At 42.3% G+C, this 72,089-nt stretch overlaps 1 protein-coding gene across 1 annotated transcript; it reads left to right on the top strand.

The window, feature by feature from the left end:
* Positions 1-19,253: 19,253 nt before the first annotated feature.
* Positions 19,254-27,008, top strand: atad1a (ATPase family AAA domain containing 1a). Its single transcript, XM_080468333.1, has 10 exons — positions 19,254-19,314; positions 20,160-20,360; positions 20,463-20,561; positions 20,666-20,786; positions 21,459-21,659; positions 23,158-23,264; positions 23,352-23,441; positions 23,709-23,759; positions 23,979-24,151; positions 26,049-27,008. Exons 2-10 carry the CDS (start codon positions 20,187-20,189, stop codon positions 26,176-26,178), a joined length of 1,146 nt encoding a protein of 381 aa, XP_080324459.1. The 5' UTR covers positions 19,254-19,314; positions 20,160-20,186; the 3' UTR covers positions 26,179-27,008.
* Positions 27,009-72,089: the final 45,081 nt, after the last annotated feature.

The raw sequence follows: 72,089 nt of genomic DNA, 5'->3' as shown, positions 1-72,089 counted from the left end.
GTGGTGTTTTTGCTCTTTGATTTCGAGTGTAAACGCATACGGGACAAGCTCTCCAAACCACTGGAAGCACATAGCAACACAGCGTGTGTTCGTCTGTAGCAGGCCTCCCTGGGCACCCGGTGCGGTCTATGTATGGTCAGTAAGTAGGACACATTCATAAACATAGTGCGATGCAAGTGAGACTCGGGAAACTGCTGACTGAACGCAGAGGTACTAAAAAGTCAAAGCAAAGTACTTTCTGTCTCCCTTTCTCGCCAGTAAACTTTATCACAGCCGCTCAGCCTGCTCTCTTCTCCATGACGAGATGGATTTTGACAGTCCTCTGCCGGATGTTTGATCTGTAGGCTCCTGCAGAAGAAGCTAGAGCCCCGGGGTTTGACAGCAGCGACAGAGCTGCAGAGCCCAAGGGAGCCAACATCAGCCGCAGCTCTCAGACGTGAGCCCGGCATTTTCCCCTTTCGATTCTGGCCCAACATTCCCCAGACCTCGGCACGCAGACAGACACAATGCACAGGGCAGTGTGTGTTGTCAAGGAGGAAGGAGACTATTTCACTGGGCTTCCCAAGTGGCCCCAATTCATCGTAATTATTCCAGACAAGACCAAGAACTGTGTTGTGTTGCTTCTCATGCACCTGTTTGACTGGACAGTCCGCCAGTCCCTAAAGACAATAAGGTAGTTTTCTGAGGTTAACTCGCCTGTTACATCCTGCACTTTTTACTTTTGGGACCACGTAAATGACAATATGGCCAGATGTGAATAAGAGATCAAGTATAAACAAGCATAAACCAATAGCCATTTTCAGTCATGAAAGGTAAATAGACTACACTCATACAACACATTTCACAGCTGCAGCAGTCTCAGTACACTTTATAGGACGTGTCGCTTTCAACCATTTGCTCACACACTCACACATGAATGACGGCAGCTGTCACACAAGCTGCTCAACAACCATTAGGAACCTACCAATGTCCTGCCCAAGGGCACTCTGACTCATGGATAGGGCAAGATGGAGGCTTTAAACTGCCACTTTCAGGATTGTGAGATGACCTGCTCTACCAACTGAGCATCTAAATTATAACTAGTGCTTCATTTAGAAGAATCAGGATGTAAATTATAGTTTTCACCTGATTTGGATTCTTGGATGACAAAATGTATTCAAGACTTCCAGTTCTAGTGAGGCCAGGTATAGTTAGAGGAATAAAGGAATGACTGGTTGACCACACAGTGGCGTGGCGGATGGCACTCGACTGGCAGCATGGAGTCTACATGGTTTCCCTGCACATGCATGAGGGTCTTTTCTTTCTTTCCTGGACCTTTTGTTTCATCCATTATGCATGAATTTGAGATTGACGAGCAACTCTAAAAATTGCCCAAAGGAGTAGATGTGAGTGTGTGAAAGCTGTGCTTTCCTTATTTTCAATTGCATCCATCTTCAGTTTGTTTACAAGAAAATACATTTTCTTTTGCCATGTTCTTGCTTAACCTCCTTTAGTGTCACATTTTGTAATGAACACAAAATTTCTTTTGGCAATTACTAGTCACATGCTTTTCTTTTTCCAATCTGAAAGTGATTCAAAGGGTCATTCCATCTTCAAATACCGCGCATCTTGCTCCCTGCTGTTAAGTGCTTGCAGCTATGGCAATAGGTTAGGTCTCAGGAGAGGAATCAACATGCCAGACAATCCCCAGTTAAGTAACACTCGTGTTTATTCCACACAGGGAAAAAAAAAACTAAATCCAAAAGGCAAAAAATACAGAACACAGGGGAAACAGGAAGAGAGTCAATCCACACAGAAACAGATGGACAGACAACCAGAACATACAGAAGACGCCCAATATACACCAAAGCCACCAAGTGAAGACAATCACACACTCAGGCACAAGTGAAAGACATCAGGGAAATGAGGAGGGGAAGCCAACGAGCCTGAAAGAAGAAATGGAATTGGAATCTCAAGATAACACAAGAGATGAAACTTAAACCATGACACATGGTGATGCTGATGTAATCACCGTTACCGGTATGACTCCTACGTTTAGCATTTTTACCCTGTTTAATGACCTTCTAACCTCCTTCATTTTAATCTGCATGAAGAACATTGCATCTTGATTCTCCTGGAGTTCGTCTTTCAGCCAAGCGTGTGTTGCTGTGGGATGCATCAGCGGCACTGCAGGTGTGTAGATATGATCTGGAGTCTTGTCCAGCTTGGTGATGATTTCCACTCTCAGGCCAGATGATCTTGTATTAAGCTTTAGATTGGCTGCTATCCAGTCTTCAGTAGGGATGATGATACTGTACCTGCCCTTTGACCCCTGCCCTGACTCCCTCTAATAACGACAACAATGGTGTTGCACCCTATAGGTTTAGGAGTATCCACAGATCCAACAGATTATCTTTCTCACTGGGTTGACTTGTGTTGGAGCGTCACATCAGTTCCTTGTTTTCTCTTCTTGTACATGAATGTCTTTCTCCAGTAGCCAGACACTGCTCCCCTGTGGGGGGTACTTCCTTTGAGCGCAGATCTTTTATGAAATGGCCAAGGACTTGGGGGTCCCTCAAAATATTTTGGATCTTTGATGTAGATAGAAGGATCAAACGTGATGTTCAGAGTCTGATTGAAATAGGATTTAAGTCAAAATGTCATTATAAACTAGAGACATGTCATTAAATGTACAGTATATGGTCATTCTTCAGGGAAAATTACACATTTAGTAGCTTGTAGGAAAAATAATGCCAACATTTCTGTTAAAGAAGTCAATATGGATGTTTTTAATGTCTCTCCATCCATTTATATATTGACAACCCACCTTAGGGTCACGGTTCACTGCAGTTGATCCCAGTAGATGGACAAATAAAAGATGGACCTTTGGCAGGTCACCAGTCCATCAGGGCAAACACAGAACAAAATACACCCACAATTCCACCTGCTAGTAATTTAGAGTCACTAATTGGTCTTAAATTCTTGTTCTTGTGTGTGAGGAAACCAGAGTCCCTATGAACCAAGAACCTTCACACTATGGAACAAAAACACCAACCTCTTCCACCGTGCTGTGAATATGTACATGAAATATGCAAAGACACATTCATTAATTGTGCTGCTGATGAGAGGCAGTCAATAATCTGTCAGCAAGCCGCAGCAACGGAGATGCTGAAAGCAAACAGCCTCTCGAATGGTGATGAAAGAAAGAAGAGAGGCGAGGACGAGAGAGACGTTGGGTGGTGTTGCAAAGAGAACAGTCATTAAAGAGCGTTGCACAGTTTGTCCTCTTTCTCCGACTCTGCGTCGCAGGTCAAATACAGTTGGCGTGAATGAGGCATCGTCGGTGCCAGAGAAGGGAAAGAGCCCACTCACTGTTTAATTAGCGCAGAGACGAGATGAGCTCATCAGGTTAGTCCTGTGAGGTTGAAAACACTGGATGGCTCCTTACTCAAGGAAAAAAATAAAAATAAAAAAAAATAAATCAGGCAGAAATTGCTACAGATTATTTTGACAGAAAATTAATTGGTTGCATCCCACCCCAACCCCCCCCCCCCACCCCCCCCCCCACCCCCCCCACCCCGTCATTGTGACTATGTGTTAATTCCTCAATGTTTATCAGTGTTGATTGTGCACTAACAATTATTCAGAGATGAGAAGTGTTGATTTAAGAATTGTGTTGATTGGAACCAATTAAAATAAACACGGGTGATGCAAATAAAACATGAGACGCCCACTGTGGCTGATTGGAAAAATCTGCCTTAAAATAAGAGAAGCCAGGGCTGCATGCGTTTTCAAATATACTAAAATGATTTACTTGGTTTTCTTTCTTTCTTGCACATATTTCATAGAAGACACAACAGAGACTAATGCACAACACTTTAAATAAAGTAAATTACCAGTGGTAGAAGTTTGGTTTTGGTGTAACTTTGCTGAAAAAGACTTTTCTTTTTCATTGAGACATAAAAAAAACAAAAAAACAAGTTGCACTCTTCGGGGTAAACAAAGGTTCTATTTCAGCTGCAGCAAATTTAAGCAAAAAAAATAATCTGCCAATTACAGTCTGGATAAAACACACTTTTGAAAATAAAGATTGCCACAGCATACACCCAGGCATATACACTTTAATGCTTTAACCAATACAATTAGATGGTTCATTCCAACAAATAGGTTGGTATAATTAAAAAGAAAGAAAAAAAGCATCACAAAGGCAACAGAGCTACCATAAAAATGTGTCATTAAATTCAACTTCAGAAAAGTCTTAAAGTGTTTAGAGTAGTCTGGGAAAACAGCAAAATTCAACACATGGGAGGAAAAATTTAAGAAACAGTAATTAAACATATAGCCTTTGTCAGCATCACTTCTTATAATTCTTGATAGAAATACCCAGAGCTATATGTAAATGTGGCTGTAATTTAAAACAAAAAGAAAAAAAGCCGTAGTGAGAGAGAGTGAAACTCGCATGCAGTACTTTGTGTTTTTCAGTCCTGTGAGCAGAGGAAACAGGAGTAGGACTAAGAAATAGTTGAAAATGGAGTTTCACTATCGAGTTGTTCCAGCCGATGCAGCATGCGGTGATTGTTTGTTATCTTAAATTGGCAGGGAAGCTTTTAGCTGAGCGGTTAAACATTATTAGGATAATTAGCTGCCTGTCGCTGTGACAGTGCAACTTTTTTTCTGTTATTCTGAACGTCCTCATGTGCGGTCAATGAGGCAGCGGGCTGCCTCGCGATGGACTGAATTGTGGGGATTTTATAAGTGTAAGTCCACTTCTGCCCGTCTGTGCTTGCCTCTGAAAGGAAAAAACTTGATGGATGGAGAGAACCTATAAAAGGAGAGAGAGAAAGACGCCGTTTAGAAAATAACTTGGCGAGGGGAGAAATGCCTGTGCCACTTTCAGCTTGTGTCCCATCTGAGCTCTCTGATCCATTAAACCGAGATCAGCGCCTGACGCTGGTGATAGGAGCGTGAATGCACAGCCTCGGATACACAACAGTGCTTTTCTGACGTGCATCATACCTTCAGATATTTGCAGATTGCAGCTACAGTGAAAAGTGGAGTGGTAATCTCAAGAGGAACAGGATGGGCGAGCAGCTAAAGGAAGATTTTACTCTTTTTTTTTTTTTATCGGGAGAGAGGGTAAAATCTATCCCCCATTCATCGCGATGCCACATCACCAGCAGACCAGACAAAAGACATAAAGGAATTTCATCTGAGTGAAGCTAAGCTGCAAATTCTTATGTATCAGAACCAAACCAATGTTCAAGTAGTCATTTTAGTTTATGTGAAAAGCTGGAGTTTCACATTTAGAGATAGACCTCTTGAATGCAGTCAGGATATGTTGACGGTGAATAGTATTTGTTGAGCAGCAGGAGATGGGGGATTCTAAAAATCGTGGTAAATCTTTAAATACACCCTGCACACATTGCAGCTTTTACAGAGCACGGCTTTGTATTATAGCATGCCATACAATTTGCTTTACTCTAATTATTTTATAGTTGCTTGAAGTTTCAGTTCCAAAACATAACTTTATCTCAAATATTACCTGTACAAAGATGGAAGACAGAATAACTCCCACTTCATTCTGCACATTTTACCTGCTATTAATGGACTGAAACTGCCAATTAAAATGTCCTATGCATGTACAGTAACTAATATACTGCAGTGCATCAATATAGCTAACCAACAACTGACTAACACACTAACTGACCCAGAAATGAAATCACCTTCTTATAATCATATTCAGTCTGTAATGTTTACTACAATCTGAGATAATAATATCTTGTATTTGTGATATAATCTCCATTACGAATTCCATGTTTTTTTATACTTCTTTATATTTTCATGCCATCCTGATTCCGCTGAGGGAAAAGACTAACGCACAACAACGTCTTACTATAGTTCTGCAGGCAGAGCGCTTAGCTTGTGTTTCTGTAGGTATTTATGAAGGATGAAGGCCTTTATTTAATTTTAGCCAGAGGAAGGATGGGAGCTTATCAAAAATAACCCGGGGAGAGAACCATTTAGGTCTTTACTTATGCCGTTTTAATGTCTCATAATGGAATGAATGTAATGATGCACTGATCCATTAGTGTTATTATAATTTTAAAGAACACCACAGCTTTAGTTTACCTGAGTGAACACGAAAGCCACTGCGTTGGTATATTTCATATGACGCTACAAACACCAAAGACTTAATCGAACCTTGCCACAAGAACTAAAAGACAGTGGAAAAACTTCTTAGGTTTTCCTTGTTTGGACCTGAAATCAAGTGTAACAATTAAAAAGAAAGAGAACATAAAAATACAGTGTCCCTGAAAGTTTCACTGGATGCAGTGCAGCATTCCCCTGCATTAATATAAAGCTTCCTGTCTGGTGCAACCAAGTAGTATATGTGTGTAAAACAATGTTTTGTAAATTTTGGAGAAAGAAGCATGTTTGGAAGGCATATTCAGGAACTTAGACTGGGACCACAAAGGAATTGTCGTAGACGGAGAATGCTTTAGCCATCTACGTATCTACGTCATACTTATGAGTGACACCTCAGAGGAAATGCTACACCAACGGAACCAAGAAAGCTTAAAAGTGAGGCTCAAACTGAGCAAGAAGAAAACTCAGGCCATGTTTAAATCCCAAGCAACAAACAACGCGTCTCTCCAAACAGTGGACAAATATGTCTCCCTCGGTCAAGAAGTCAGATGCCAAGACACTGACAAAACATAGTAAAGAGGCCTTGGGATGGACTTCGTTTGGCCACCTTAAAAAAAACCAAACTACCACCGAGTCTCAAAAGAAAAGCTTTTGGAGCTTGCATTGCACCCACAATAATATATGGCTGTGAAACTTGGAACAAACAGAAGCCTTACGTCAGAGACTTCTGAAACCACCAGGGGAAGGACAGCTTAGAGAAGGCCTACGTCCAGCAGTGGATTATGAATGAATGATGCATCGACAAATTATCAAAAATCTCTTTAACTCATAACCTGTTACCACTGACCGGGTTTGGTATGTAGACTTTTCATATCCACAACTTTAAGACCATTAATTATATATTAATTCCCAATCAAATAGAAAGCAAAGAAAAAATAGTGGTGGTGTTGGTGGTGGTGTTGGGTTAGTGTTGGTCATGGTGGTGTTGGTGGGGAGGTAATACATTTGTTGGACTTTATTCCCATTGAAATATTTGATTATTGAAGGACATCTTAGTGTTCCCAATTATTGATTGATTATTGATTCACCTATTACAGCTTCACCGTGAGTCACTGGACATCTGCTTTTATACTTTATATGTAACTCTTGAAACGTCCTCCTCCAGACTGAAAGAAGTAATAAGGTAGTATTAACAATGTTAGGAGGAGAAAGTACAGTTATTTAAAATAAATACGAATACACAAAAGTAAAAAGATCCTGAGACACACATAGAAGAAGCACATAGAGAAGCACAAATACCTGAAAAACCAATTTAGTTTGTGTGAGTAATCTAAAACCATTGAAGGCTTCACTGTTTGAATTCAATAATGAGAAAAAACAAACTTGGTGTTGATGTTTTTTTGGGAAGCTGCTGTACCCATAATCGTGTCAGAAATTCAAACAGCTCAACAATCTTCTCTCCTTTTTCAGAAATTTCAGATAATAATGTAAATGGTGTGTAAAATCTCAGCATTTCTGAAATATTTTGCTTAAATTAAAAGATTGTTTAATAGGTTCCCTGGGGGTCTCGGCTTGAACATGTGCCCCAGGCGAGTGAAGGTAAGTCTGGTGAAGTAGCCTTGGGCATCCTTGTAATTCAAATGCTGCTCCCAAATAGCATCTGTGTGAATTTATTCAGCTGCTCGACTGGTTGAGTTCATTAATTCAGGTTTTTTTTTTCCTTTTTTCAATGTGCTACTTCGCTACTCTGCAACTTAAAACTCGTTAGTCTTGTTTCTACAGATTTGGGGGGGTTTTTTTTAGGGGGGGGGGGGGGGGTGGACTTCCTCATGGACTGATAAGCATGTGTGGTTTATGGTGATTAACAAACTGAATCGTCTGCATTAATCTTCATTGTCGCAACAGAGCAAATAATCCTCAAACTGCATGTAAAATAACCCCAAGCAGTGTGATTCCTGGATTCCTGTGCAAATATATAAATATATATATATATATATATATTTATTTATTTATTAAATAACTTTGAGGAGTCAGGAATACATGTTTTGGCATGACAGTGGAAAAGGTCAGTGTTACCTCATAACTCAGTCACTAGGCAACAAGAAAAGAAGAGAGAGAGAGCCAGGACCTCATAAAACAGCCTCAATCCACCTCTTACTGATTTTAAACTTCGTAGATAATTATAAGTACTTTTGGCTGCGGTGACCTTTTGAGAGTGTAATCACAGTCTGTGTAAATGTGTTTCTTTAAAGCTCCAGAGTCGGCCAAGGATCACAAGCAGTGGAAGGGTTTTCTCTCCACCCGGCAAGGGAAATATGACCTCAGCCCTGACGCAGACGTCTCTTTTTAGAACCTCCTAAAAAAAAAAAAAAAAAAAAAAAAAAAAAACTACAGTTGACGCGTTGTGAAAGAACACATCTGCTGCCATATATTTCATTATTAAATCCTTTTATTGTATATCGAGCTAAATAATATGTTTTATAGGATGGAGGATTGCAAGTGAGGGCGAGCTCGCTTTATTTCTGCAGGGATACAATATGACAGAGATTTTTATCTTTTCAGGCCGAGCAGGCTGTGAACTTGCAGGCTTGGAACATTTTGCTGAGCGCTGAAATGTTGCTGGCATAAAAAAAACAAAAAAAAAACAAAAACTAGTAGAAAATAACTACCCATCTTCTACACTGCTTTATCCGGTTCAGTTCCACAATCCCATTCACACCTGCATGAAATTTAAGGCCACCAATTAACCTCACATGTTTGTTTTTTTTGACGGTGGGAGACGGAATAAACTAAAAAAAAAAACTGAAGAAAATACAAATTTTATGATATTACAGCTGTAGTTGGCTCTTCCCTGATTTTAGCAATAACATTCTTTAAGGTAAGAGGCTACAGTTGTATATCACAGCATTCATTGGCGCCTTTACGGCCCTATAAAGTGCATCAGTTACTGTTGGTTATAGGCTTCTTTAAAGGGTGATATATAAATTGCTGCTACAGTAAATCCTTGCCTGGCACGTTCTTTTTAAGGGGGCAAATTATGGCTCAAATATCATCCTGAACTTTGCACAACTGATGATTTTTATTGTACCTCAACAAAAACTGAGATAACTTTGTATTTTAAGTTGACACTCTCTGGACACTCAACGTATTACTACAGGCTATACGGTTGTCTACTTGATCAAGCGTTTTATTGTTGTATTATTGCTGAAATAAGCAAAGGAGCAAAATTGAATATGCTCAAACAGCTCATCTGATACACCAGGATGTCAGATACACAGCAGGTACACCATACTGTAATTGTTTTCACCACCAAAACAGCCCCTCTTTAAAGTTTGACAGCATTGCAGGTAGTGTAGTTTGGCTCGTACTCTCCCAGAGAGATTTAAGATTTGTTGAACAGTTCTGCAAAAACAACATCCTGCTATCCAGCTGAAGAGAAAAATCCAGACAGCCGGCAAGACCCTGCAGGTCTCTGCGGCTCACATAGGGAGACGGCGCGCTGGCGAGAGGAAGACGAGGAAGAGGAAGAGTGAGCTCAATCCGGCTGCCAGCCACTGTCCCCCAGGCTCCATGAAACACCGATGGACTTGATAGATTGGCGAGAGCGCCGGGGGGTTCAGGCGGAGCCGAGCGCTGACCGAGCTCCAGCGCTGGGAGGAAAAATAAATCTGGCTGACACCAGCTGAGTGAGATCCGCTCGACACACAGCCTCCGTCCAGAAACTCAGGTTTATCCAGGAACAATCACAACTTAGATTGTGTTTGAGGATAAATATACCGAGTTTTGAAGGAGGTTTGGGAGAGAGTGCAAATATGGCTTTCTCGGGTAATATCCTGTCAAAACAAAGATGAAGATATATGGAAAGATATTCATTATCTTTAGACTTTGACTGACACAAGGATGTTCTATTATTTCAGCTCTGCCTTGGAAGACTTGATGCAATCATTCAAAAATGGACGGTGAACCATCAGTACCTGGCTTTTCATTTATGCTGCATGAAAACCGGAGCATCGGGCTTGAAAAGGTTTTCTACAAATACGTATGCCTGCAATATTTGTTTTTTTGTTATAGATGTAAACAAAACCACATATCACCTGTCGCTGGAGCTGTCAAGCCTGGACCGAGCCCCGTTTGACAAGAGCTTTAATCAGCCAAAGTAAATGTTGTCCCTGGATTCCCAGGAGGGGTGCACTGAGGACAGATGACGGAGAGGGGGTGGGGGTGGTGGTGGTGGTGGTGGTGGTGGGGGCTGTAGACAGTGACAGTGATCTGCCTCCTCCCATTAGCTAATCCTGGTGTTGATGGAAACAATGCTCCATCTCCTGATGGAGCCTCTGCAGAGCCACAGATAGGCTGCCTCCATGCGGCCAGCTATCTCCGCACATCCGTCTTCCCAAACGAATTACGATGGAGAAAATGGCCGCTGGGTGATGGAGACTGATTCAAAAGGAACATGGCTGTTAATCCATAAGGTCCCCCTGTGCATCAAAGCAAAGTGAGAGCCCTGCGCCACCCACTGCTCACCTCGGGCTGAAGATGGGCGCCGGCCCGCTTGCCTATATGTAATTTATGATGAAGGTGTCACTCTCAGAACGATATGCCACGGATGAGGGATCCCAGCTCATAAGAAAAATAACAGCCTTTTGTCCACACACTGGAAAAAAAGAAGTTGATGTTCAGTGGTGTTGCGTTCATGTGATGATGGATTGATTTGAGATCTCCCTTAAAAAACGTAGAAGTAAGTCATGAATTTCAAGTGGCTTTGAGTGAGGAAGGACACAGATGGATGTTTTCAGGTCTCTTTGCACCCGCAGCTCTGATTTTAATAGATACTTTGACATTGTTGGAGAACCTCATTATGACTTTTATTTACAGAATTCTGGAACTTATGGGAATATATGTCATGTGTTTTGGGACAGAACAATGCAATGTCTTTGTAGAGGAGCCAAGGTGACTCAATCCTTCTCATTAGTTTTACCTCAACAAGTTGAGGCAAAACAATATAGTTGATATTAAGACATCCCTGGAACTATCTGAAAGATTGCTAACGTGAGGCTCCGTTAAGACGTTCTCAAGTGAAAACTGAAAGCTTTAGAGTGACAGTGTACAGTGGCGCTCAAAGTCACTGATAAAACAACTTTTTTGGAAATGGCTTTGCACATGCACACCAAGGCCGTACTAAATAGTTCCTGCATAATAATTCGACCCATTTCTTTAAATCTATCCTGACACCAGACGTATTCAGGTTTTAATCAGGGTTTGTAAGACCGCAATTATAAACATTAGTACATGAGAGCCGAACCAAAACAATATTGTTTTGTTTAGTGCTGCAGAATTAAACACAAATCTTGATTGATTATGTTTGACACAGACTTTAGGAAGGTATTTAACCAAAAATGACATTAGACATTACAAAATGCTAAAGTTATCTTGGATCTTATTTTGTCCTGAACACTGACTCTGCAAAGCTAAATTGGTCACTTCATATCTACCCTACTTTTGCCTTTCAGTCTGACTTTCTCTGCTTTTTTCCTTTTCCTACGCTCCATCCATTTATCATCCAAACCCACTTTGTCGAGGAGCTGCAGGAGGTTGATTCAGTCTGAGCCAACATTAGCAGAGCAGTTAATATAGAGACAAAAACAAACACATTTATAGACAAAATAGTTAGAGAGGCCACTGAAGTTACAGGCAGAACATGCAAACTGTACAGAGGAGTCTTTTTCTTGTGGCACAAGATGACCAACCATAATCCCATCGTGGTTCCCTTCTTCTCATTATAAATTAAAAGTGAAATCACAGTCCAGTCGCCATATGAAGCGTGGTTGGAGCACAGGAATTATCCCCTGTGAGTCACTCAACTTTCCTTATCCTGAATATAAAGGAGATGCAGATTCCCGTGAGACGACCCCAAAGTGTCTACAGCCCAACATTAGCGCCACGCGCTGCTTCATTATCAAAGACGTTCTTATTCCTTGTGAATTGCACATGGCAGCACAGATGCCGAGCGGTAACCACAGCAACAGAAAGCGATGATCAATAATGAATATGTGGCAGGTCATAGCTCAACAGCAGGGTAGTGAGGGGTGAAGCATACTTTGCTGTATCCACATGGGGTGCATACCAATACTTTTCACAGTCAAAGTCAGGAAAAGGATACGGATGCTTGGGTTTTCCGAGGTCAGCCGTTTTTCTTCTGCTGAAGACAGCCAAGAGCCATGACAGCAGCCGAGACGGGGCAACACTATCAGTAGAAGGGAGGTGAAAGGGTGGGACTGTGGAGATATAATTTTATTTTTACCACCGCACATCATTTGTATGTAATGTATCGTGTGGGAAAAAGAGAGAACTTCAGTCTTCGGGGACGTCATTTTGTGAACAAGGGCTGAATAGTATACATACTGACAGTCCTGTCTGACAGCATCTGCCCAGCAGGCCTCTCTTTATCTGCACACTGAATGCATTCTCCTTTATTTATTCATTCATTTCCATGTGGCCAAGTACTGTCACTATGATGAATTGGAGCTGTTGCTGGCCAATTGTTTTCACTCGATGGGACAAGTCTCACACGCTCTGAACTTAAACGTCCTCCTTGTCAGAGTGGCTCTGCCATTCCGGCGCTCTTTAGCCCGACGTCTTTCTCACGCATGCTCGCTCCAAGAACCCCCCCCCCCCATTCTGACATCCCTGCGGCTATTCTTATTAGAATCTACCTGCAGGAACTGAAGCTGCTCACTTCAATTTCGTCCCCTCGGTTCAGGATGCTCCGTGCCAGATGGAGATTACAGAGTCAGATCCAACTTTTCATGCGAGCGATGAAGACGTAACCGCGGTGGATGTGTGAAGCTGGTGGCCTGAGATCTCGGAGCTGCTGACTCGGTTGGCCATTTCTACAGAGACAGTCGGTCCACAGAATCAGAGATATCCTGGTCAACGGCGAAAAAAACCCACATCTAATTTCAAGCGCCTTTAAGTAAATCCTTATTATGTCATATCCATGAGTTCACGGTCAAGTCAATGTTAAATTCCAGGTCTCGAAATTAATTGATGATCCTCAATTGCCCATATGTTAATTTCATGGCCTGGGGTGAATGTCAGCTAGAATATGTTCCAGTCACTGTATAGCTGGAATAAAGCAGGTATAGAAGATAAATCGATGGATTTATCCTATTTGTATGGCATTTAATATCCTCAGTTGCATCCAAGGTCACACTATGTAAAAGATCACTCACACGCATTTATCACAATTGTCAGATTCTATTTGAGTGCAGAATCAGCTCTTTAATCCATCAACATACAATGATCACTACTTCAAATATGTTTAAATAACAAATTACGGATGAACTGATCTTTTAATAACTGTTGTACAGCTATGAAGTGGACTAATTAGTGCTATTATAAACATTTAAGGAATCCCTGTGTGAATACCATTGAAAGCAGATTACACCTGAAACGAGTACATGTAGAACGCAGACCTTCACCAAGCCGAGTTAGCATCACTAGCATGATAGCCGTTAGCTTGTATCACTGCTAACTCGGTAGGTCAGGGAGCTACATCACTGTGTGAAACAGTGAGCGGGGAGCATCTCCATGGCAACATCTCCCCTGATGTCCTCCATGAGGTGCCTCTCCCATCCACTTTGTATGGGAAAGTTTATTTCGCCGTTTTGGGGGGTTTATTCACAAACAGTTAGCCGTGAAGTAATATCGCATGATGACCGATCATCCCTGACAATTTCATGCAATTCGGGTGAGTAGTTTTTGCGACAAGTTGGTTACATACATACATACATACATACATACATACATACATACATACATACATACATACATACATACATACATACATACATACATACATACATACATACATACATACATACATACATACATACATACATACATACATACAAAAACAGAACCGTCTCTGCCAACTTCCGTTGGTATAAAGAGAGTGAAACCTGTTTTCTGACCAGAACCTTCTGTGTGCAGTTTATATGTTGTTCCCAAGCATGAGGGACAAAATTGTGATGTTCTTGGGCGATGTGTCCTCTGCCTTTCAGCCTGTGTTGGCCAGTATTGGCTCCAGTCCCCCACAAGCTTAATCTGAGTAAAGTGGCTATAAGACCGGATGAAAGGATGTGACATCTGGCTGGAATTCTGGACCAATAGGGATCAAGATGCCTTTTAGGATGAGTTCTAACTGCATGTCAACTTGGACAGGTAAAAAAAAAAGAAGCTCATACAACCCCCTCCTTTATCAGATTCAGTATCTTCAATCAATGTATTGAAATCCAAACAAAATATTCTCCAAAACTTTTAACACTTTAATTCAATTTTAACTTTTGCTTTTCATGATGTTTAATTAACATTTGATTTTCTAGCATTTCCAAGTTCTGGTAAAATGCCTTGATTTGCCTTGTGAATAGTGATATTCAAATAAACCTTGCCTTCCCAAAACAGCAGCTCATAGTGGCGCCCCTGTCACCGGGAAGCCAGAGCCGTCTCTTGTGGGACATTATGCTTGATTCCTTCACTTCTGTTAATATAATTATATGTTTTATTATTCAAGTCTGTCATGAATTGTGTTCTTCCACTTGTCACGGTTATTATAGTTAACAGTGTAATCTTTAGTTTCAGTGGATAATTGGGTTCCCACTGTCGACCTCACAGATGTTGACTGCTGACGCAAAATACTGCCGATCTCGCGCTGCCGTCATTATCAGCCGCCTGTCAAAACCTACAAAGCAAACAGGAGAAAAATACTTATGTGTGTAGAATATTTTCAGGGCAGATCATGTCTGATTTACGATAAATTCCCACCCAAACAAAGCGATTCCTCTTCAAGAACTGTGAACTCTAATCTACATGCAATGGCTGATTTGCCGGTGGGAATGCACCGTCTTCTCACCTGTCACAGGTGATGGAGGAGAAGGAGAAAACAAATTATCAAGCTTTGTTTTATCGCCTTTTTTTTTTTTTTTTTTTTTTTTAACCATGTTGTCTGGGCCTCAACAACAACGCTGCAACCTGCAGATTTGAGGAAAATGAAGAAAGTTGTCAATATGGAGCTACAGCTGTAATCGTCTTTCCCTGGCAGCGTTGGTGTGTTGTCGACGTGCGTGAGTTACCTTGGCAGCGTGAACAAAGGCACGCCGGATGCCTGAGGAAGTCTCGGCATCATGTGAAATCCCTTTGTTGAGCAGTATTGAGTTGAGTCTCACCCAGACATTAGTTTGTTCATGGATCTCTTGTCTGCTCATCCCTCTGTCTTTTCATCTGGGCCAGGAGACAATGATAGGCTTATTTGTCATATAACAGACATGAATCATTTATGCAACATCCCTGAACAGTTGGCAGCTCAGCAGTGCCAAAAGGAGCAAACCAAAAGCCAGTTCAACGCCAGCTGAAGGGAAACTGCAACGGTTGGATGGCTCTATTAACTGCTGAGAATAGTTTTAATGCCTTTGTGTTAAAGTTCTCGATCAAATCAATAAAGAAAAAAAGTCAAACATTTACCATAAATTCTATAAAGTCACGCCATGTTAAAATGTTTTAGTGCTGCAGGGGAGTTGTAGTCTGTTCGAGCTGTATTTTTTTTCAAGTATTCTTCATGTCATCTTCTGAATGGTGCTATGTCAAGGATGGATGGATGGATGGATGGATGGATGGATGGATGGATGGATGGATGGATGGATGGATGGATGGATGGATGGATGGATGGATGGATGGATGGATGGATGGTAGGCCGTGCGCCACACACTTACTTCACACCGACATTACAATCCATTCTGTGCATGCGCCAGCTCGAGGATAAGAGACGCCCAGCCCTTAAAAGCAATAATAAAACCATATCAAAGAAAATATGCTCCTCCATTGACCCAATAAATAAGCAGGGCAGAATCAGTGTGCAGGAGGAATAAATGCGAGCCAACGGACTGTCCCCAGAAGGCATGAAAACACAACAACTGTGTGTGTTTTTTTAAAGTGTCAAAAGAGAGAAATACTAGAGAAAAGGGTGAGTATCCTGAGGTGAGCAGCTTTAGTCTCTGCACTTGGTGTTTTCAAAGCTAAATGCCTCTGCTTCTTCTGGAAAACAGGCATATAAATAATCCACCCCCACATGATTCTTTATCCTGTCCTGCGAGAGGTAATATCTCTTCCTTGGAGACTGAGAGGGTAATTAACTGTTATTTGTGAACAGCATTTACTTAAGTGTTAAACCGTTTTAGCTTGTGCAGTTAAAAGGTAGATATACTGTTGCCATTGTCCAGTCATTACACACACAACAAACTAAATATAACCATGCAAAAACCATAGTATGAAAAAAGCATAATGACAAAACTCGAACCATTCAACATGGATTTTCATTTGTTACTGGAAAAAACAATCAGTTGCCAGCCAGCTTTCTCACAAGAGTCCAGCTTTGGCGTTTGGAAGCAAAGAGTTTTATTGCAGCTTTAGAATAGTGGAGGTTGACAGGAAGCTGGATGTGTTGTTTTTTTGTTTTTTTTGTGCTCCCACCCAGACGAGAGTGGTTGTACGGGCAAGGTGCGAGGCGCTGTGGGAATGTGGAGCCCCGGCTGCACTTTACAGATACACAAGCCTGCGCTTTCATGCCCAGACCCATCAAAATGGCCCCGTCAGGCTGCTATCTCCTGGGACTCTCTGCTGCAGTACAGGGGGATTAAAGCTTTTTATGAAGCGTTTTCACAGCCAAAAGGTGTGCGCTACAGCGGCCTGTGTGCCATTTTCCACAGCAAGGGTGGACTTAACTTCAGTGGCTGCTTCTCGCCGTAAATGTGCAGGACAAAATCCTGTATCCAGTTTGGACAACTAATTGGACAACAAAGGGGGGAGTGGGGGGTCGAGGGGAGGACTGTGTGGAGGTTTTTCATGCAACATGAGGGCTCAGAGGAAAAATAAATATAAAACTGTGAAGAAGGGACTCTTATCTTCGAGCACAACATTGAAAATCAAGTTAATTGTGCTCACAGAGAAGTGTGGTGAACTGGGCCAGATCGTATTTGGTTTTCTACGGACTGGAGGGTGAATGTTACACTCTAAACTTCTGTTGTTTACGTCGACCTCAGAGGAAAATGCAAACAGGAGTGCCCAGGTATTCATTAAATCCTAACATGATGGGGAACAGGCTTAGTCGTATCACGCTCGTGTCACTTGTCATGCGCGCTGCATTGGCGCAAACCTCAAACAAAGACGAAGGCGGATCCGACTGAAAGCAACATCTTCAGATTTAGCTCACAATCTGTGACAATTAACAATTCCTTTGGCCCTTGTGTGATGAATTGCTTGTGGGAGAAGCCATTTGTTACGGCCTTATCTCTGAGTCTGCAGTTAAGAAGACCAAATTATCCATTATCAGACGGCGCTGGAAATGAGTGGGAACCAAACACAGATTACGGCTTCAGATTTGAGCTATAGCTCAAGACTGGAACACATTTGCATGTTGTCTACCCCAGGACATGCTTACAAGTTTGATGTCTAGTCAGAGTAATTTTTTTTTTGTTGACAATTTCACATACATCTCTTCCAGAGAGTTCAGCTCCAGAAGATGTTTATTTTTTGATTTTATTCCTTTCTTTCATTTAACAGATAAGTGAGAGGAATTTACATAATTTTTTAATCGCTCTACATGTTCTTGATGCAAATGAAACCTTACAAATAAGCAGGCTGCAGCCAAAATAAAGGGATTTTTTTTTTCAATAAGCTGCTTGTATATTTGTTTAAATTTGTTAAAAAAAAATTTAATAACCTTAATTCTTGCCTTTCTTTGCAGTACGAGTTGTCATTTTTGCACATTTCTTACGACTGGATTGCCTTAAGATGCAAATATATTTCCAGACGCAGGAAGTAAGGTGAGAAAACATTGCAAAGTTGCAATGAAAAGAGCTATTTGGTGTTTGTTTTTGTCAGTTGCCAAAGTGCAAAGTAAAAAAAGAAAAATCAATATATATGGTGCTGCCACCATTCGTCGTCAAAACAACACCAACAATTCAAGGCACACTCGACGTGTGAACACTTCTTTTTGAACAAACTTGATAGAGAGGTCGTTTCGAACATCTTGGAAAAAAATTAACCACAGATCATCTGAAGATGGAGGTAGGGTCATTTCCTTCCGTCTCGTCATGCAATTCCAGACAGATTCGATGGTGAAAGAAGCTCTGCTGAGGTCGTGCAATCTGCTCTTCACACTGAAAATAGTTAGGAGAGGAACACAGTGGCATTCACTGTATGTTTGAGGTCATAGTCAAGCTGCAAAATAAATGTGAACCCAATCTGAAGCCTCACTGTGACTGTTGCATAATAAAAGGGTAGATAAGTGCTGAAAACCCGTTACACAGCATTAAGAAGGCAGATCAAGATCTGTTATTCATCAGCTGAGTCAAGCTCATCCGGGCTCAGGGACCGCATACAGCCCACTTTCATCTCAATGGAGATGGAGCAGTAAATACATGAAAACCTTGAGGTTTGGGAATAAAAACACGTAACCAATGACAACTATGCTGTTTCTTTGTTTTAGGATTTTAATGCATAGATGTCAGAAAATTTTGACAACCTGACATTTCTCGAAAAAACAATGTAAAGAAGTGTAATTTGAAGCTTTTCTGCCTGTGTGTTTCACAACAGACTCATTGTCATTGTGTGGCTTTGATCACATTTTACTAAAGGCCAGGTCCTTCCTTCAGCCAGTCTGTGTGTTTTCTACAACCCTGGTTTTATATTTTTTACTTCATTCAATTATTTCTTTAGTGAACGTAATGTCCTTTCCTTTTTACTTGACTACTTGTATGTACTTGTAAATCATACAAATATTTACTTGTTTTAAATGGTATGTTATGGTAAGTTTGCATGTTCTCCCTGTGTGTGCGTGAGTTTCCTCCAGATACTCTGGTTTCCTACAACGATGGATGGATGGATGGATGGATGGATGGATGGATGGATGGATGGATGGATGGATGATGTTTAGGCCTGACTGTGGATGTGCAGGTTCTGTCCATGGTGCTGATAAGTTTATTATCTGTGTGAAAGCTCTGCCATCTAGTGGCAGACTGCAAGCTGGAACAACTCTCTCCGGAACCTTTGTCCAGTGTTCTTTGTTTACACTCGAGTCACTTACCACGCTGCACTCCGTATGCATTTTGATGCATCGCTTCGCTTTCTGTTTCAGTAAGTGTCGCTACATTTCTCTTTTTTTCCTCTTCAAGCTGTCTCATATCCCAGTCCTCCACCGCAAGGTGACAGTTTAAACGACCTTACTTGTGTGATACTAAAAGTGTGTGACGTTGTAGTGCCAATTCGATGCTTTTCAGTCGGATTTGGGTTAGCTTGAGGCTAATCTGAAATGCTAAGCTGTGAATTTATCAGACGTATTAACTGACAATGTGAACAAATTGCAGCTATTTGTGACTCGGCAACGTCGTGTTTGTGTTGAACATAGAAGCAGAACCTGATATAATCTCGTATTAGGGAAAATAAGGTTTCAAATGAGCCTGATTAGCCTCTTGAGCAGCTGTCGTTCACATATAACGGTTATCAGAAAATATGGAGGAGATCAAATGAGATAACGTATTTTCTCTTTCACCTATTTTATGCTCCTGTTTTCCTTTTCTACAACTATATCATAAGGGAGTTATTAATGAGAGAAATTCATTAAATTACAATTTTTATTTCTGGGTCACACCCTTGATAGAGTTCTTTTAATTTGAAGTGTTCAACCTTCCTAAATTATTGTGCGTAATGACCCCAAATCTCTGATCAAGTGCTGTAATCCTATATTTTTATTCTGTCACTGGACAAAAAGTATTACAAAGTGCAAAGTAACCTCAGATTGTCCACGGCTTCATCCTTTTGGGTTATCGGGGCACAGGAGCCAATCCCAGATAATCCAGATTGTTGAATTAAGCAATCACACCGCAGAGCACCGAGTTACGATTCTACCGCTCATATTTGACCTCCTGTCTGAGTTATAACAAACTTTCTTCTTGCCTCAATTTTGTTCCCTCCTCATCCAGCCAATGGACTGACGCCAACCAGCGGAGATGTTGCTCAAAGATCTTCCCAGGGAGGCCCTGTTACGGCCGTTATCCAGGAATGAGGTGGTCGGCATGTTGGTGAGGTTGACCATATTCGGCGCAGCCACCTACTACAGCATCAAATGGGTGGTGGACGCAATGGACCCTACCTCCAAACAGAAAAGCCAAGCCAAGAAAAGGGTACGTTGAACATCAGCCTGTCAGTGGCGTTTCTCTGCTGCCAGTGATCATCAGACAGCGTTTTACACGTCATTCTCAAAAAATCTGTTGTTCACACTTCAGGCAGAGCTGCTGATGAAGAGGATCGGTGTCGAGGGCGTCAAACTAACAGAATACGAGATGAACATCGCGTCTCATTTAGTCGATCCACAAACGATGAAGGTAACGTCTGTATCTTCATTATATGACACTGAAATGATCTATATCTTTATGTGCCCTCTATCGTAGCGCAGACTTTTTTTCTTTTCTTTTATATTGCTTCATAGGTAACCTGGAGAGATATAGCAGGTCTGGACGAGGTTATTAATGAGCTTCAAGACACAGTCATCCTGCCCTTTCAGAAAAGACACCTGTTAGCTGGATCGAAACTTTTTCAGCCTCCTAAAGGTAACGCAGTCGCAGAAGATAGAGGAATGTTAAGCTGCATAATGATTAAAGCGTCAACATGAGCACTCAGAACTATGACTGTCTGCCTTTATAATCACAAGTCTTTAATTTTTTTGCATGAACCTGAACAAAAGAGAAGAATTAACCTACATTTTGACTCTGCTCTTTTCATAGCGCCGGCCCATAGTTTGATGACAAATTAATAAATATCAGAACCAAGATTCAAAGACTGAGTGACAAATTACAGCTATCAAAAGCTACAGCTCTGGCGGCATTTCCGTTTAGTCATTCTGTTCATCATTATTGTTCAAAAAACCATTGAGTCATGTTCCAAAAAGTCTATCTGACAAGATTCTTCCTCTTGGCAGTGTGACAATGGAGGAGCACTTTAAGAAACGCTCTAGTTAAAGGGAGGATTTTTTATTTTCACTTTTTGGCACGAAGCTTGACAAAAAGCTTCAAGATGGTTTATCCTCTGAATAAGCTGCTTTGGTTTTTGTGACTTAAATGTTTTATTTGTATCATGCAACCTTTAGAAAGTATACCTCTGGGATGTAGTTGGTTCAGAGTGAGTTTCTTATGAATCACAAAGTCTCCAAACAAGAAAAGTGTTATTAATGATCCGAAGTGGAATTGAAGGAATCAGTGAGTCACAGTTTTCTGTCCCTGCAGGGGTTTTGTTGTTCGGCCCTCCGGGATGTGGGAAGACCCTGATCGCCAAGGCAACAGCCAAAGCCTCGGGGTGCAAGTTCATCAACCTTCAGGCCTCCACGCTGACAGACATGTGGTACGGAGAATCGCAGAAGCTGACCGCGGCGGTCTTCTCTCTTGCAGTCAAAATCCAGCCCTGCATCATCTTCATCGATGAGATCGGTGAGGGTCTGAAAATGTTTTGTCAATATTGTGTTTCTCATCTGCTTTAGCTGGAGGATTGAGATCCCCATGAAATGAAAAGTACATTGCCCAAGTTCTGACCTTCAGTTTGTGGACTAAACTCTTATCTGCACCAAATAACAACAAAGTAAAACAAAGAAAAGAACTGGAGTTAACACAGCAGCCACATAACCACATTATGGCAAATTTGGATTTCATGCTTTTGAGTGCTTTGGCTGATTTATTTTTAAATGGAGAAACCTCCAACATTTAATGAGTGAAATGGGAGGAGGAAGTGTAAACCATACTTTGGCATTTTGTTTGCAATGTTTCCTCATTTTATTAATAAAAAAAAAAAGCAACCATGTTTGAAAATATGTTGGATATAATTTACATTGCACAGGAAAGAATTGGTCTTTATGGTGCACCGGGGCTGGAAATTTATTTATTTTATTTTAAATGTGATACTTAAAAAAACGCATTAACCGTTAAATATGGAGAATAGTCCGCGTCATGGCAGATAACCATGCCGACAGGGTGGCCCTCAATTCTGAACAACTAAAATAAGAAAAGCATACTATAAAAGAAATTCCTTTAAATATCAGAAATATGAAAACCATCAGCAGAAGAGTGAATTTCATGAGATAATAATGGATTTAAAGAAGATTTATGCGTGAAATGAAATCATGCTGCTGTTCTCACATCATCACTTCGTCAGAGTGTCTCAGCTGCTCCAACACCAGCATGAGCTCTGAGATTTCTCCTTAAATCATCTGAGTGCGTAATGCTTAGATGTCATTCACGTCTGGAACACACCTCTCTGTTTGGATATATAGAATCTTCCTTTAAGCTGGTATCGTTTCATGGGGTCATTCAATACAGATGTTCCTTTAACGCTTCAATTAGGTTTTTTCCACAACCAGATAGATTGAGATTCATTTGTCAGGTTTGTCCACAGTGTTGATAATAAACGCTTTCGTTCTTGGTTTTGCTTTACTTGATGACAGGACAGTAATAATCAGATTGAAGACTGTTAGAAGGCCGTTTAACTCTGCCAGCTGTTTGGAATAAGGCCCTGCATGTCTTTAATACCGAATGTGATGATCCTCAGACCTATTTTCAAATGTCAGGATCCTCTGTTTTTCTGCAATTTCTCTTGGGATCAATCAGTCTCCATATGCTAATCAGACTTTATGACAAGTCGCAGTTGATGTGAATTACACTCTTGGATGAGGTCTCGTCAAGCATCAGCTTTGAGGTCTCAGAGGGATGAAGCTAACAATGGACAAAGGCAGAGTACACGCTAGAAAGGTCAGCGATCCATCACCGGGTCGACACAAAGAGACAGACCGTCACACACACTCACATTCACACCTGCTGAGAATTTACAGACACCATTTAGCCTCAGATCTGTGTTTGTGGGCCGTGAGGTCTCCGTCTGTCTGGAGTGAGTTTAGTCGAAGCGTCATGTTGTCTTCATGTTGGTCTCGTGTGTCAGATTCATTTCTGAGGAATCGCTCCAGTCTGGACCACGAGGCCACAGCCATGATGAAGGCCCAGTTCATGAGTCTGTGGGACGGCCTGGACACCTCCTCCACCACCCAGGTGACAAAACCAGAGCTCCACCTCCGCCCGTGGTTCATCAATACATTTTGCCATATCGTGTTTCCATGTTGACCCTTTTGATCGCAGGTGATGGTGATGGGAGCGACCAACAGGCCGCAGGACGTGGATCCAGCCATTCTGCGCAGGATGCCCACCACTTTTCATGTTGGCCTGCCAGTAAGACTCTCCGGAAGATATCCAGACTGTATTGTATCTGAGGAATCTTCACTTATATTTCCATTTTCTAAACATACCAAAATAAATTTATTGAGGTAAAATTCAGTTGAAAATATAGTAATTCTGAACCTCCTGCCCCTGGTGCCTCTCTCTCTTTCATAATAATTGGCAGATGGAGTGTTGAGGGTTAATTGAGGCTAATTGATTGGTGGTTTTTACTTGAAGCCTTTATAATGAGATATTTGATCCTTCTTGTTTTCTTCGCAGAGCACACGGCAACGACAAGATATCTTGAGGCTGATTTTAGCCGGTGAAAACGTAAGAGTGCCTTGTCTTCTTCCTCGCCCTTTAAATGAATTATTGTCTTTATTTGTTCTCTAAATATGTCACTCCGGTGTTTTCTCTGCCAAATCGCGTTGAAATAAGTGCGATCGCCGCCGGAACAGTTGACTGGCGGCATCGAATGCTGCTTAAAGACTTGTGGCGGCATAATTCTATCAAATCGTCTCACGTCACTCGCCCGGCTTTTCCACACAGCTGAGCAACGCCATTAATCTGAAGGAGATTGCCGAGAAGACGGAGGGCTACTCCGGGAGTGACCTCCGGGAGCTCTGTCGTGACGCCGCCATGTACCGGGTCCGCGACTACGTCCGCAAGGAGCAAATGAGGCAGATCGCCCAGCAGCTCCGGGACGGCCCGGAGGAGGAGAGGTATGACTCACATGCAAACACCCACCAGGCCTGAGAGTCCTCGTGTGTGTGTGTGTGTGTGTGTGTGTGTGTGTGTGTGTGTGTGTGTGTGTGTGTGTGTGTGTGTGTGTGTGTGTGTGTGTGTGTGTGTGTGTGTGTGTGTGTGTGTGTGTGTGTGTGTGTGTGTGTGTGTGTGTGTGTGTGTGTGTGTGTGTGTGTGTGTGTGTGTGTGTGTGTGTGTGTGTGTGTGTGTGTGTGTGTGGATACGTCACGCCACATTTCACTCAGCTGTGTCATTGATGAATAGAAATGAGCACAGAAATATAAACACCAGTCGTGACACTAATCAAATCATTTTCAAGGTAATTCTCTACATTAAACTTCAAACACTATTAAAAATGTAGTATTGTTGATTTTTTTATTTTTTTTTTAGAAACAAATGTGAATAAACAGGTATGAAAGGCTCATGGAAAAGGTTTTATAAAAATATCTGATCCATGTAACCCATTCTTGGGCTGTTGCTAAGCGACTATTGAAATCCCCGTTGCAGCGAGGCTGGATCGCCCAGCGAAGATGAAAAAAGTAGTTTTCACTTTCAATTTCAGAACTCTTGAGTGAAAATAGCTCATTTCTGATCCAGCGCTGCAGTTTAGAGTTTGTGACGAGTGTTTAGGGGGGGGACGTGAACGCCGAAGGCTCTCCACAGACGCGCAGCCTGAGATTAGCTCTCGGTAATCAATGCAATGAGTTCATCCTGTGGTCTTTCCACAAATGAGGAGGAGGATGATTAAGATAAACACGAGCGTGAACGCCGTGCGTGTGTATCGGAGTCAAAAATCCATGAATATTTAAATTAATCTAAATCGATGTGAATACATAAGAAGGAGATTAATTCATACCACATGTGCTGGATATTTTCTGGCTGCGGTGGAAGAGCAGGTCGACCTATAATCCCAATCCCGAGCATGGCCACTCTTAGAGGGGATCATCGATCTGCCAGGAGTTTGATTCAAAGTGCTCAGCAAGACCCTGCCCGTGTTCCCGTCCCCATTTTATCTCAGCGGTGTGTGAGCACCGGTCATGGCGGCCGTCGTGAAGTAAAGAAGCTGCTTTTTAAAAAGAGTGCAGCGGTGACGGTACAACCTCGGGAAGATCGTGTTGCAAAGTTAATAGAAGTTGAAGGAATTTAACAGATTTTGTAAATGTAGAACCACCAAACCCGAATGAGTGCAGGAGTCACATTCACCACTGCTCTGTGGGGTTTTTTTAAAGATACTTTTGTGTGGAAGGAGCAGAAAGGGTTAAAAACAAGCTCCTTCAATTAAATGTAGTTTTCTCAATCGGTGATATTTAAGGGTTGTTATGTCCTTGGTTGGTGTTTGTTATTTGAGGAGATCTCAAATCAACCCAGCATGCACTGAGGGATTTTCAATGACATTACAAAATATTGTTTTTCATGAGCAATGACCCAAAGTTATCAAAACTTAAAAAACATTACGAAATCTTTGTGTGTAAAAAAAAGAAGAAAAGCTCAGTTCATTGTTTGAATATATTCCAGTAACATTTTGTCTTTCTATTCACTGTTTATTGTCGAATTGTGACTAAATGACATGAATTTTTCTTCAAACAAACAATGTTTAGTTACAATTTAGAGTTTGTTTGCTTCTAATGCCAAACATGAAGGTTGTCGCCATAGCCGCTAAGGAAATGGATGAACTTTGGATTGAAACTTGGTAATATAACCGTTTTAAAAGCGTCAGATTAGAGTCTAATGTTCCACCGTCTGTTCTTGTGTCTATGGTTTGTTTATGCGTCATTTCCCGCTGGTGCAGTATTTCACTATTTGTTGTGTGATACACTGAAATCCACGCAGTGAGACGTCGCTCCCCTCCTGACCTCCTGTGTCTTTTGGCTGCAGCCCGGTGGATGAAGAGCGGCTGCGGCCCGTCACCCAGCTGGACCTCCTCTTCGGCCTGGACAAGATGAAGGAGTCGAAGCGAGCCACGTCCTTCATGGCGCCCAGCGTGGCCGAGGTCCCTCTGGACTGAACTCCAGGCACCCAGCGTTTCTTTTCTTCCGTTTGTCCACCATGTCGTTCCGGCTCACCAAGCACAGACTTTGGCGTCGTGTCGTTGGAGAAGCCGCGGCCATTTTGAACTTTATTTATCCCGGTGGGAGTTGCTGTTGTTGTTTTTTTCGGCGCATGTTCCTATATTCAGCACAGCCCCGCCTCCTGTTCACAGTTCCACCATATTGAAATATGTTCTGTTCTCTGGACCCTGGAGAGGTTTTAATAAAAGGCACTGTAAGTTTGTGTAGCCGGAGGTACAGAATAATCATCATAAACGTTTAACATTTCCAATAAGCTCTTCGTATTCCAACTTCAGCCCCTGCTCATTGTTCAAAACAAAACGAACCTGCGTGGAGCCAAGAAGAGTCTTTGGTGGTTGTTTCACCTCTTCATGCTCTGGGCAGGCGCTTGTCTTCAACCTCCTCTTTGCCGTCTTTCAGGTCCTTCTGTGTGATTTGATGCTTCTTCATCGTTTCCTCTGGTCACTCCTACACGACCCTGTAGATCAGGGGTGTCAAACATGAGGCCCGTGGCCCAAAAACCGGCCTGCAAGATGCTCCAATCCAGCCCGACAAACCAACACAATGGAAAAAGATTGAAAGAAAACATTGAGTCTTTTAACGGATTTCTTAAGAGTATTTCTCTTAAGAGAGAAACAAAACAGACCCGAGTTGAGGGATCAGTCGTCTGCGGGAGTTTGTAAAAGCGAGACAACGGTTTGTTTTGGGGACGTTTCACTGGTTTCATTACGATGGATTTATGTTGAGATTATTTTCAGTCCTAATTGTTTGGTTTTGCGCCACAACGAAGAAAAAGTTAAAATTTAAAGGTTATTATGGAACTACTTTGCTGGTGGACTTAGGCTGCATGTGGCTAAAATGTGTTTGACACCCCTGCTGTAGATCGTCTTCATGCTCTCGTTGGTCCTTTGGTCTTTGTCTTTTGTCCGTTTTAGCCGTTCCGTCTCGTTTCCTCTCTGATTTGACTGACATCAGTTTAATCATGCAAAAAAGTCCTTTCCTTGGGTGATTGTTGAGCAGAGTAACAAAGTTACTTTTATTCTTATTGGGGGCCTAAAAATCAAACATTTCAATCAATCTGTCAACATCAAAATCTTGGTCGTTGCTGTTTTTTATTTTTATTTTTTGAATCTAATCCTGAAAGGATTCTTGATCTAAACTTGTGCCAATGCCCCCCCACCCCCACCCCCCCGGGGTCAAACCGGGGTATTTCTCTTGACACTCACGGTTGCACCTTCAAGTCCTTCACTGGCGGCGGTCTGGGTGTTTCATTTCATCTCCCGAAGGCCTTCCACACATCTTCTCCCTCTCGGGTCGGTGTAGTTGTGTGGAGTGACGGGAAGGAGACACTCAATCATCTGTGCCGCAGAAGAAAATAGAAAAATAGCACAGGTGCTTTTTAGTATTCCGTAAGTCACACGGCGTGTTTACAGCAAACGTTGTTTAGCAAATGATTCCATAACATCTTGTTTCCAAGTAACCAATTCTCCAGCAAAGAATCGCCGTTTCAGATTCCAGGGTTTAATTATACAATATACAAATTGGTTATTGTGTATGTATTGTTCTGTTTAAATGTCAAACTTGAATGTTACAAATCACCTCGACTTCCACCTCACACACTTTGCTTTCCTCCCTCAAACCTGCTTGGATTGAAGTGGCATTTGTTTTTCTTATGTTTGACGTATTCATTCTGTTTGAACTGTGTTTTTTGTTGTTTTTTTTACACACATAATTATTTATTTGCGTCTTTGCTTTTGTAGAAAGGCAGAGGATGAGTTTGCCTCCCGGGGAGCATTAATTCACAACGTTTCTTTTGACATAACATCAAATGTTCATGTACACAAACGTCAAATCAAAGCCACTGAATGTTCACGACAAGCAGAGCGAGTCCGCTAAAAGCCGATATCAGAAGAAATGTTATTCACATGGAAATGTCTGGAACGATTGGGATTTTTAAACAAGATTGTGTAAAAGTTTGGACACAATATTACAGAAGTTATCACAGGATAACTTTGCTTTGAGCTTTAGGGGTCAGTAATATGTCTCAATGCAAATAATAATAATTTAGTTGCCATAAGTAAAGAAGGTTTCCACTTGAGCTTAATACAAATGACGATAGATGTGTGGTGGAATGAGCCCGGAGCTGCAATAACGCATACTGTTATTGTTCTGATGATTATGATGATGCTGCTGCTGCTAAATGGCTGTTGTTGTTTTTTTAAAAAGTAGAAGAAGAAATTGCATTTCTGCTCACTCACCTCAGTGTTTGTGGTTTTGCATGTGTTCTGTGAGTGTCGAAGCAAAGTGCTGGGTGCAAAACGTTGACTACAACTTCAGTGCGCCGTCCTGATAAGCTGGGGGATTCTTCCTGAACAATATTTATCATGCTGTTATTATTATCTGGAGTCCCTTTTGTTTTAGTTTTTTTTTTTATAAGGAACTTTTTATGTCTTTTCTTTTTTTCTGTGCGTCAATCAAAAGCTGACAGGCGTTGCAACACATCAGAACTTTCCGTGTCAATCAGCCACTTTGTGTTTTGCTCTGAGGATTGCATGTCTTTGAACGCTTTCAGCACAGCCGTCAGTCGCTTGACGAGCTGTACTCCCGCCCCTGCTGTATTTTTATTTTCTAAAAAAGCCACGTCGTGTACCTGCAGCGTTCACAGAACCCACACAGTCTGAACTCCGCCGTGGCCACGTGGTGGCGCTGCAGCCTCACTGTCCTGTTGCTCGGGCACGTGTCACTGGCTGATTTCATTTAGAGCGCCTTTATAACATGATGGTGAGACAATGGAACCCCGAAACCTGCATACTGGCTCCCCCTTATTGGTTTACCCAGTGATATGTAGACGTCTGTTCCTCTTCATTAGAGCACCTCAGGTGATGGTTAAAGGTCAAAACGTTGCCATGTGAACCAATAATTGTGTCTCTGTTGCTTTGCAGGTCATTTTCTTGGCAAAAGGTACCAACAAAATGCTTTTTCCCCCCTCAGTGCATCTGTCTGGCTCCATTCCTATTATTCCCCTTCTTTCAATACAAGGTGCCCACACGTGACTTTTATTTATAATGTCCACCACGTGTACCTGCTGAATGTGAAAAATGTTACATGTACTGTAAAGTGTGTATTTATTAAATTACCCCTGAGAAAGAAAAATCAGGATTTGTCCAACCAGCTGATCGTCACCTCTTTTTCTTTTGCATGAACTCACCCAGTTTGTCTGTGTCGCTTTCCTTCACTGTGATAAATATAATAAACCTCATTAATGTGAAGGTCCACCTTGTGAAGATCTCAAAACAAAAACCATCCCAACCTGAAAGGAATCGAGTTGGAGGATTCTTTAAATCCTGTTGGGATGAACCCCACCGTCGTCCTCGCTGAGCTTCAACCCCGTTACGCCCACCCGCTCTCACACTTTGTCCCATTAACTAGATTTATTTAAAAAAGTTGATATACTTTATTCATCCTGTGCAGGAAATTATTGTAACGGCAGCATAAACAATAAATCATGCAACGAGTATAAATAAGCAAAAAAAATGCTGGACTTCTTATTGTTTTTCATCTAAGATTGTGTTTTAAATGACTAATATCCAGAAAGTCTTCATGGTCTGCAAATGTTGCTACAGTTAGACTTTAGGTTTTTATACAGTAAAGCTCAATTGTCTTCATTACACTTGTTGCAATTATTTGATAGATATAATAGTTTTACTCTCCAATTATGTGATACTTTCTGTTAAAAGTTCAAAATATTCACATGCGTGTGGAATTAGTTAAAAAGGTTTGGGGAAGACAGACGACGACATGTCGGACACCCCAAACAAAGTTCAGGATCTGCAAGGCAAAGGACGGGTGGGAGGCACCTTAGTTTTCTGGAGTTCTTACAGGTGACAACTGGAGGGTCTGAGATTATGCTGGGAAAATGATAAAGGTAAAAAAAAAAACAGTACCATTGATTGCTGTTTTCCAGGTGTAGCTCAATTGAGAGGGACTGGACCCCCTGGACAAATCAAAAGCAGCGACAGTGATTCCTCTGAAGGAAGCAGCTCCACTGGTGCCATGTGTTATAATCATCTGGAATATATCTGGAAGGATATTATGATATAATTCTAAATTGTCCCTTGGTGTGAATGTGAGCGTGTTTGGTTGTCTATCTCTGTGTTTGTCCTGTGATGGACTGGTGACTTGTCGTCTGTCAGCGAGCCCCTGATGGGAGCACATAGGAGCATAGAATGTTAAACGTAATGTCAAGAGAAGATTTCTTTCTTTAGAAAATGAGAAACGTTTGACTGTATAAAGTTCTGCTCTATTTGCACGGGATCAGTATTGCCCAGGGACTAATGGTAATTTTTTAATTCCTGCTCCACGTCTGTGTTTCTTGCAGTGCATTCGCACGGGATAAGCGACCTCTTTATTTGACTCAAATTTACTGAGGTTAGAGCCGGGGTATGATGTCACGTCCGTGTACGTCATGACCTCCACCCTCTGCCACGTGGCCCGCAGCGTTCGTCCGACTTTCTCCGCCTCAGTTGTGCGATAAAAGCAATAAAACAAGTAAAATACTCCCCAATCACCAAGATGCAGATTTGCACGGGACTAGTATTGTAACAGGATGTTGGCGTTCGGGGAAATACGGCAGGTAATTTGAGGTGGAACTTTTACTTTACCAGTTATAGACATGGTGCATTCACGCAGGATTAAGATCACCGACGTCCACCGCAATTATTTCAAATTACCATTGGTCCCTGGGTAATACTTATCCCGTGCGAATAGGGCTTTAGACCCACAATTTCAACAGAGCAATAAACTGTTGACTTAAGGTTTGTTATTTTAAACAATATCTGTTTTGATATTTATCAGTGTTCCTGTTACTTTATTGTGGCATCACTGCAAACAAATAACTGAGCATATCGGCATATCTACCTTTTTCACAGTGGTGTGTCATTATGATGTGGGTGACCATGGGGAAGTCTCCGGGGGGGGGGGGGGGGGGGACCTGGCAAACCGAACCATGACACATTACAGTGGTGGGCTGGTTTGACGTCAAGATACAGGCTAAATTATTTCATCTTAATGGATGAAGCCACTTCATTGGCTCTGAATCATCATGAAGTGTTGCTGTGCTGCAGCCTGTATGCATGCATTAATAAACCGTTGTTATTGTTGGCCATAATCAAGCTCTTTGCTTCGCCACTCGATTGCTGTTTGCTGCTTTGTCACAAAAAAGCTTTGCATCTCTAATCGGTTCATTTTTCAGCTCTTGTCCGGCAGTTTTCTGAATTGCAGTGATTTCAATGGATGCCTGGCCGGGGCCTCTCAAGGTTAGGAAATCTGAATTTGCAGCTCAATAAGTTCAAGATTCCTTTTGGTGACAACAATCATTTGAGTACGATAATGAATTCCTGTGTGGTGACATGAAATAATTCTGCTCGCTCAGCTGCATTTGTTAGTTTCATGTCAAGTTGGATGACAGCAACACATTTCGGTGTCGTGTGTGTGTCAATGAATAATTGTTCGACAGGTCAACTAGCTGATATTTTCCAGTCAAGCACACCGGCGGTGTGGCTTTGCTGATTGCACTTTGTTTACTGGGCCACACTAAAAGAACTGCTTTGGAGTCTGGATGCTTTTGCATGTCCGTTTCTACAGGCAGCCGTGGTCTCTAGACTCTAGAGGAAACTTCACCTTTAACTTTTCTTCTGTTCCGCCACCAAGAGGCTTTTGTGTTTACAGTGTGGTCTTCTTCTTGTTTTTACCTGGATACTAAATTACACAACTCTAAACATTGTGAGAGTGCTGATTGTTTGGATTATGGAATTAAAAACAATGGAGTGACCTTCCAGCAAGGGTGACTGAGCTCATCAATACTGTCCATCCATCTTCTACGACACTGATGAGGGTCGCGGGGTGCAAGCAGTGATCTCAGCTAACACTGACAGCCACATTAACAACTATGGGTTTTTTTTTTCAGCTGAGATGAAACTGCATTACCAGAGCAAATCTCCACAAGCACAGGGGGGACCCTAACCCTGACCCCGGGTGTGAACAGAGGATGTTCTTGCTGTAAGGCGAGAGCACAAACCACCACCATGCGCCCCTTTATTGATTTATTCTGCCGGATTTTTCATCTAAAAATAATTGATGTGACTCACATCTTCAGGACAGAATGATTAAAAATAAAAATAGAAAGCATATTTCACTGATCCCTTTCCGATCCTTAATCCTGATTGAGACTGTAGATGAGTTGTAGTTTTCTTTCCGTGAGTCTTTAAAACAGAGGAGGTGAAGAAAATATATACCAGCCGGAGCTTTGACAGCCATGCAAACCAGATTTACTCTGTTTAAGGTGCGAACGCATCTTTTCAAGCTTTAAAATGTGTTGGAAAGGATTCTTAGTTTGGTTTTACAGGATATGCAAACCATGATGGTTCTGTAAAAAACAAATAAATAAATAAATAAATCCCAGTAAAACAGCCTGTGTGCGTTTGTGTGTGTGCAGAGTGTTATGCAGTCAATGGGTGTTTGTGGTGGGGGAAGCAGCCTTGTGATTCCAACAAACGATCCACTTCTGCTAAAATGACGCACGACTGAAAGCTGGATTGACCTTTGCCTGCTTCGCACGTCAGCTGGGCTGGCATGCTCGCTGACTGAAGGGCTGGTGACGAGGCAGACTTAAGGACAAGGTCTTTCCAAACAGCCGGATCGTCTACATCTTCAAGCTCCACTCTGCTTCAGGAATCTTGCACACAGTCCAGTGTGTTTTATGTCAAATACGGCAACGACCGCCGGCTAACGTTCATCCTCAGTGTCCAATGCTGAGGGACTATCTGCACTTTCCGTCCTTAATGAGGCAAAGTGGAGAGTGTTTTCCCTCCGACTACGTTCTACAAGATGCATGTCTGATCCTGGACTGGCTATCATTGATTAGTTATGCATAAAGCTACCGATGAGTTATTCATGACGAGGGAGTCAAAGTGGAAGTCTCTTCCAGCTCTTTTAAACCAGAGGACGGCTCCCAGTCGATAGACATGATGGAAGAAGCTCTCCCTCGCAGCACAGCTGGCTGCAGATGTCAAAGACTTCCCACAGAGAGGAGAGCGCAGACCCCGATAGATCCACTTTTGTCACAGTCTGTCAGTGCAGCTGCTCTCAGTGCTGGTCTGATGGTCCCCCCCCCCCCCCCCCCATCAGATAGGAGTGGTGGAGAGTGTATAATGGCCTCCTCTGCTCTGTGACAGCGCTGAAAGCTTCACTGCCATCAGACATGATGGAACAAGTCCAGAGAAATCACAAGCAGCTGTTCTATCTCCCGCACTTCTTCGCAGGATATCCTGTTGCCTGCTGATGCGTGGGGCTTTATAGCCCAAGTAGATAATTCACAAAGTCGAATTGCATAAGCACACGGAGAGCAGCTCGACTGGAGCAAACAGGATTCCAGGGATTGAAGGAGGAGGTCTGAGTGAGCCGGCACTGCTCATTTCTGTTGGACCGGTTTGGTGGTTTAAGTTAGAAAAGTTTCAGAAAAACAACAAAGACTTTGTTGTTACAGTAGCGTGGAACTTACAACAATACACCAAACAGACCTATTGCTCTACATTAAACGTTCATAAACAACTTGACCTCTCTGTTGCCATTGTATTCAATGTGTGTGCAAAACTATGAACCACTGATCAGCTCAATGAAATCCACACGTGCAAAGAAAGAACATGCAGACTGTACACAGGGAGGGACCACCCCAGCTCCCCACGCAGACGGATCATATTCTTGACGCACAGCAACAAATGAAACAATTCTAAATGATATAAATCTGTGTGCACACATATATTGAGAAAACAAAAATCCATGCATAGTTACTTTTTCTAGAAATGACTGTAATTCATCTTTATTTGAGTCACTACTGGAGGAGGTTCACTACTTCTTATTAAATTAAGTAGCAAGTTAATTGTAGACAATGATTGACCAGAATTCTCCTGTTGTGTAAAATTATATTTCATAGAAGGAAAAGATGTGAAGGAAAGTTCATTCTAATGGTCATTAATGGGGATTAAACTTGGTCCCCTCGCTGGGAGTTGAGAGTGCCAACCACTCCAACACTGAGCCACAAACCTTCTCTGACTTTGCTGCATAAATGACACTATAGCTGTGTTATTTATCAAATGTGTTCTACGGATGTTGACTCATGTCACATTTTATCGAACCTGCAGTTCCTTTTTTCTAAATTAAATTTATTTTAAACAATGTTTCCATCCTTTCTCTATAGTGACTGCTTTGTCTCACTCAACATGTTCAAGACAAACAAATTACAATCCAATTATAATAGATTGTTTTAAAGAAGTATGTAATCTCTAGACCAAATTAAAACATCCTTCTTTTGTTTTTTAAATACATTTAAAAAAGTTGCCGTGGCAGAAAGTCTTGCATGTCTTTGTACATGTATACACGTGTTTGTGTATATATTATTATATTGTGTGTCCATGGAGGCTCTTCTTATGATTAAAAGTGTGTGTGTGTGTGTGTGTGTGTGTGTGTGTGTGTGTGTGTGTGTGTGTGTGTGTGTGTGTGTGTGTGTGTGTGTGTGTGTGTGTGTGTGTGTGTGTGTGTGTGTGTGGGTGTGTGTGTGTACCCACCTTCATATTTACTGTAGTTTTTTTCTCTATTATTCTTGTTATTATGAAACCCCCTGTGTTGGGAGGTATGGAAAAGTGTTTCAACAAGTTTTGTTTGCAGTGTTCCACGTATTTCTGACTAAGAAATCTTTTTCCAAATTTCCGTATTCGATTTCACCAGTGGGCCAAACCGCGGTTGCAATCCGAGAATCATTTCCCACCCACATGCGGAGATGCTGCACTTTTACAACATGCTGAGTTGCTCTGGTCCTCCTGCATGGCCTGTCATCTTCCCCTGCAGGACAAGGATGTTTTGCCCTACATTAACCTCCCACAGAAATCTCCACAGGAGTCGAAAGCTGGAAAGAACACAATGATGATGCTTGTGTTTCATTATTTGTGAGCGCTCCTGCAGTGTCCTGGTAGAAGCTGCAGAGATCATCCATTTTACCCTGAACCGGGCTTTCTGTGAACCAGTGGCTGCAAATAGCGTGATTCATACCTGGTGAAGTGTTAAATCATAGCTACCATTTCTGTAATCATTGTACATTTTATAACCCATTTCCTTTTCTTCAGGGGGGGAAAAAGCACAAAAGAAGTCTGCTGGTGGAGTAAAATCCACATCAAGGATCACAAAACACAGAAAATCTACATTGTTACTGAACTTGAGTCTGGGAAAGAGTCTAAATAAATGTTTCTACTGACTCCGTGATGACTTCTGTTATATTTAACAGTCTGCCTTATGCTTCATTTTGCTGCAGCTCAGGAGTGCACATTGATACTGACACAGTGGCTTGAAGTTGACGTCTGGTCAGGCCATAACGATGCGTGATAAAGTCAATGAGATCCACTTCCAGCCTCAACCCCCTCCCCTCAGCTCATCTCATCTTTACCTGCAGAGACGCTACGTCAAGTCTCCAGTTGTGATCTAGTTTGCACCTCAGACATAAGGGTTAACAACCTGGATTTGGTTCCTGCTGCGAGTGTTGCTGCCTGCCTCGGTACCGAACTGTTTGGCGAGGCTTTTCCCAAACCTTAGCTTTTGGTTAAAAAAAATAAAAATAAAAAAATCTGGCAAAGTGGGTTAAATCCTCGAGTGAAAAAGGTTTTCACCACTTCTGCTTTAACCAGCCTTGTTATGGTAACAGGCTCCACTTCTATTAAAACATGTATTTTCAGTGGTGTTGCTCTTCTCATCTTATATTGAAGACAAGTAGCTGATGTTGTAACACTTATTAACATCAGTGTTCAACTATCAGACCGGAGGAGGAGGACATCCTAAATTAAATCTCAGGTTACTCTGGAAGTGAGGATAAGGCCAAGTGTCTCTTATCCACAGAAGCCAGTGTGAGTCAACCTGGCCTTGCCCGTGTTTAAATCTAGAGATATAGTTTTATTGGCCGGTAAGAAGAAGAAAAAAATATCCACAAGAAAGGCATTGGATTTAAATAATGTGATTAAAGAAGAGAATGGAGGGATGTATTGTAGTGGAGGCATAATGAACATTTTGAAGCAGGCCTCCTCCACCAGTGTTTTCCCTGTGAATACAGAAACAGGAATTAAAAAATATGACTCAGATATTGATTCACAATGTCTTTAACATAACCTAAATCTGGATTTCAAACTATCTGGCAGTCAGAGTTTGTTGTGGAAAAATCTGTGTTTAACTTGTAAAGATCAATAAAAGCAAAGCTATTGTTCTAAATAAAGGTCCAGCTCAAAGGGGAATAATGTGACTAAACACTGATCCCAGTGAGCTGGTGACTGCCCTGTTGTTCCGTCTTGTATGATGCCTCTATGTTTTCACAGTGCGCTTCCTTTATGTTTATTTCGGTCCTGGTTCATAAAGTTCAGTCGTGTCATGCTTAGGGATAACGTTCTTGTTGATGACGATGATGTGTCTCGTCATGTCATTAGGGTTTTCACAGTTATGTTTCCATGTTGGCTCGTATCATGTCCATGTTTCCCTTTGCATCAGTGTTACGGTGCCTCCTCGTGTTCCCCTGAGCCATGCCATACAATCAGATTTATTTTTCACACGTCTGCCCATGTCATGCGTTGCTTCTGCGCGTCACATTTTATTTATCGTGTCTCATGTTATGGCCCACGTCTGTGTTCAGGGCGAGATGCTTCATGTTCCATGTCTGTGGTGTGTTTCGCCGTCTCTCGCCGAGTTCCTTGTGCCTCCACTTTTTATGCGTCATCTCTTGAGTGCTCACATCGATTGTTTCGACCTCCTGGTGTGACGGCCTCAGCCTGTCTGTGGTCTTTGTTAGTCGGCCTTTTTTGTGTTGCTGTCTGCAGCCTTCTCAACCGTCTAACTCTCCTTATGGCCCGAGATCAGGGCGAAACTCTCTGCACCATCCGTCTGTGTCAGCTCCTGTCTGGGTCACACCTTCTGCCTTATTTCACCGTTTGTCCCGGACTCCATGCCATTGATAAAGACCTTCCCCTGTTAATAGGCAAGGAAAGTAGGCAAACTACACTCCTCAGTTCTCACCATTCACCTTTCTCATTCGCTGCCTCGCACTTAATGGCATGGAAGACCGGGATGGGGAGGAGGCTGCTCCATTGGCAGATGTAATTGGAGTGTCTGATGGCCGCAGCGCAGGAGATGAAAGGTAATCAGAAGGTGCGAGAGCAGGTGTTAAGATGGAGGGTCAGCTCTCCGGGCGCCAAGCTCCGATTACGGAGAGTACTCTAAAAATCAGAGGAACAACTCAACTTTTCCAGGAGTGGAGGTGTTAAGAAAGTCATGTGTGTATTCTTATACAACGATCCCACTGCATGTCAGTTCAATATACAAACCTTTAGGTAGTAGGTGTTTCTAATAGGTGGAGATTTTACTCTATCAATGGAGGAGAGGGTGTGATGGTCTGGGGTCATTTTCTAGAACCAGGGTCGATGACCTGTACAGAGTGAGAGGCCTCCTGAACCAAAACAGCCGCCACAGCATTCTGCAGCACCGTGTAACCTCCGCTGCCATGACCCGGGTCAGGGGTTCGTCCTACAGTAATGACCCAAAAACAGAAGTCCCTGCACTACGTGAGATGAAAAACCCTGAAAGCTTGAATAAATGGAGTGACTGACACCACCTCCAGACTTAAACCCGATCAAGCCGTTTTGGATGAACTTGACAGAAGAGTCAACAGAGTTAGACGAACCTTTTGAAGAATATTTGATTTCCTTTGGAGAAAGAATGTGTGTCCACCTGTTATATCTGCCTACTTTTAAGTCAAAAGTTTAGAATGCATTTTGGTTTGTATGTTGATTTCTTTTAGAAATTGAAAATGATGTATTGTTCTATGCTTTCATTTCACAGTGCAATTAGACATGGAAAATTGTAAAAATGAACCTCCAAAGGGCAAAAGATGTGCTCTCTAGCGCCACCTACAATCACTAAAATAACCTATTTAGATTGAGACTCAGACACCTTTATTTATCCCACAAGGGGCAACTCATTTGTAGTTCCCAGTTGGACATTCACATGCATGCATTTGGTCGTCACTCATTCAGTCTGTCAGGAATTAGAAATGACAAAGGGAAATGTCAGAACATAAATCAATAAAACCAGAAGATAAGCATCTTTTCAAGATATTTATGGTAATTGAAATTAAAACAATTTTTTAAATGGGTGTAGTCTGTGTTTAAAAGCTTTAAGGCAGAGGGAATGAAGGACTTTGAGTACCTGTTGGTTTTTCTTTGGGGTAAATAATAACATCTGCCTGAAGGCCTGAGGGAAAACTCCTCAGACAGACGTGGTCCAGTGACCACCACCAGGAATGTCGTAGAGAGATCAAACCAAAACTCACTTGTTCGTCTCTAGACAAAAAAGAAAATCCCACAGGAAGTCTGCAATTTGCCTTTCAAAATAAGATTTTTGCCCCAAATCTAAATTGGCTCTGGCACATCGTATCGGCTTCAAAACACATTTAAATGACAGAGGAGACACTGGAGGCCCTGATTGGGCCAACCCTGATGGGCCAAAAGGTTTTTAATTAAATGAAAGCTTGCAGCTTTTTTTTTTTTGTTTGTAGTTTGAGGAAACGATCCCTAATTTTTAGGGATGGTTCGATGAGGCCTCATGAAGCGTTGCAGCACTTTACCTAAACTGTATCGGTACTGTGTTGGCACTGTCACTGTGTGGCTCAATACTGACACCTACTGGATCTTAAGCATCATTACAGGCAACCTCAGAGAGAGACTTGACTGACCAACTGATTCAATGACATTATTTGAGTGATTGTATTTAATATTGTATTATTTTAAAATGTCAATATATTTAAAATCTGCAGTCAATAATGTCAATGTGTGTTATAACATTAAAATCAAAGTGAGTGTTGTGAATGTGGTGTTGCTTAAGTACTTGTCTTTGAGGCAGGAAGATTTTTAATGTTTTTAAATTTCTTCACAAATTTGTATTCAAAAAAATAGTTTTCATAAGGTCTTTGCCTTCAGCCGGTTCCATTGTTTTGAAGCAAGTTCTCCAGCTTTTGAGAACACCTGCCTGCATGGCAGGCAAAGAATTTGCAATTGAAGTAGTTGGACCAGGCAGAAGAGATTTGGATAGGTCTTTTTCCAGCTGTCCCAATATTTCAAAGGATCCTGGGATCTTCGGATGTTGGCCTCCCCCTGGTATTTCTGGACTTGATGATGGCATCAGCTGAGGCGTTGGTGGTTTGCATGCTGACTTCTTGATCCAGCTGCTGCCACAGGTCATCTGAAAACAACAAATTGGCCTTTTAGTTTTAGCCATCAATTATAAATCAGTACAATGCAAAAAATAAAACGGATAAAATAAGTATAACATGGCTGAAGTGGGTGCCGATAGCGGCTGTGAAGACTCAGCTGATGTGCGCCGAATTACAGTTGCACATTCAGATTTCAGCCTACTGACCACTTCGTTGCTCCTCTTTGCCAGTGGCGCTTGATCCAAACTATGTGACAATTTGCCTAGATTTTTGCCTCATTCGTGAAAGTGCAGGAATTTGATCACATGATTTCTTCACTGTAAAATTTAAAGTATGTCAATAGTAAATTAAATGCCGAATTTGGAGACTTTTTATAGAAGAAGTCATGTTTGGTGCGGCGTCGGTCACAAGACACTTGATTGGTTATGGCCCAGTCATCCATCATTCTCCTATTGACCTGGGCCAAATTGTCAGCAGTGTGACTTTGTGGAAACTATATAACACCCAACACAGATGTACACAACCGCATATTCTCATTATTGTAGTGACAGGTCAGGTAAGCCCTCACGTTCACAGATGTCCACATGTCGGCTGTTATACTCGCTGCCACAGCTTGCTCTACTTCCTTTTTCATGGCCACCAGTTCTTTTGACAGTGTGAAAATTCAAATAAAAGCAAATCAATATTTGCAATGAAATGGGGATTATAATTTAAGAGGAAAACTACATTTTAAGATACCATATGCTCGAACAACACAGGAAATCATGAGGATAACAACAGCAGGGGTTAAATTATGGAACTGTCCAAAGGATGAAATAAAACAAAGCACCAACATAAACCAGTTTAAAAAGCTTTTTAAATCATATATCATTAGTAAGTACATGAAAGAAGAGCAAACATTTTACCTAGGACAGCAATAATATATAATATGTATATAATGGTATAAAATTTATGAATATGTAATAAACATAAACCTTTTTTTTGTCAATTTATATATTGCCACTCTATATTTAATTGAAACTTGTGTTGCATATATGAAACAGTATAATATCAATGTGCATCTCACATTCATGTGTATGTATACGTGTGTATGTATGTATATATGTTGAATGTATAAACTGTGTATAAGAAACTTGTGCAAAATATATATTGAATGTATATTGTAAGAAGATTAAATTATCGTTTGTATGTGAAATTATGTTATATTATGTAGAGAACCTTGTTTTTTTTGTGATGGGGTAGGTATATATAAGCTTTGCTTCAACCTATATTATTATATCCTTTCGGCTAAAGAAATTCACAATTGGGTGTTATTTGTTTTGTATTGTTTTCTTTTTGGATGGCCGAAATAAAAATTCAAATTCAATTGCAAATTCAAAAATAGATATTTCAACTACTTCTCTAAACATTTTCTGTGGAAAAGAAGGACCTCAATCAGGTCCCTGAACGCCTCATTCTCAACAACGCTGAGGGGTTGACCTCATTTCCATGCCTGGCCCTGTAATGCCTCAGCGCTGAGGAGGTGCTTTTGTTCGTGTAAGACAGTTCAGTCAAACAAATGTGACATTTAACCTGCAGAAAAAGAAAAAGATTTGAATTCTGATACATCAAGAAACTAAGAGGAACAGGATGAAGAAGGAAATAAAAAATGTACCTGTAAATGTACAGAGAGGTGACTCTTTCTTAAAGCGATAGGCGCACCGACGCAAGATTTCACTTTGTGAGCTCGACGCATCGGCGTTGCCGGACCCATCACTACCATTAGGGCCAGAGAAAAATTAGTGGAGTTCCTTTGTTTTAGTTTGTTATTTTAATTTGAGTTGGAGGTCACCGGCAGTCCCATTTTGGTCTTCAGTAGACTAAAGCCTTTCTTCGTTTAGTTTGAGGGAAGTGCAGGGTGCGATGGCCACATGGTGGTTTTGCCCTGGGCTGACCTCTCTTTTGTTCTTTTTGGCCTCAGCCTCTCTGTCTCTTTCTGGTTGATACTTTAGAGATTACCTTTCCTATGTTACGTTTTCCTCCCATGGCTGGAGTACCAAAAACAGCAAATAAATGCATTTATTTTCCTTTTCAAACCTGACTTTTTGTGTGGCGTCCTTCAAATGTTATGGTCTCACTTAACCTAAACATGAATTTTGTGAGGCCGTGACATATTTGGAGGTAGATTGGTCATACTTCTGCTCCTTTACATCACTATCTTTTTGTTGTGTGACCAGCTTTTCCTTCCTCAGATCTCCAATGGAATCATTCAAGCGGGAGAGAAGTTCCTTTTTCAGAATACAAACAAGCTTCTGCAAGATTGTCCCATCTTGTAAATCAGTGATGTTTATCTTTCGGTCAGACAGATTTATACTGTTTACCCACTCAAGAAGAGCTTTAACTCTCAAGTTAGTGGTCGTCTTGGATGCCAGCTCGACAGTCTAAATGACTCACGGAGCACGTTGTGGCTCAAGAGGTTTACAAAGCAGCAGCTTTGGAACTAAAACAGAATGGCTGAAACTGCTTCCGGACAAAACTCACATTTACATACTCTGAAAATTATTACCTTCAATTCACTGCTCATGGAAGTGCAGTTTACTCTGGATTTCTCTAGCAGATATTTACATAGTGTGTAATTCTGCCCCTTAATACTTCTGAATGCATTTTGAAGATCAGGCATCATGCAGGGCAGCCGATCGAGCCGAATCACACTGAACTGTCATGAACTGTTCATCCTGTACTCAAAAGAAGTAAAATGGGTGAAGTAATCTTCACAATCTTAGTTTGACATTGGAGCAGAAGTGAGTGTATGTTTGGAGGCTTCAGTGACTCATCGGAAGCTCTAATCACCTCGTGCAGGTGTCTCATCATTACCCGAAGCAATCAGATGTGCCGTCGCTTTGTAAAAATAAGCATCTAGAGTTTTCAATTAATGATAATTTTTTTCAAACTTTCGTTCTTTGCGCTCCTCTGTGAATCAGCTCATTTTTAACTGGCGCACAATGCACTGAAAGAGCTCCAATGACACTGGAACCCATTCGACGTTTCCTTCCTTCCCTTTGTTTTCCCCTCTTCAGCCTCCTCTCAGAACTAATATGTTAACCACCAGGACATGATGAGAATACCGGACGTCCTCTGCCAGACCTCTGCGATACAATCCACAATCCCGCCCAGTCGAGAGCAGCGCTGCTAGCTATGCTAATAGAGGCGCGCACAAAGGCACAGCTCCCACCGAGATGAGCGGAGACGGGATAATGATCGCTAATTAATCATGCACTGGGGTCACGCGGCTCATCTCTTCACCGTCGACACGAGAGCAGGGGGGAATGACTCACTTCCCGCTGAAGGATTCACATAGGAGGCGGCTGAATGCAGCGGCACACGGGCGTCTCGGCAAGACGCCTTTCAATAGTCCCAGCCGGCCATGCAAACGGGTGAACTGCTCTGGGTACAAGAATGCAAGACCACTCATTTATTAATTACTTCATATGGTAATTTCCATTTGTTCTTAGTTCAAGAAAAAAAGAACAATTTGTGCATCTCCTTGTGAGATTGAGGGAAATCTTTTCGTAACACTTCAGGCATCACCACACCATATACCTCAAATTGCATCAAAAAGCAATTTGAAGTAAAAGAACTTAATATCAGGATATCAAACTAAATAACGCTTTTAGTATCCAAGTTTAAATTTCCACATTCTGCATTTTATATCTGCCAATATATCTGAAATCCTGACGTAGTAAATGAAACCACGTCATTGTAAATAATGACAAATTGTTAAACTGTCATCCATTTCTCTAAAGAACTGGTCATTGACATCTATTCAAACCATTATTTTTCACCATAATTAGTCTGATTTAGTGGAGTTCATTGGGGGGAAAAATGTTTTGTTTAAAAATGTTGTTTGTTTACACGTGAAGGGTTTAAAAAAAGGTGAATATTGAGTTTAAGTATGCTATATACTCCTAAGCACAAATCATACACACTTCTAAAATATCCATCCACCTTCTGTAACTACTTTCTCTTCATTGCTTTTGATTCTGAGCATGTGGAGCCGACACCGAGCAAAAGGCGTTGTGCAGTCTGAACACATTCCCACTCCATCACAGGGTTAATGCAGAAAGATAATCACACGCTCACACACTTACACCTACGGCCAATTTAAAGTCACCAGTTGACCTAACAAGAATATCTTTGAAGGCGCCTCTTGTTAGATCCTGGACTCATCAGGAAGAGCGCTAACCTTTATACCAGAGACTCTCACCTGTGGACCTGGATCCCCTTGGATGGGCACCAAGGATGATAGATGGGGCTCTTCCCGCCGTCCAAAGACATGCGCGTGAGATTAAATAATTACCCTAAATTCCCTGTCGGTGTGGATGTGAGTGTGTATGGCTGTTTCTCTGTCCGGAATCTACTAAGCCTTCATCCATAGTGAGCTGTGATGGACCCCAACTCCTGTGACCTCGAACAGGATAAAGTTGTACAAAAGATGGATGGATGTTTTTGCTTTCTCTGTCTTATATTCAGTGTTGGTTGGGGGAGGGGGGGTTAAGGAATAAAGGTTGAGAACCATAAACCAATATTTTGTGTTCCTTCTACACTGCATTGCATTGAAACTTTCTAAAAGAAATGTATAATCACAGATCTTCCTTTTTTTTTTTTTTTAATCTTGCTTCTATTGCCAATGCAATAAAGGCATGACCCACCCTGGACAGGTCACAAAGTCAAGACAGGACAAACACAGAGAGAAAGACGTACATTATAGAGTGTTTGACTTTTTATTTTTTAAACATATCTGAAATTGTACATAGATATATGGATCAATCAGTGAATACTAAACATAAAATAATGTAATAAATTAATCTGCATCACTGTACTGTGTTGGCATAGTGAGTAAGTTTTAGAGATTAACATAACGGTAACTTTCATAATCAACATATTACATATTTGTACTTTCAGACTCTGATAACTTTTTCAGGAGTTTTACATCAGTACTTTCTCTTTGTAGGGAATTTTAGGACTCCATTCTTTTTTATTGCTAAAACCGTAATTTCTGGAGAAAATATCTGCACATTTCGCTGCAATAAAATGGAAATAAAACTTTAAAGTAATGTCCCTGACACCGAGTATAAAGCTTTCCTTTATTTTTGTATTGTTCAGTATTGTAATTACCTTTTTCTTTTTTCCTTTTCTTTTTTACTTGCTTCCAAACTGGTATCCTGGCAACTGACAGTTTGACAGGCTCTGTACACCTTCAACTGTAAAACAGCAAGAATGGAAAGAACCAAACTAAACCTGACAATATTGGCTGACTTTCAATATCAGAAAGTCTTTGACTCCATGGCAGTGCACTGGGTGGTGAATTGAAAGAAAAGCTTTGTGCGGTGACAACATGCTAAGCTGCAGCTTTTAGTCAACACGACCTCGTGTCCAGCCCATAAGAATAAGCTTCAAGCACTGATATCAAATCAGTTTTATTGCATCTCCAAGCTGCAGCAAGTTGATGACACTTGTGTGCAGTCTCTAGTGTTTTATGATTGTGTAGCAGCATAGATGCTGGCTCTCTGTATATCATGTCCTTCTTGTCTACGAAGCGCTGCTCGTGGCTGTTGATGAGGTGGACAGGTATAAAAAGCAGAGCTCCTCCCACTTGCTCCTCCTTTAAGCCCACTTCCGGGTCAGAGGTCATTCTGCCTGTGTGCTGCACCAGGCTCCCCTGTCCGTGCTCCGGCATTTGTCGGTGGGAAAGTGTAAATTACACAGACATTGTGAAGTACTTAGTACTCACTACAAGTTTTGTAACAGGGAGACAGATGTAGGTGTAGAGAAGCCTCTCCTCATACAACTTTTTTGTGACAGGATGGGTGAGGAATATTGTAGTGAAAGAGACTCAAAGGAAAATAATATTGGCCAGGGTAAGTAAATGTGACTTTATTTTCTTTTTAGTACAGTTTAACCAGACAGAGAGTATGATAAACACAAAGACATGGCGCCTGTACAGCAACTCGTGATGAAATTGTCATTGGAGCTAGATTCAAGATTCACAAATTTTTTATGATTATTTCATAAATTTGTGGGGTTTTTTAGGTCACTCATTCCCAGAGGTCTAACTCCACTTAAGCCATGCGCATTGCTCAAAGAAGACGGGGAAGTAGAGACAGCGCACTGTGATTGTATGGCTGGGTAAGATTGATTGATTTGCCCCTTTATTCATTCATTCATTTAACTGAACGCAGTGAATGTGAAGTTTGGACGAGGGAAAAAAAAAGGCAGTTCGTCATGTGAGGATATGTGTAACTGTTGTACTTGGCTCGTTGTACTAGCATTTTACAGTTGAAATGTTACATATACATCATATAATGGTCAACAATTTGTTTATTAGATTAAGTGAAGTGTACAGGCACGTGGGCACAGTGCTGTTTGCTCTGGAGGCAGGGACCAGGATAAGAGACCAGCAGACATGTACAGACAAAAGGTACTGCCACCAGCATGGATGCAGGCAAGATCAGGCATCTAAAAAAGTTTTGTACTAACCTGATTCATTAAAAAATAGTAATGACTAATAACAACAATCTATATGACTACATAAAGTGTTTGATACTGAAGCTGATGACCTGCCAGTAGATTTTTCCATATACAACTCACTGTAAAATAAATTATATGCCAATGTTAAGGGCGCTGTCAAAAGATAAATCAAGCTTTGCAAACAAAACCAATTTAGTTTCTAACAAAGTTGACTTTAAGACAGCCACTGAGCAATGACGGACATCAACTAAGCTGATTAGTTTAATTTTATGTCAGTTACTCTGATGTCAATCAGTAATTGGTGATATCGGTACTAAGCCCCGCCTCCTCAGGGCAGCTTTCCTCATCCCCCCTGGCTGCTCACACACACACAGACTACTAGAGAGAGAGAAATCTAGAAATCCTCGCTTTTATTGAAGATTATATGTAGAAAATTAATAGAATGCAGTTTATGGCCCATTGTTAGTTTGTTGGCATAAGCGAATTTTGACAGTATTAGTTTTTTCATATATAAAAAAAAATTCATTTTGCCTTCTATTGACCAGCCGCCACTGATGCAGACAATGCACTTACAGCCATCGACGAACTCTTTTGCGTACGTTTGAGTGTTCGCGTCTGAGAGCAAAACAAATTCAGCATGTCTTCTGACCAAATATCTACTAGGTGGAAAAAGTTGTTTCCTGATGTTGCAATTTCATGCTGTGCGTGTACTTAAATTGTGTGTGTTTTCGTTCAGGAATCCCTTTCCACCATCGACGCCGCCTCCATCAGCACAGGCAGGCCAAGCTCCCCTGCTTCGAGACCAGAGCCGGCAGCCGCATCAGCAGAACCACCATCAACACCGGGGACGTCCAGCACAACCCCACAACTACCTTCCACTGGTGAGAAAGTTTACAGCAATTGTTCATCTTGGGTGAAAGTATAAAATCAAGTGCCAAAAATGTAGTGTCAAAACTTGACTGAATGAATATATATATATACTGTATATATATATATATATATATATATATATATATATAAACACACACACTCAGAGGCCACAGCAAAACCTAATGTTTTCAGACCTAAAGTATCCCTTGTACAATACAAACAAGCAAAACACATTCACATGAATTATAATACAAAGAAATTTGTCACATTCCACCATTGGACTTTTAGCTTCAGGTGTATTTCCCCAATGTATTTTTAAAACTTGCTTTGGTTCACCTCCTGTTATTTCTGCCTTTTGTCTTAGGCAAGAGGAAACGGGTTTCCTCCAGACTCAACGTACAAATCTTCAGATGAACCTGGCCCAGCGTATCAGCAGCATGTAGCTGCCTAAAGGAGGGAAGAGCTAAACGTACAGAGAGAGCAGATGGCCCGGAGTGACTCCTTCAGTCACTCATTTCTCGGTGTGCTGGACGAGATGGTTCAGGCAATGAGTGGCCGGCGTGTGTAAACACTATGAATACTTTAACGTTTGAGTGACTGCATCATCATTTCATACATCAAAACACTGGTGATAAGACTCAACATTTGTCAGTGAAGCTTTGGAACAGAAACAAACATTGGTTTATCAATATGGCTTTTACAAACAATATATTACATGACATTGTAATCAATGTTTCACCAAATCGTTTGTCTAAGCACCTTAAAATGAGACGTTTGTGTCAATTGACTTGGGACCATACGGTGAAGGTACAGAATGTTAAGATATGTAATATTTATTTTATAAAGTAACTTCCCCAAAACACAACGTTTAAACAAAGAGGAGACATTTTTGCAAAAGGTACAAAAATTTGCAAGTGAGATTGAGATGATGAGGAAAAAAACCCCAAATGCATGTCATATACTCTTAGATTAGAGCATTGCATACATCTCTGCCCATCTCCTCTACACCCTGTGCTGCTACTGGTACATCCCATGCAGTCTCATACATTTCTCCATGACTTTCATCATGCGGAGCGCAGCAAGTCAGCGCCATGGATTTCACGAGTTGGATGTCTGTCATTCCTTTTTGGAAGGCATTTTCAACAACCGCCCGTGCTCAGCCGAGTTTGTTGTTGAGGACATGATGTTCTGCCATCAGTCGGCCAGTGTCGAGGAATGGTTTCAAGAGCCAGTTCTGCAGAGGATACACTGAGTCACTAAGAATATAGTAGCCAGCAGTCCCTGGACCAATAGTCCCACAGTCACTAGACCAATAGTCCCGATGTGAGCTGGAACGAGGTTTCCATAGCTGGCTCACAAAAACATCCCACCACTGGGACACTCAGAATGCCCAGACCAATGTTTGATGGCGATTTTGCGCCAGGAGAGACATCTGAAACACACAAACAGCATACATATTTAATACCTACCAGCGATGACTTGAAGCCATTACAACGTCTTACACAGAACATAATATACGGTGACTGTAGGCGGTCTGCAGGTGTGCCCCTCTGGCTGGGAGACGTGTGCTGCAGTGGCCCTACCTCCTCACCGGAGCTACAGTCTAAATCCCAGGCCATTTCTCAATTTTTGGTTTTTTTCCCCTCCTTGTCCTGTTCGTCAGCTCGGGCAATCAATAATGTTGATTGAGAGCCTTCAGTGTCAGAACAGCTTTTGCAACAGGAAGAGATTTGGAATCCCCTCCTGTTGCTGCCTCAGTAGAAACTGACATGGCTGCCGCACAGAACACTCCCATACCAATGCAAACACCTTCCAACAAGAAGATAAGCAAAAGAACAACACGGATAAATGATTTTGACATTTGAAGAATAAAGGCAGAAAACAAGTAGGAGCTGCAGCACATATAATTTATGGTACCAATGCTCCTCCCAGGAAGTTCTAGTTGGATCTTCTCTGAGAGAGACCTGCAGACGTCCAAGCTGCCCTTCATCTGCAGCTGGAACAGCAGCCGCTGCTCTTCAGCTTCATCTCCTGCTTCATCCTGACTGGAGGATGTCGCTGTCCTCCAGCTGCAGCCTCTGCTTGTTTTTCAATTCTTACGGACCCTTCATATTCCAGAAGAACAAGAAAGTTCCGCACTCTCGGGTCTCGCCAAACAAAATGACGTCATTTTCTTCAGCACGCTCTCTGGCCCGAAAAAAAGTTTGCTTGGCAGAACCAACCGTCCGGACCAAAGTCTCTCGGTGCCACACTGCCACACGTTCCGGCTCAGTGACGACTATCAGGGAAGCTACAAGCCAAACATGATTAAAATAAGACTGTATTTTATAATACTAATGCACTGTTTTTATATAGCACTTTTCTTGACACTCAGACGCTTTACATTACATTATTCATTCACTCCATACTCGGTGGTGGTAAACTACATATGTAGCCACAGCTGCAGACTGACGGAAGTGAGGCTGCCATTTTGCACCATCGGCCCCTCCAACCACCATCACCAACCAACCACTCTCACACTGCATACACCCAGGCAGTTTGGGGTTCAGTGTCTGGCCCAAGGACACTTCGGCATGTGGGCAGGTAGAGATAGGACTCAAACCTGCAGTGAGTTCTCAGATGCACTGACATGCAAATACGCGAGAATGCACTGAGGTTGATGTAGAATTGGAATACGAGCGTACTCGATGTGGTGGCTGTCATGGTTGGATGACGTTGATGAAGCAGCACCACTGCTGGAGCAGATCCGGGTGAGAAGAGCCAGGAGAAGGTGGAGGACGACCCTGCTGCCTCTCTGATCCGGTATGTGACATTTTGGGATGATCTAAACTTTAGAACAATGTGGTACAATTGTTTGTACCTTTCACTATTACTTTGAGACTCCCTGCCCTCCTAACAGCATTTCTATTACTATTCATCTCCTTGGAGCTCAGCTAACAATAAAAGCAGATGATCAGAAATGTCCTACTAATAATGCAATTGTTTTACTGAAGATCCCTGATGAATATTAAATGAATTAACCAGATACATTCCACATACCTTTTGTCATCCTTCTGGTCATGCCTATCATTATTCGGTACTGGATTACATTGGTCTAATATACATTTTACAGTTAAGCCCATTAATCACGAGCACTAATCATTTCAGTTTAGAGTAAATACATACATGGTTGACACTGTCGAACAAAGAAAGATATGTTTTAAAATAAATAAAAAGTCAGTTTATTAAAAAATAAATCCCATTTCACTTTTAAATGAATCCTCCTTTGATTTTAACGGTGTGCTCACCCTCCTGATTGTTTTAATAACCTACATTATTTTTTAACTCACATCACAAGTCATTACATATTTTAAACACTCAAAAGGGGGATTTTCTCAAATGACTTCAGCTAGAAAGCCTCACTCATGAATATTCAAAGAGGCTCTTGAAAGCCATTTTTTAAAAGACGGGGCTGCAAAAGCGGCTCCACTTGTTTACGGCACTGGCAATTGAATATGTATTCTTCATCATGAGCAAATGTTTGCTGATAAGCTGTGTGATGTAAACACAGACAAGTTTTAAAGAGGATCTTTGATGTCACTTTAAATATGTGGGAGTCAGTCTTGTTTGTAATTGTATATCATTTGCAGGAGGCAAATACAAATTAGCTTTGTGGGCTGTTGGGCTTTGGGGCCTGTTGCAGATCAAATGGGAACATCTGGCACTGTGCTTCATTAGCTTTACTTTATGAATGTAAACGGAACAGAGGTAATAATGATTTATATGAATTCAAATACTCGTCAATGCAGCTTCCCTTTATTCTCTAGTTCGTTGGCTCACTGTCATGAAACCTGTAGTAACGACTGATTATGAAGAGAAATCTACAGTAAATTAAGTACCAGACGCTGGAGCTGCCTCATTGATCCACTGAAACGGAACAAGAATTTTTACATTTTGACACGATGGTAGCAACAAATAAAGGAACATTGATTTTAATGAAGACCAACCAATTCTTTTTAGAATTTTGCCTAAACCAGTGGTGTCAAACATTTTTAGTTCATGCAGCCCAATTTGATCTTCAGTAGGCTGGCTTGATAAAATAGCGTCATATAATAACGTTCAAATTTTAAAAAAAAAATTCAAATTTTTCTTTGTTGTGGCGCAGAGCATACATGATGAAAATGTCTATTCTTCGCAAAAAAAACTATTTCTTTGGAAAATGACACCGATCTCAACAAAGTTAATTTGAATGAAACCTTCTGGTGCAAAACACAGTTGTGACGGCCATGGCCGTGTTCCTGGGTGTTTGTAGTCTTTCACAGGTGCTGGGCTTGGGCGGGTTTCACTGCTGCTCCGCAAGGCCCTCTGCTGTGATGATCTGCTGTTCATCCAGCTCTGGTTGCTGGGAAGCTCTACTTCTGCATGTTGGGATGCTCCACCTCTCGTTGAGATTGCTGACTAGCGCCCACCTTTAGAGCAGTATTTTCCAGAGTATCCAAAATTGTTGCGGTGGAAACCCGAACCGTACCAGACTATACCAATCCATTCCTGCACTTTTTGTTCAGGTCCGCTGTGATCCTGGAGGGCCCAGATTCGGGATCCGCGCAGAGAGAGCAGTATGATTTGCCAGTGGCGGAGAAGCCGCTCATTTGTGTTCATGGATTGTAATTTAGTTTTCTTCTAAAATCATAACCACCTACTGTTTCTAAGAACATTTTCTGGATATTCCCCGGTGATAAGTTATTCTTTGCTTTGTACATTATTTGATTAGTTTTAAACTCCACCAGATCAATACCTTTTTAAAGTTTTTGCTCGTAGAAATAATGAATTGATGTAACAAATCGTCGGTTGAATTTTTGTTTTGTTGATCGCAAACTGGTGTGGCAGAGGACGAGCTTCCTGCAAAGGTCTGTGCTGCGAGGACTGGAGAGGGAGAGACCCGGCAGCTGACCAGGTGGGCAGTTAAAGCAATCAGAAGGTGCTTGGAGCAAACCAGCAGCTTTCACCAAACAAGCCCGTGTTCTGCTCTGCAGGAAGCTCAGGAACATCTACAAAAACCAGTAAAGCAGCGAGGAAAGACTCCCTGCTGGGGAACTTTGCTACTCCTGAACTGTAGATTGATGATCAACTGATGCGTGCTGAATCTTCCTGAGCTTGTTTAAATATAAAATATATTTAACGGCAATACTGTCAAAATTTGTTTGTGCCAACAATGGGCCCTGAACTGTATTTGCTTAATTTTCTATGGATAATCTTCAATAAGAGGATTTCTTGATTTCTTTCTAGTAGCCTGGGGTGCTGCAGAAAGCCGCCTTGAGGAGGCGGGGCTTAGTAGCGATCTCAATTACTGCTTAACACCAGAGTGACTGACATGACAATAAACCAATCAGCGTCATTTCATGTTTAAGACTTGGGGCGCCAGACCTCCTGGGTGATTGGCTTAAAGTCAGCTCTGGTTTGTTCCGTTTCTATGAGACGTTGAGATGAAGACAACAAGCAGCGAGTCTGATTATAAACTGTCACATCTCTTCTAATTTACTATTTGAAAGGAGAAATTTGGCTTAAAAGCTGCAGATCAGGTTCATCTTTATCCAGTGTAATTACTTAGAAATGCACGCAAACTGAAAGGTGTTCAGAATTTTGCAAATGTGTTCAGGTTTGTTGGTTTATAAATGTTTAGATATGCTCATATTTATTAATGACTGAAAATCTAAGCACTGTTTATTTTTCACTTTTCTTGAGGTTTCTTTCAAAGAATTCTAAAATGCTTTGAAAGATGATTGATGTGTTTGAAAATATACCCGATATAACTTTTGTTTTGCCTAAACTCAGACTGTCATTTCAAGTAAACCATCCCCAAAAGTCATTTAAAAGTGACTAATTAAACATCTGCTTATAATCGTTTACAAGTATGTTAATAAAGGAGTCATATTACTAAATGCTCGCTATTCACTAGCTGTTTGAAAGTACACTCATTTTCATACCTGAAATCTGAAAATTGATGGCAACATGGTTTATAAATGCACCGTTTTTAAATTAAGTTAACATAGGCTGAAATTGAATAATGATGAAGAACCCCACCTAAGAAATTTACCACCAGGCGACACTGATCAACTGATGTGTGCTGAATCCTCCTCTGAACTTGTCGATTAGGATATCAGTGTCAGGTCTCTGTGTCTCACCTCACGTTTCCTATAAAACCAATGATCTTCTTCCTCTGTGTGCTCCCATCATTCCACCTGTGTCCACCCTTTCCCTGTGTATTCAAACCTTCTCCCTCTGTTGTCTTGGTTGGCTCGCCAACATGTTGCTCCTCTCGTCACACGTCGTTCCTCATTCCCTGTGGTTTTTTTGTTTTCCCTGGATGTTTCCTACAATAAACTCTGGTTTTTAATGGAACTCTGAGTCTGCGCTTGGGTCCATCCACACACCACCTGACCGAATGAGCCGACCAATCACGGACCCAGCGGACTCAAGCAGAACCACATCATTCAAGCAGCCTCATGCAGACCACAGCCTGCGGTCATAACGTGATACAAGACATGAAAGTGAAATTAGTTACAATGAAAAAGACAATGGAAAACTGCTTCTAAATTATATATCCAACTCAGCTGACAGGACAGTGCAGGAGCACAGCAGGACTCTTGAGAGCCACAGCTCAGCGATCGCAGATTAAATCATCTCTTTCCCTCGTATTATTAACTTCAGGGAGCAACTTGTATCGTTCCCACGTGTAATTTTTTTTCTCTAAAACCACTCCGGGGCTCCATGTTGGCTGTAGCTTTCAGAAAGCCGGTTCAACCTCTCTTTCGTCTCATAGGTAGCATTACCTCCAGCGATAACTCCGCCCCCAGCTGACATGACGTGTCAGGCTTTTTGTTAAAAGGTTTTCTACCTATGTGCGGCTACATGAGATCTACCCATGTCCTACAAATGGAGGAAAAAAAAGGAAAAGCTGTATGGTCATCGAGTGGAATCCAGTTGAACTCTGGGGAGATGGTTCTAATCCCTTTCAAATGGGGAACCTGCAAAAACTGAGGCTGCACTTAACATTCATTCTCCATCACTTCAGTAACATTTGTTATCCTGTTCGACTGAATGATTTCACCATATGAACTGGTTCCAGACTCTTTTTTCTTCCTCCATGTAGTCTCTGCAGCTATATGCTGGCAGATACATCCACTTTCATGGACATACCAAAGCAGTCTGCTTCAAGCTACAGTTTGGTCATCTTTGACTCAACATGACTGCTGCTTCAATAAGGTACTTTATCTGGTTTGTCAAACCACACAAACTTCTTTCATATTCTCGTTTCATTAGACGCATAACAATGAAGGATTCAAACTTGGTTTGGCTCCCAGTTTGCAATATACCAAGTATTGGCTATACATTTTTGGGTGGAATACACAGCGCTGTCTAAATGCCTTTATAATGGAAACCTGTCCTTTGAAGTGACTTAATCACATTGCAGGGTTGGGGGAAAAAAAGTGATAAGAATTAATCATGCCCTTTGCTGCGGTAGTACTTTGTCAAACGCTAAGCTCAGGGAAAGAAAAGCAATCGAGAACGGATGGCTTTCCTTGAGAAGATCTGAGCTAAGCAGCCACACATGAGATGCAACCAGCAGAACGCCTTTAGAATTAGTTCCTGTCTGGGAAATAATCACACCCATCATTTCAGACCACTATTTTGGCATTTAGGAAGTGAAAAAAAATAAAAATAAAAATAAGCGTAGTAGGGGAGCAAAGTAAAAATGCATAGTTACGGCCGGTCGACCACAAAAATTAATGTACTTCACTAAGTAATTTGACTGTATTTAGCTCTCATTGTGGCTTTAATCCCAAGTTATTTCATTCTCGTATTAACATATTTGCAAAGTCAGCACAACTCTGCATAAATGTTTAAAAACCCAAAAGTCTAAGACCACACTACAATGTAAACATTCACGCTGGGTACAGTTTAAAGTTTGTAAATTTGTCTTACAAGCCTGAATGGGTGAGAGTTGACTAATATGTATTTGAAAAAATTTTTTTTACAGAACTTAATATAATTATGAATGCACTTGGCTTCCCGGTGGCCTCAGAGACCTCAGACTTTGTCTCCTCTTTGTCAGGAGACAAGTAGCGCTTCAGCCCGTCATCGATCTGAGCCTGTGGGAGCCTGGGGCAGGACTTGATGCTGAACACAGGTCTCAGCAGGAATGCCAACAAATTTAGTCTGTCGCAGCTTGTCACCCACCTTTCTACCCACTATTTTTGCGACCAACAGTACAAAAGTGGGATCGATACAAGATGAGGCTGATTGATGGGCTACTCAATAGACTGCAGAGTGACTCCACGCCATCAGGACAGAGAATAAGTAACATTAAAAAAAATAATTTAAAAAAAATCCACTCCAGGTCTTTGGAGGAGTTTCAATATCACACCGCCCACCATACAAACACTGCATGTTGCTGGTTTTGGCCAGCTGTACCACCAGTTGTGGCGCAGGGACATTGAGGGCATTTTGTCAACAAAGATACATCATTTGCTTGCTTCTCGCATGACTCCCATAGTCACTTTTGACAAATTCTCCACATTTTTAAATGAAGCAAAATTAAGTGGCAACAGGTTCCTTTTGTGGTTTCTGTTAAAAGGCCTTATTGGCTTTTTACTGCTCTCAGGTTCAAGTGTTCAACACCTAGCAAGAAGTGCATGAAACAAAATCATCTCCACTTCAGGTATAATTTAACCAGAGACACACAAGTGGCAGGCGTCAGTGGTGTTCCAAGGTATTGTCGTTTCCACAAACAGCCAGAAAACACGTATTAAACCCTGCTGATACAAGCAGACTGCTCACTCGAAGCACAGCAAAGCCGTAAGTGGACTTAACACAGGATGCAGGTTGTTGCTATTGTGCATAATTTCTCCTGCTGTTTGAGGCTTTTCTTGCAATTGAATGAGCCATCAAGTCTGAGCTGGTTGAAATGTCCCCTCATGCACAATGTTGGATTTGGCTCCGTCACAAAGCACTGTTGTGAAAGATATGTCATAGGACATACATCACAACATGATCTGATCACGCACTGCTGCTTCCCTGCTTGATATGCTGACGTGGGCCATCAGACCCCCCCCCCCAAAAAAAGAAAAACAAACTAAGACCTACCAGGAAAACCAAAGACCGAACTCGACAACTGGGGATCGCCGACCTAAGTTAAAACGACACACTAAAATCCATAGAGATCCATAAAATGCTGCGGCCAAGGTCTTCCTTGGAATGCCAGCCAGAGAGAGTGAGCCGTCCTCCTGAACTCCACACCTCTTTTTATTACTTCCTGATTGTTAATTGCCTGCAGGCTGGAGAACAGGGAGAGAGAGCGGAGGGAAGCAAAATCAGCAACCAACACAAAGGTACAACAGGTCACACACCACAGGCCACGTTTACACGTACCCGGGTTTTTCCAAAACGGATATTTCCCCCTCTACATTACAAAAATAAAAAAATCTTCATTGACACAGACCCGCATATACACCTGGTTCAGAGCTACTATGCCATACCTGTAGGGGGCAGTGTAACGAAAAGCAGGAAGCCATGATAACCAATCAGAATCCCGGAAAAAAACACTACGTCATGAATTGTGACGTAAATCTCCGCCTACCCACCTTTAGATGCAACCGGAGACACAGACTTTATCCAGATCTACACTGTGCTCGGAGTTTTCAAGAGTCATTGTTTGTGTAGACTCATAGCTGCCTTTATGTGCCCAAACACAGAGAAATATCACAGTTGTTTCAAATACCTGGGTAAGTATAAATGTGGCCACAGATGCATAAAGTTAATACTCTTTTTTTTTATTTTAATTGAGCCGTTTGTTTAACCGGAAAGAAAAAAAACACATTGAGACCGACCTGGCCAAGGAGCACACATCACATTATTATAATTAAAAAAAAACAAAGATTTTACCATATACAACAGTTAAAATAATAAAATGCAGATTTCTATAGACAATTTGAAAAGATAAAATAAAGATTATGTAAACAGATTGCAATAAAGTGCAATAGTTAGATGTTAAGGTGCACTAGTTCATTGTAAAAACATAAACACCAACTGATCGAAACTCACTCTTTGTTGCATAAAAAAACTATAGAAATGATTCAAAGAAACCAATGGTGATATTTTGGTTTTCTATTGGAGGGTGTTCTAAGCAGAAAAGGCAGAAAAACTAAAAGCTTTCCGTGTTCAGTCCGAACACAAGGAACGTGCAAATGAAAAATGTCACTGGAGCCTAAGGAGTAACGGCTGTTTGTTCTCTGGAGAAGAATACATCAGTGGGAGGGAACCAAGCCAAGAAGAGCTTGTACACTCGTTGTAGGTAATGACCCTCACGGCATCATATCTGTGCCGAGACTTGAAAAGATCTATTAAAGTGTAATAGATCTTTTCAAGTCTAGGCACAGACACGATGACGCGAATATGGAGATTGTACTTCAAGTGACCAATAATGTTTTAATGGGGCATTTCTATCTATCTTCTGTGGTGAGATACAGCCAATCCTGCCTTTGCCAGCTACATTTTTAAAAAAGGCCCCAAAGTCAAGCTATTGGGGGACGTTCTCACTCATACTGTACAATCCAATGTAGGATGAATTCTGGCGTAACTAGAGAAGTGAGTTACTATTCATGGAGACCCTAGACCACAGTTCTCTGCAGTAATCAACACAACTGGAAATAAAAGCATGCGTTAGCATCTCGGTGATAGCCAGAGTGAATGTTCTTTAAATGATAAAAATCTGTTATGACTATGTGTTTAACATGTCAAAAAAAAGACAACATCAGCTCACAGTCAAAAAGCATGCCCATGTTTCTGATTTGTTCAGATGTGTTGATTGACAACGTGTGTAATGTTAACAGATGTTACACCATCTCTTAGCCCTGAAGGCCCAAATCTGCTCAATCCACAGACAGACACATATGGCGCTTTCTGTCTCTGTGTGTTCATCATGTGTGTGATTCGGTGTGTATCAAGGGAGCAAATACATATTCCAGAATTTTTAATCCGTTATATCGATGTTGGGATTAGAATCGGTGTCCCACATGAAACCATCAAGGTGCACTGCCCTCTACTGGAAACATTGATTAACAACAATGCCAAAGTAAGGCACATAATGTTTGAAATGCACGTAGTAATCGCTAGCGCGTGAAAGGAACCCATTTGGGCCTTAACAGTCAGCATTGGTTAAAGTGAAATAGGCTTCAAAACAGGCAATTTGACATTATAATACAAGCCTAGTTCTACAGTGGTTGGTTCAGTGTTTCAGATTTATGGGTTTCTGCTTGCTTTGAGGTATTATGTGCTTATTTTAAAGGACAATGCATATAAACAGCATATACATAGTGTTTTCATCCTTTTGTAGGTCATATACATTAGTATCTCCGCTCCATGGGAATTTGTATGCCAAGAAGATTTCACTGTGTTTGGGTTTTTGTTTTTGTTTGTTGTTTGGCTTCTGCTGTCTTGGATTATGATCAGGTGTGAAGTATATCACAACTTCACTGGAATAGAATATTTTCTTCTCTCACTCAGCGCTGGGCACGTGTTACTATGAAGATCAACCATCTCTTGGCTTCATGTTATTTGCGTATAGGTTGGAACATATAAATATATTCCTAAATGCAACGTTTTCATGAATTTTTGATTCAGAAATATGTAACTGATTAAAAAATAAAACAGCATACATACTGTTTTGAAAAAAATACACACACAAAAAACATCCCATTCACCAACATGAAGACTTGCTGTGACGTTGAGTAATTGACTTTTTTTTTTTTTTTGCTTTTGACTGACCTAAAAATTCTGTCTTGTGTTTATGAAGTCATACGCTCCATTAAATGAAAGAGGGTTTGTGGCAGGCTGAGAGAAAGTGGCCGCCGCCTGTCGTTAGAAGATAAAGGAAATCCTGTCTGTGTGTTGCAGGTGTGACACACATGTGCCACCCACATTTATCCCTCTAATTCAGAGGTGTTGAATCCCGGTGCTGGAGGGGAACAGTCCTGCATGTTTTCCCTCTTCGTCCTGCTCCAGCAACACCTGCCTCTAATGGATGCCTCATTATCAGGCTTTCTGCAGGGCTTGCTGGTGGCACATTCATGTCGTTGGAGCAGGGAGAAACTGAGGCCAGTAACATAACAATCAAAACGCCAAATAATTCTGATATAAATACACTTCATAAAACTGATTTACACATTTCAAGCCCTTTATCAGATTTCTTCAAGAGTTTGTACAAATAAAGTGACGCAGATTTTCCGTTATTTTTTGAACATCTGATCATGTTTCTTTGAACATCTATGGTCTTTCCTATTTTCCCCTGAAGTGGCATTTTGTCAATGTTAACTGCAGCTGTTTGTTTCTTGTCTTCTTTTCCTCTCACACTGTGACTATATGTCACTTCTCAGGTTGTTTTTATAATTTATTTTCATATAGAGCAGATGTAAAAGAACAAAACCAGTCAGATAAACAGGTAAACATGCTCAAAGATACAAGGTGAAATCTGAATGTACATCCACTTTTTAAAATCAGATTATAGCTCTTATCTCATGAAGCACTGTTTATTAGTCATACCTACTGTGGACCAAAGAAGTCTGTGATAGAAGATACAAGTCACTGGACAAGAATCAATAGATCCTGACCTTCTGTCGACGACTTGGGCACTTTCCGTATGAGATCGGCAATCTTAGTTTTTCCAAGATGGCGGAGAACGGGAAAATGGACATTCAAACTTGTGGTGTTCTGGCCGTTTCAGTGCCCGCTCGGCTTGAAATGTGTCGGGAAAACCTGATTTAGGTGTTTTTAACAGTTAAAAACCTGCACATGAAAGCTTTGTCAGTGAAAACATGGCCCTGAAACAGGATGTGACACATACTGGAAAATAACGTCATGACAAAGTAGGAATCAGTGTAGGAGAAGGGGTCAGGCTGTATGTGTTAGTCTGCCTCTGTGGGGTGTAATATCACAGCTTTATATACACACACACACACACACACACACACACACACACACACACACACACACACACACACACACACACACACACACACACACACACACACTGTAATCTCTTTCTTGATGCCCTGACAGTACTGTAATTTACTCTTTGTCAGCAGACCATGGGGAGTTTCAGTGTTGGAGCACCTTTTCCGGCCTCTATCATATAGCAACAGTTTCTATCCTCTGGCATCAGTCACTGCACACCTATTCTCTGACATACATCCAGTGGAAGTGAAGGGATCATGGAGGCCTGATTACAGCTGAGGGTCAGAAGTGATGACGAAACGACGAAACAACAACTAGTGATAATACAATTTAAAAAAGGGGGGGGTAAAATAATGGTGGCGTTAATGTCATAACAGTTTGTTCTACAATTACCTTCCATTCCCTGAGCTGCTTTCTGATCCGTCGGACTCCCGTTGTTCCCAGAATAGTCTGAATGAAGTGAATCTACATGGACACCGAGCCAGCTGGAACGACTTTAGAGCAACTTGGCTGCAGCCTGCTTTCTCTGCACAGCCTGCCCTGACAGTAATTACAGCTCTGTGTGTGTGTGTGTGTGTGTGTGTGTGTGTGTGTGTGTGTGTGTGTGTGTGTGTGTGTGTGTGTGTGTGTGTGTGTGTGTGTGTGTGTGTGTGTGTGTGTGTGTGTGTGTGTGTGTGTGTGTGTGTTCTTGTTTGTACAGTAAGTGTGTGGCGAGTGGGGCTGGCAGCCCAGATAAAGCCTGAGGCGAGGCCCCTTGGAGAGATGTGTGGGTGGAGGGTCGTGCCACTGCAGAGACGACCTTTTGAATAAAAGCCACTTCCCTGTGAGGAGTCCAGGTGAGCGCACAATTACATTTTCACAAAAGGAAAACTCAAAATGCAAATTAATTCCTGCCGCCTCAACTATATAAATGAATTCCGTTGCACACTCTGATGTAAACTGCATGAAGAGACCGTTTAGACTTTTTTCTCCCCCCATTTTTCACTTCTGTTCAGCCTGTTAGCGACAAATATGACCAAGCACACAAGATTTTGCAGATCATTGTTAGGGGCCAACTAACACAAGGACTGTTATCTATATTATTGTGTACCTGCTGCCTTTATGTACCACTAAATTCAAGCCTTTGCCGAATGTTTTTACAAACACACGTTTTCCCTCCACCGTTCCGCAAACTGCTGCCACGGGCTTTCAGTCTCAGATAGCCGTTTCCCGTTTGGTCATTTCTGCTTGCCGGGCAGTTAACGCTTGTCCAGTCATCCGCTTGTATGTGAACTATGATAAGTGCTTATCCAATTGGTTTCTTCTGTGGCGGTGCTGTCCTGTCTAATAGCGTGAAGTCATGCAAATCGAGTTCAACTGCAGTTCAGCCGAGCTCTGTGGGTCGACAGAGGCGTCTCCACAGCATGCCTGAGCCAGTGAATGCACAGGGGAGCAGTGACCAAAATCCAGCCATATAAATAGATAAACTGTATATGAATGTTAACAGATGGTTCTCTGGTGCACCACGGGGGCAATGTAATCTTGTTTTTAATGTTGTGTGCGGCTGCATTGCACCTTTAAATCATCTGAATGCAGATACCCTTCATATACTGACTACATGCTTTGTATTTTTACCAGAGCCTATTTTTGATTTATTACGTTATCATAGTCTTTACAACTCAAATATGAAATTATTGGGTCAGTTGTGAAAATCTGTGTGTGCAAAAGGACATATGTGAGAGACTCTTTTCAAGGGACAATACAAAGGAGTTTATCACCAATATACGGTGGCCTTGAAGGGTCAATGCAACTGCCAGAGCTGCAACGCAAATGCAACAGCGACAACAGAAGTTAACCCACAACGTGCCGCAGTTAAAAGGAAATGCTTTTTTTTTCTGGGGGACAATATTTTCTGGCAGAAACATAAGTAAAACCCTGCTGCTCGATGATTGTGATTAATGTCGTTATTTGTTTTCACAATTCAGCAAATCACCGTGTTGCCATTGTCATAACGTTTCTATGTGTTCTGCCGCCAATCGTTTGCTGGGCATTGATCACAATAACCAAGTAGCAGCATTTTACTTACGTTTCATTAACGGAGTTAATTAAATTCTCCCGTAATCCAAATTGTCTCCTTCCGTTGTGGGTCAACTTCCATTGTGGCCTTTCTTTTTGCGTTGTGGCTTTTGTAGTTGCGTCGTGGCCTCTCTGTTGATCTTTTCAAAATACACATTCAGCAAACATGCCAAAATGTGTCAAATTGTCGGCGCAAGAAGCTGGTTTCATTTTCCTAACGTGGCCACCATGCACATGTTGTATTTTCTCAGAAGGAGCAGGTGCTAAAATATCACTCTCTCCTCTGAATCTCGACTGTCGGCTCTCCTGCGACTCTCCGCCGCTCGATCCTCCTGGAGGACAGCGAGGAGGTTACAAACAAAACACTCACGCCTCCGAGACGTTTGCTTTACGCTGGGTCTCCTGAATAGATAAAATACTTTTGATCTGAGGACTCTCCTCGCACTCACTGTGACCGTGTTCAGTCGTGCGCACTTGATTCGTATGTTATCATAATTAATGCTGTGGTGAGTGTGCCTGTGTGGACCTATGGAGTGTCCTCAAGCTCCATCTTTGGGGAATACCCAGATGCTAATTATATACATATATCCTTTATGCCACAGTTGATGTGGAACATAAATTGTGGGATCGGAGGGAAGTTGAAGCTGTTGGTGAGTGCATGGGGAGGCATCTGAGGGATTCATTGTCTCATATTCAACCTATGGTGCAGGGAGACATTAAGTCAAGTGTAGTAGACTGAGAACTGTGCTGCGCAAATGGACTGAAAATGCAGCTGCTGCAACTACACAGCAGAAAATGATGCTGAATAAGGTTTCATGGTTAAAAGTATTCATTTCAGGTTTCTTTTCTCTTTTTCTTTCATGTTTCCGGTATAATTAATCTCTGGAGGACTGAAAGCACAGTGATGTAACAAAATGCAGATACCTTTTTGAAGTTGCCAGGTCGTGTTCTTGTTTTTTGTTGTTCCCAAATGTTTGAGCAAAGTACTGAACTATATCCCAAATGACTGCATCCTTTTCAATCCATGTATTCTTCTCCTTTAGCTTGAGCTTGTTCTTACACTATGACATATCACCACTGCAACGATCATGCTTTAAAGGGTTTCTGTGTTCTGTCTGGGGAAAGTTCATACCAAATAACAAAAAATCAAACTCGTCAAATGTTATTAATGAGGAGCCAGCAGACTAATATACAAAAGTACAAAAAATAATGCAACTGAAAGTGTGAACGTCTTCAGGCAGAGGCCAATCAGCAGCCACAGGGGAAATTAATCCATCACTGTTGTATCATCTTGACTGAGGCATTCGCAATCTTATTGAAGGAGAAAAAGCAAACACACATCATGGCAGGCAAGTGAATAATGTGTTTGGAGTATGAAACTACATAACTACAAGGCTCCATCAGTGTTTGAACTTGGATTATCACAGATTATTTTAGGTAAAAACATTTGCTGAGGAAAACCGTTGTCCTGAATCGTCCCGAACGTGACCTTTTCAAAGGGGTCACACATACTGCGAACACCCTCTCTGAAGGAATGAGGAGCTCAAACTGAAACTTTTGGACGAGACGTCGTGGTTCCAAATCTGACAGTGACGTCTGGGTAGATTTGTTCCCTGCTGTGGTAATTTGCTCACATCCAACAGGAAAGAGGCCTTGGAAAGATGCAGAGCACATCGCTGTGGTCCTAAAGCCCATTTAATCCCCATAATCTCAAACTGGAAACTAAAACAAATCACATGAGATACAGATAAAGCCACACGTCAGAAGGAAAGAGACAAATGTAGCGAAGATTGTTTAGTTTTATTAAAGCAAACTCTGGTCCAACAATCAATATTTCCTCTAAAGAGGGATTATTTTTCCTTTACCTTTGAACCAATTCTTCTTCTTTTTAAATGTATATGTGGTAAAACTGGTGTGACTTATTGTAATAGTGTCAACATGCAGTGCACGAAGCAGAGCAGCACATTTTGCAGGATGATAAAATCCTTGGTTTTATTTCCTTGGATGAAATAACAATTCCTCTGAGAGTCTTAAAGTATAAGCTGCTCTTGCAGATGCTGATGTTTTGATTAGCAATTCTTACTATATACTTATACTTATAATACTTAGTCTGTTAGTGAGCTCTGAGAATAGCTGCTCCCATTATTATTTGCAATTTTCTTGACGTATCGGACAGGTTGAAAAAATAAGACGTATTCAATTTCCAAGATAATCTGCTAAGTAATCAAGTCAATAAATATCATGTATCCTCAAAAATATTGTTATTAGATTAGTAGAAGTTAAGCAGGGACACATCTAAAAACAATAAAATTTTCAGGAGCACAACTAGAAAACTGATTCAAAGGTTTTCCTTGCTAATGTCTTGGGTGACTTCCACTTTCCCCTTGACAGGATTTGATCATTTTCTAGTTGGAAAAACAGCTAAATGTTTTCTGCAGCCATCTTGGTATGACTAAAGTTTCTGCATACAAATCACCCAAACCCTCACACATTGATATTTGTGTTTTCAGAAGTCACACTTAATTTTCAACGGGAATAGGGCGCACACTGTCTGACATCCTCAATCTGCAGCAGCTGATACCTTCTAGTGTTGAAATGCAGTTTCCAACAGTTATTAGCAGATGGAATTGGTGACAGGAAATCTCTCCCTCCAGTCACTTATGCCACCGTACCTGGGCACCTCAATCATGTTTTCTTATTAGACTTTGGGACCTCAGCTGAATATTCATGTGTAAGTTGAATATAATCGTGCTTGGAAAATGAATGGGACAATTGGGAGAGGGATTTGCATATCTTGCCGCTCAGATGTTAACCCTTATCAAGTCTGGAAATAACATGAATTATTTCAACAAAGGCCACATGGATCCAAAAGGGAAATATCTGTTTAATAGATGAACCTGCTTTGCATTCTGACATGAGAGCTTCTTTCAGCTCTTACTGCAAATGGAGTGTCATAACCACCAACTACGCTGTTATTTTAAAATGTCCCTGGCCCCATCTTTTAACGAAGGCTTACAGTGATTGTGATTACGGCTGCACTCATGAATGAGTTGCACTGATCATGAGTTGCTTTGCATAAGAGCTTTTTGCAAAATGACTGAGATGTAAATGTGAATTAAAAATGTGGACAGAAAAACCACAGCGAGAACTTCTCACTGCAACTGGCATGTTTGATTATGACACGTTATACTGCAGGAAATACTGTGTATTGATGTTCTGAGTCTTTGGGGTGCAGGGTAATATGTTAGGATCTTGTGCTATGAATCCTTTATTAGTTTCAGTAAAACTGTATATCAGAACAAACCTCCTCCCACACTTGGTGCTGAACTATTTACTTTTACGGATTTATAGTAAATCCACATCAAGCGTCTAATTCCCATGTGTTTTGTCAGCACAGTAACAATTCAGATAATGCATATAATACATATAATACATGTGTGTATGAAAGTAATTGCAGTGTGGGCTGTGAGGTTGCTTTCTTGATTTGAGAGTGAATAAAAAAAATTTACTGAAAGAGCAATGAAACCTAAAATATCAGGGAAATCAGGAGAAGCGGAGACAGGACACAACTGGAGACAAATTCAACACAAATTGTCAAACATTTTTATTAAAGCAAGATTTTATGCAAACTTAAACATGTAAGAAGTTTAAAATCACCCATCCTCCATCCGTCCATCTTCTATACCATTTTATCCTGCGTGGGGCCACTGGCGCCGATCCCAGCTAACTGGAGGCGCCGGGGTGCAATTCAGTCACCAATTAACATCACATGCTTTCAGGCCCCGTTTACACGACATTTAATGTGACAACTCGTCATGGAAAAAAAAAAAGTGTTGCATTTACGCTGCAGCAGCGGACACACCGTCAGCGATGTAGTTAGTATGCCAGGCCACGGGAGGGCGCTGTTTTTTTTTTTTATAATGAAACTACACAGTAATGCATGCAGAGAACAATATGCTATAAATGTGAACAGAATCAAGAGAACCCGACATCAGTATGGACTGATGAGGATTCGGATGCTATCAGGGGTGAGTCTCAACTGTTAAAACTACGGATATGGACAATAAAACTAGAATACGGACTGCGAGTCATAACACTATGGGGGCCGCCATGTTTGTTTATTGGCGCATGAGCAGAAGGAACAATTTATCACAGAGGTGGGATGCGAATGTGCAGTGACAGCACTCTGACAGTCTTTGGAGGGGGATCTTCTTCTTGGATCCGAACACCGGTGTCGTGTAAGTGGACCCTCTAAAAGTGAAGGTTTTGGGGATACACATACTCGTTGTGTAAACATTGCCTTAGACTGGGAGGAAACGGGAGTATCCGGAGGAATCCCACACAGGGAGAACATGCAAACTCCACACAGAAAGGCCCAGCCAGTATTTGCACTCATGACATTGTCAATGTGATGCCAGAGAGGGCGAACCACTGCACCTCACTCGTCCGATTTTTTTTTTTTTTTTTTATCCCTTGTTATCTTTTGTATTTGTTGTACTCAGTCTGTGTTTTCTGCCTGTATTGTGATGGCGAAGCACCCAAAAGCAGAGACGGGTAATCGGAGGTAAAAGGGGAACAGTTTTATTCTCTCCGCAAAACACAAAGCGAGCCGGAGTACGGCTGAAAAACCAAAAACAGGAGCGCAAGCAGTAAGCGTCGGAGACGAGACAGGAGGCGACACCAGGACCACTCAGGACGATCGACAATAATCCGGCAGCGCCCTTCGATCAGATGCCGGCTTAAGTACCACGCTGCTCATGATCAGCCTCAGGTGTGTGTGCAGCACTAAGAGAAGGGGAGAGAGAGAGGAGAGGTGTACCACACAGGAAACACAGATCACAGTAGCCCCCCCCTCAATGAACGCCACCTGGCGTCCTACCAGGCTTGTCTGGGTACTTTGTGTAAAAGTCTGTGAGCAATGTGTCGTCCAAGATCAGGGATCGTGAGATCCAGGACCGGTCCTCAGGTCCATATCCCTCCCAGTCCACCAAGAACTGGAAACCACGTCCACGACGGCGAACATCCAGGAGGCGACTGACTGTGAATGCGGGGTGGCCACCCACAACACGGGGGGGAGGAGGGGGGTCGGAAGGAGGGCTCAGAGGGCTCGTGGAGACAGGCTTGAGTAGAGACACATGAAACGTAGGGTGTACTTTGAGAGAGGCAGGGATCTTCAATCTTATAGCACAGGGGTTGATAATCCCCTCAATTACATAGGGCCCTATGAACCTTGGGGTGAGTTTTCGTGACTCGACCTGAAGGAAGGTCCTTGGTGGAGAGCCACACCCTTTGACCCGGTTGGTAATTTGGTGCGTCGGATCTGTGTCTGTCTGCCAACCTCTGATTTCGGGCTGAGGAGCGAAGAAGCGCTGCGCGAGCTTCACGCCACACTCTACGAGCACGACCCAGGTGGTCATGGACAGAGGGGACAGCACTGTGTACGTCTTGTTCGGGGAAGAGGGGAGGTTGGAAACCATGATCCACCATGAAAGGGGACATACCTGTGGCTGAGCAAACTAAAGAGTTGTGGGCATATTCAACCCAGGGCAGATTTGAGGACCAGGAGGCAGGATGCTGAGCGGTGACACAGCGGAGGGTCGATTCCAAGTCCTGATTTGTTCGCGCCGTCTGGCCATTAGTTTGTGGATGGTAACCTGAGGACAAACTAGCAGAGACACCCAGAGTCAGACAAAACGCCTTCCAGACACGGGAGGAAAACTGGGGACCACGATCCGAAACTATATCCTGTGGGATTCCATGGAGGCGAAAAACATGGTGAGTCAGGAGAGAAGCAGTTTCCAGAGCCGAGGGTAGCTCAGGCAAGGGGACAAAGTGTGCAGACTTGGAGAATCTGTCCACAATCGTGAGGATCACTGTGTTACCGTCTGATGGAGGGAGGCCGGTCACAAAATCCACTGCGATGTGGGACCAGGGGCGATGCGGGACTGGTAGGGGTCGGAGGTGACCTGCTGGAGCTTTGTGGCTGGCCTTACTTCGGGCGCAAACCAAGCAGGCAGCGACGTAGGCTCTGGTATCAGCGGAGATGGAGGGCCACCAGAATCGCTGACGCAGGAGGGCCAGGGTCCGGTGGAACCCAGGGTGGCAGGCCAGCTTGGAATCATGCCCCCACTGTAGAACTTGTGTCCTAAGAGCCGGGGAAACAAATAGGCATTCCACAGGACAACCTTCAGGGGTACCTGTGGTGGGTTGAGCCTCCTGGACCAGCTTCTCAATCTCCAACTGGGCAACGGCCACAACACAGGAGGGGGGAATAATGGCCTGGGGGGCAGACGACTCCTCCGAAGGGGCAAACTGTCGAGATAGTGCATCCGCCTTAATATTCCTGGAGCCAGGGCGATAGGTGATGGTGAACCGAAATCTTCCCAGGAAGAGCGCCCAGCGGGCCTGACGGGAGTTGAGTCTGCGGGCAGAGTGAAGGTAAGCAAGGTTCTTATGGTCTGTCCATACTACAAATGGGTGTGTGGAGCCCTCCAACCAGTGCCTCCACTCCTGGAGTGCCAAAACCACCGCCAACAGCTCTCGGTTGCCCACATCATAGTTCCTCTCTGCCGGTGATAGTCGCCGGGAGAAGAAGGCACATGGGTGGAGTTTTTCATCTGGAGCAGTGCATTGGGAGAGAACCGCCCCCACCCCAGTGTCTGAAGCGTCCACCTCCAGGACGAACGGACGGTCTGGGTCAGGATGCGACAGTACCGGGGCAGTGCAAAAGAGAGTCTTTAACCGGTCAAAGGCACCTTGTGCATCCACAGTCCAGAAAAAGGGTACTTTCACGGATGTCAGCATTAGTAAAGGGCTGGCTACCTTGCTGTAGTCCCTAATAAACCTCCTGTAAAAGTTCGCAAACCCCAAAAACTGTTGCAACTGCCTTCTAGTAGAGAGGACAGGCCACTCCGCCACAGCCTGAATCTTGGCCGGGTCAGCACGCAGTTGCCCCCTCTCAATCACAAAGCCCAGGAACGACACTGAGGTGGTATGGAACTGGCACTTCTCTGCTTTCACGAATAACCGGTTCTCTAATAGCCTCTGGAGAACAAGCTTCACATGCTGCATATGTTCCTGGAGAGTCTGAGAAAATTTTTTAATATCGTCCAGATAAACAAAAACAAATTGATTTAACATGTCTGAGTACATCGTTCATGAGTGCTTCAAAAACCGCTGGGGCATTCATGAGTCCGAACGGCATCACCAAATACTCGAAGTGTCCTGTGGGGGAGTTGAACGCAGTCTTCCACTCATCATTCTCCTTGATGCGCACCAGGTGATATGCATTGCGTAGGTCCAGCTTGGAGAAGATGGTTGCCTTGTGGAGAGGGCCAAAAGCAGAGTCAATGAGAGGCAGGGGGTAACTATTACGAACAGTTATCTCATTCAGACCCCGATAGTCTATGCATGGCCGCAGGGACTTGTCCTTCTTGTCCACGAAGAAAAACCCAGCCCCCACCGGGGAGGATGACGGGCGAATAATACCTGCTGCCAGGGACTCGGAGAGGTAGGATTCCATGGCCTCCCTCTCAGGCTTGGATAACTTGTACAGCTTGCTGGTGGGTAACTTGGCCTCGGGAAGCAAATCAATGGCACAGTCATAAGGTCGGTGAGGCGGGAGGGAAAGGGCTCGGTCCTTACTAAAGACCTCCGCTAACCCATGATACTCAGGAGGGACGGCGGAGAGATCAACAGGCTCAGGGGTAGGAGGACTCGAAGTGGCACAGGGGTTCGCAGAGTGAAGACAGTGAGTGTGACAGAAAAGACTCCAATTCGTGATGGAAAAGGTGGACCAGTCAATTTGAGGATTATGTAATTTTAACCAAGGGAGGCCCAAAACTAACGGCAACGAGGGGGAGGGGATAACGTAGAGAGAAACGAGTTCCCAATGGTTGCCCGAAAGTATTAAGGACATGGGGGTAGTGCGATGGGTTACCTGGGCTGGTAATCTGCCATCCAGAGCAGAAATCCTCTTGGGAACAGGAAGAGGCTCAACGGGAATCGTGTTACGGTTCACAAAATCAAAGTCAATAAAACTTTCATCAGCACCAGAGTCTAACGCCAGGACAGGGTGACAGGCTCCGGAGTGGTTCACAGTACCTTTTAGGGTGAGACGCTCACAGGGGGGGTCCGATACGGATGTCTGGCTCATCAGCGCCCCCCTGTGGGCTGATGAGCCCGCTCTTTTGGCACCTCAGAACACTTGGCAATGAAGTGGCCAGCCTGGCCACAATACACACACAGACGTTGGTCCATTCGGCGACGACGTTCAGCTGGGTCAAGCCGGGCTCTTCCCAGTTGCATGGGTTCCTCAGGAGGAAGAGAACAAACGGGTCCACGTGGAGGGTCAGTAGAACCCACCGAGGGAAACTTCTGCTGAGACGGGACTGGAGGCGGAGGAGAAGGTCGGGACCAAGGTGCTGCGTGAGGGGGAGCTCTCCTGGCTAACCTCTCCCTGCGTCTCTCCCTAAGCCTATTGTCTAACCTGATGGTGAGGGAAATTAACTCCTCCAGACTAGCTGTTTCATCACGGGCTGCTAGCTCATCCTTAAGGTCCTCATTTAGCCCCTGCATAAAAACAGTTTGTAGGGCATGAGAACCCCAACTGCACTCTGCTGCAAGAATGCGAAACTCTATAGCAAATTCAGCAACTGAGGAGGCGCCCTGCTGCAGAGAGAGGAGTCGCTTACCAGCCTCTCTACAACGAACGGGATGATCAAAAACTCTCCTCATCTCAGCTACAAAAGAGTCCAGTGTATTACACACAGTGGAACCGGAGTTAACCAGGGCTGCTGCCCAAGCCGAAGCTTTCCCCTCCAATAAGCTCATCAAAAAGGCTAACCTGGATCCATCAGAAAAATAAGTGAGCGGCTGCTGCTGAAAAACTAAGTAACACTGGTGAATAAACTGGCTGCATGCCCCTAGATCACCTGAGTACCTGGCGGGAGTAGGGATGAATGGCTCGCCGGACTGACGGGACTGCGCAGCAGGTGGCGCCGCTCCAGCGGCGCTGTCGGCAGCAGCGAGAGGTGCAGCGGCGGTGACATCATCAGAGCCAATGGCGTAGGTGTCCAGGCGCTGGGGACAGACTTGTTCCACCCGCGTCGTGAGCCGGTCGACTGAGGACGCCAACTCACGAACCACATCGGCGACGCCCTGTAGTGCTTGCTCGTGTTGCCCAACCCGTGCGCCCTGGATCTGTAGCGCTGATCGCATCTGCTCAATCTCCTCAGGATCCATTCCTTTCTTTGGCCGGATTATTCTGTGATGGCGAAGCACCCAAAAGCAGAGACGGGTAATCGGAGGTAAAAGGGGAACAGTTTTATTCTCTCCGCAAAACACAAAGCGAGCCGGAGTACGGCTGAAAAACCAAAAACAGGAGCGCAAGCAGCAAGCGTCGGAGACGAGACGGGAGGCGACACCAGGACCACTCAGGGCAGTCAACAATAATCTAGCTTAAGTACCACGCTGATCATGATCAGCCTCAGGTGTGTGTGCAGCACTAAGAGAAGGGGAGAGAGAGAGGAGAGGTGCACCACACAGGAAACACAGAACATCACATGTATCTTTTCAAGTTTGCATCCATTTGAGTCTCTGTTCATTTGTTTGGTTATTTGGTCCCACGAATTGAAAGAAATTAATTTCTGTTTCATTTTGAGTTTGTGCCTTTGGTGCTTTTTTATTTATTTTTGCCCTCCGTTTGTTTCTCTTTTTTTCCCATTATTTTTCTGCCATCTCTCGCAATGGTTCATTGTTCTGCTTTGTTTCATGCTCTGCCCCAGCTGGGCTGCTGTATTTTAACATGTCAGTTTATGTAACAGTTTTCTATTAAAAGTTTTGGGCTGATTAAACCTCCTGTGTTTGTTGGGTTGCATTTTTTTTCCAATCTGACTTTTGTGTAACTATGACCCCCTCAGGCTTTGTAGTGTTTTTTTATTATTTTCAACACAGGAAAATTATTATTGGGACATTTGTCATTGTAGAGAGGAGTGTTGCTTTTGAAGATAAAACTCACCCATTGTGGAGATTTATTCATGAAATTATCATCATCTATCATCAATTATCTACCACTCAAAAATCGTATGAAGAAAACTTAAAAAATGCAATTTATTGAGGGCTTACAGGGTCTTCTCTGACATTTCACATTTTTCTCTT

The sequence above is a fragment of the Lipophrys pholis genome, assembly GCF_963383615.2.
Source record: "Lipophrys pholis genome assembly, chromosome: 7".
Lineage (NCBI taxonomy): Eukaryota > Metazoa > Chordata > Actinopteri > Blenniiformes > Blenniidae > Lipophrys > Lipophrys pholis.
This window is presented reverse-complemented; position numbering and strand designations above follow the sequence as displayed.

Coding starts and splice junctions, on each gene's coding strand:
- atad1a (XM_080468333.1), top strand. CDS start 20,187: ATGTTGCTCAAAGATCTTCCCAGGGAGGCCCTGTTACGGCCGTTATCC. Junction 23,265..23,351: donor ACACCTCCTCCACCACCCAG/GTGACAAAACCA, acceptor TTTTGATCGCAG/GTGATGGTGATGGGAGCGAC. Junction 24,152..26,048: donor GACGGCCCGGAGGAGGAGAG/GTATGACTCACA, acceptor TTTTGGCTGCAG/CCCGGTGGATGAAGAGCGGC.